General features: G+C 38.0%; 1 protein-coding gene across 5 annotated transcripts; it reads right to left on the bottom strand.

Moving 5' to 3' along the window:
- Positions 1 to 23,571: 23,571 nt before the first annotated feature.
- On the bottom strand, positions 23,572 to 58,803 carry IMPA1 (inositol monophosphatase 1). 5 transcript variants are annotated; one of them, XM_060610795.3, is made up of 10 exons: positions 58,682 to 58,803; positions 58,132 to 58,195; positions 54,399 to 54,464; positions 53,889 to 54,022; positions 51,795 to 51,899; positions 49,975 to 50,020; positions 47,583 to 47,691; positions 46,143 to 46,251; positions 26,435 to 26,586; positions 23,572 to 25,535 (listed from the first exon to the last, which is right to left on the bottom strand). In XM_060610795.3, the coding sequence occupies exons 3-10, from the start codon at positions 54,459 to 54,461 to the stop codon at positions 25,420 to 25,422; spliced, it is 834 nt and encodes a 277-aa protein (XP_060466778.1). In that variant the 5' UTR covers positions 54,462 to 54,464; positions 58,132 to 58,195; positions 58,682 to 58,803; the 3' UTR covers positions 23,572 to 25,419. The 5 variants fall into 5 exon arrangements, with proteins under 5 accessions (XP_060466778.1, XP_060466777.1, XP_060466776.1 ...); XM_060610794.3 differs by having other exon boundaries at positions 54,399 to 54,514; XM_060610793.3 differs by lacking the exon at positions 58,682 to 58,803 and having other exon boundaries at positions 54,399 to 54,461; positions 58,132 to 58,252.
- Between the last annotated feature and the right edge of the window lie 3,791 nt (positions 58,804 to 62,594).

The raw sequence follows: 62,594 nt of genomic DNA on the forward strand, positions 1-62,594 counted from the left end.
CACCACACCAACACCCACATCCACACACCCACACACACACTTCCATGCTGCAGGTGGTGCCCTAGTTAGGGAAAAGCAGCAGCTTTGGATCCTAACTCTAACACCCTATATAAGTGGCTTTGGGCAAGTTTCTTATCCATTCTGGACTTAGTTCTCTTGTGGTAATAAGTGAGTAATGGTCAACTTTTCAAATTAAATTAACGTGAGTGTATTAACTGCCAGATGCTCACTAAATGCTGGCTCTTGTTATTAATTCTATCAGCCTTCTTGTCTGCAGATCCCTGCAATGTCTAGCCCATACATTATACAAAATAGGTTCTCAGAATGCTGGTTATATTGAAGGATCTTGCCTTTAGGTGGATCCTTTTGTTTAATACTTATCTCAAAATTTAGTAGCAGTTTGACAAGCATTGTGTTGACCTACAGAGCACCGACGAACAACTCCCAATCAGATTTATCAGATTCTGGGGTTTTTGGCAGGACCAAAGTGACCCAATTCTTACCCAATTATTATAAAGCTCATCTTGGTATGGTGAAGCCTAACCATCACTTAATGTTTCAGAACAGTTGGAGCTGTATGATAAGTAGATATCCAAAAAGTAAAAACCCAGCAAATGCATTGAAGTCTAACAGCCTCAAGCCAGAGAACTGGCGTCAGTCTACATTAACCCAAAGGCTCCCCGAGGTCATTTAGCTGGTTGTCCCAGAGCTTCCTCCTGGGAATGACTGAGGAGACTAAAACAGGAGATGAATATCTGGTTCTCCCAGCCACAGACACATGATCAGTCATTCAGATAAATAAAGCAGACTGTTAGCCATGTGATAGAATTCCCAGGCTTAGCCCCACTTGCAGTGATTCTCAAAGGCTGGTGGTTTTAGAAAGAAGGGCAGAGAGTGATTTCCCCTCGTTGAAACATATCAAAACGACCTATGGGTCCCTTTCCCTTCCAGTAATTCTGGGAATCGCTCTCTAAAGCTCCTATAAATTTATGCCTTTGTTGGGGATTAGTTAGAAGTAAAGGAAGATAAGACAGGGATTAAGATGGAAAAAATTGGGGGCTAAGCAAAAAAGGGCACAACAGACAGAAGGGTAGTCTCATTTAACATCCATCCACAGTACTGTTTCAGACATGAATTCTCTAGCTGGTACATGTACCACAAGTTTAATGAAGAGCATCAAAGAAGTACAATTGCTTTTTGATAGAGGAATGTAAAAATCATTCACTGATAAGCAGAAAGACAATGGTTCTCTAATTCACATGTATGGCCACCTCTCCCCTTTCCTGGAACATGAGTGAGCATGTGTGTGTGCTCACACACGCACACACACACACACACACACACACACGAGGCTTTCTTCAGGTCAGCCAAGGGTGCTTATTCTGTACCAATTGCCAAGAATATTTTTTTCTCTACAGAAGCTGAGTGTCATAATTATTTACATATTTGTCTGGCTCTCTGCCTATTTCTTGACATGTTCCAAAAGGAATTTAAGATGGCTTATGTGGTTATGTACTATAACAAGAATTTAAATTGGAAGTGAGGTGAAAGAAGAAATTAAACCAAAGATGCAAGCATAGGGAGACAGGAAAATAATTAAAAAGTATAAAAAAATGATCCATATACCTGCTGCTACCCGTCAGCCATAAATTTGCATTCTAAGCATTCCAGTGGCCTAATTTGAGGAGAAACCTAGTCAATTACATAATTCTCATCTATAAGAGAGATTCCCAAATGTGTATGTGCATCTGAATCACCTAATGAGCTTATAAAACTATAATCACCTGGGCCCCACCAATAGAATTTCAAATTCTGTAGATCTGGGGTGAGATCCTGAGAGTTATAATTTTAATGTGTTCTTTTGCTCTCTCGGATAAAAGGAAACCAACTTCTCAGGACAAGAACAATTATTCTTGATATTAAGATCTCCAGGACTTTCTTCTAGGGAGTGACAAAGGAGAACTTGTGAAATCCAAGGAACATTCTTACAGAGATTCAAGATGAGTTTCAGAGGCCCTCAGGTTGATGCTTATAATAACCTTCAAAATAGGTTTTGTCATCCACAGTTATGTGAAAGTAATTATGTTGAGAGTTGATAAAGAGGGAACAAGAAGCATAATGATGTTCTCCAGGAACTTGATTTTTGTTAGTTTGGCTTGACCCACGATAGGAACTAAAAGGATTTTAAATCTACTCAATCCCATTATCTTTACACGGAGCTAAAAATGAACAAGTTCTTAGGAAATCTGTCAGCAAAGTATGCAAGCCAAAAACAAACAAGTTCTTAGGAAATCTGTCAGCAAAGTATGCAAGCAAAGTATGCAAGCAAGCACGGAGATTTATCTACAACCTAGAATACGAGTTTGAAGAGATGTAGTCTAGCTACTCTTCTCTTAAATTTATTCTTGGGGAATTGTATTGTTCCCAGCTTAAATTGTAGTAGAGGGGGGGAGGCAAAAGGCAGGGGTAGGGAGGGGGTGGGGATGGAAAGAAGTGAACTCATCCTTATTATGGGCAGACCGAAGTTTGTTTTTAGTGACCCGAAATCACTGAAAGTTCTCATGGTGGTGACGTTCTTGATACACACGAACTTTTCATGATCTTGTAAAGGTTCCTTCATTTCAATTGTGTTGCAAAAGAGACTTTAATTGTACTGTTTTTCCTGTCTCCCATCTTGCCACCTTGAATCTGAAGTGAATCTGCAAGACCTTGTGGCATTTCATAGACGTTCTCTTTTTTTAAACAAATCAAGAATTGGTTGAGATGCTCTTTTGGTTTTCTAGGAAAGAGACAGTTTGGGCTGGTTTTAGACAATTTATTACTTGCAGGTGTGCATAAAATTACTGCTGTCAAGCCTTGGGTACAAAATGACTGAAGAAGGCTGCTATTAGATATTGAGACCTCACTCATTTGTTCATTAAATATCTATAGAGAGCTTGGTACTTGCCAAGCACTGAGCTAGATGGTAAGAATACAAGAGTAGCCAAGACTGCCTCCATGATGTTTGCAGTCTTAACTTTACAGAAGTGAAAAGAGGTGATTCTAACATAGTGTGGCAAATAGTCTGAAGGAGGAAATGCAGAAAAGAGAGGAAACAAAACTATACCTCGGTGGTCAGGGAAGGCTTGGTGGAGGAAATTACATGTAAGCTGAGACCTAATGTGTAGGTAGAAATTAAACATGTAAAGGTAGGTTAAGCATGGGTTGGGATGGAGTTCAAAATGGAAGATGGGAGAGGATGTTCATCCAAAAACCTCCCAGCTCATTGTGAACATTCATGAAACAGAAGAAAGTATGTTGCTGAAGCTGCACATAGTGTATGTACGATTGGGAGTAAAAAACCTGGGAGATAAGGAGGGGGGAGGTGCAGATCTTAAATAACCTTATAATCCATATTAAGGAATCTAGACTGTATCCCAGGAGAACTGGAGAGCCATTGAGCTGGTGATCATTTGTTTGCATTTAGAAAGATTGCTTAAACTAAATCTCTCCAGTCCTATCTTTCATCATGCATAGGGTCAGAGGAAGGATATGAATTGTTTCACACTTGAAATCTAAGGTAGTGAAAAAAATTTAGAATGGAGAATCCCATTGTACCTTGAAAGAGTCCAACACAGGTGTGCCCTATCTTGGCTGCCCCGGGTATGCTAACTTGGAGGTGGCTGGACACCTTTGAGGTCAGGAAGGTGAAGATACTTTGCTGGTTGTGAGATCCTAAATAAATGATCATGTTAATATGCTCCTCTTATATTGTGCCTCACAGACCCCACATCTATAGTTCCAATATCCAAGCAAACAGAGTCTCTAAGGAGAAGGGAAAATGGGCATATAGAACTAAGTGCCCCCTGCCTTGCAGGTTGGAGATGTAACAAGATCCCTAAGAAAGGTAAGCAGGATATTTGTAAATGTTTCTATCAATGGGACAATTATTTGACAGGGACATTGAAATCTATTAGTGGAAAAGTGTTCTCAAGTAAAACAACAAAGGAAAAATATATCACTTTCTATATGTTGATGATTAATAAACCCCTTTTACAGCTAGAGCTGGAAGAGGACCAAGTCCAGGCCGTAGTATATACAGGGTATTCATGGCTCTGCTTAAAGTAATATGAGTTGAGGGGCAACTGGGTGGCTCAGTGGGTTGAGCATCTGACTTCAGCTCAGGTCATGATCTCACGATTCGTGGGTTCAAGCCCACATCAGGCTCTCCGCTATCAGCATGGAGCCTGCTTCAGATCCTCTGTTCCTCCATTCTCTCCGCCCCTCCCCTGTTTATTTCTCTCAGAAATAAACATTTAAAAAAAAAGTAATACGAGTTGACCTATAATACAGAGTAAGTCAATTTATGGAAAAATTATCCTGGCTTTAATACTATATTGTTTTGTTTTGTTTTTTTTTAATACTATATTGTTAAACTGGAATATTGGCTAATGAGGTTATTCAAAGGAAAAATAAAATGTTTCTGAAATGACAATGCTTAACATGATTCCCTATGTATAGTCTGCCATCTAGTGTTGATTTATGGAAATAAAAAAGCTGGTACAGTAATTTTCAAGTCAGGCTCACCATGTTAAGACATCAAATTATACCATGAGACCCTCTGAGGTTTGTGGAGGTGAGGGAGTGGCTGGGTGAATGCAAGAATAGGCAACTGGTAAGATAGCAGTTACTTGTGGGAAACAGTAGTGTGTAACTAACGGTTCTCAATTCTGTCTACCCAATGTCATCACCTGGGAAACTTTTAAAAAGTACAGGTGGGTAAGCCACACTGCAGACCTAGAAAATCAGATTCACTCAAGTGGGACCCAGCAATGGCATATTTAAAAACTCCCACATTATTCTAGTATGCAGCCAGGGTAAGGACGACCAGGTAATGGGTTAAAACTATGGGCTCCAGGACACCTGGGTGGCTCAGTCATTGAGCATCTGACTTTGGCTCAGGTCATGATCTCATGATTCGTGAGCTAGAACCCTGCTTTGATTAAATGCAGGTGAGCCCCACTTCTCTCTCTCTCTCTCTCTCTCTCTCTCTCTCTCTCTCTCTCTCTCCCTCCCCCCCCCACCTTCTGTCTCTCTCTCCCCCTCTCCTTCCTTCTCTCTCTCTGAGCCCCTCATGGGATTCTCTCTCTCCTCTCTCTCAGTCTGCCCTCACTCACTTGTGCCCTCTCTCTCAAAAAAAAAAAAAGACTGTGATTCCAGCTCCATCACTACATGAGTGTCAGTGCTTAGTTATTATGTAACCTTGAGCAGGGAAATTAGGCTAATGAAGTAACATCTATGTGCCTCAGTAAAATGAGGGTAACAACCGTCCTTGGGTTATTGTGAGGATTAAATATCATAAATGTCAAGTGTTTAGCATACTGCCTAGTACAGAGTATTCAAAACAAATGTTACATATTAATAGTAATTTTATTATTATGTATTACTGTAAAGGAAAATAGTTTGTGAGTTATTTAAGGGAATAAACAACCTAAGGGATATGAACATATAACATATGGCATATTAGAAATTAGAACATATTATATACGGCACATTTCTATTCCTCTTAAACTGGAAGACTTGTGGGATTGAATGCTGATGCCCAGCTCAGCCATACCCCGAGGAGCACATGACTTCTTTGGTGCTTATCTAAAGTGCTGTAGGGCATATGGGGCACCTGGGTGGCTCAGTCAGTTAAGCGTCCAACTTCAGCTTAGGTCATGATCTCCCGGTTCATGAGTTCGAGCCCCATCAGGCTCTGTGCTGACAGCTCAGAGCCTGGAGCCTGCTTCAGATTCTCTGTCTCCCTCTCTCTCTGCCCCTCCCCTGCTCACACTCTGTGTTCTCTCTCTCTCAAAAAGAAAATGTAAAGTGCTTTATAGCATAGTAAATTATTCTCAGTCATTCCCAGTCTCTGTCATTGGGTTCAAAATGGTCATTTCCCTAACCCGTTTCATTTGTCTTGCTTGGGTCAGATATCATTTCCTAACTTAATCAGGAGCAGAACCACATCTCTACAGATGTTGTGACAGTAGTGAAGTGCTAGGCACTGGCAGTAGTTTGTAAAGAATAGGAAATCACCGTGACTTAGAGTTATCTTTACAATCAGAAAAAAAAAAGATCTATTATTACTATAGATGACTTGGGGAAGAAGAAATATCTGAAAAGACTCAGAGGATTCCAGTAAAGAGCAATAGTTTATTTGGCTTGGTATTGGATGGGAATATTAGGTGGGACCATGTTATGAAAAACTTTGGCTAGGATAAATTGGGTATTAGGGGCTAGGGTAAAGGAAACATCAAATGTAACAGGTTCTAACTTGAAAGTGAAAGGAGGTGGGAGTGGGGAGGAAATGCATATATTACAGGAGAGTAGGAGAAAATTCTGAGCAGAAATTAATTTGTTTGGTTAGACGCATGTTGAGCTGGTAAAAGGAGAAGACATTCAGAAGGAAATGTCCAGTAAGTAACCAGAGAATCAGGGTGAGTACTCAGAAGGGAACTGTGGGCCTTGGATCAAGACCGGGGAACCAGTAGAATAGGTGTGAGAGTTGAAGTCCTGAGCATGCATGTGTTTCCTCAGTGACTTGACAGGAGAGCGGACCACGGATGACACGCTATAGAGCAGCATCATTGCCACAGGCAGAGAAGTCAGCAAAGTGCCGAGAAGTGCACAGTGGAGAGAATTTTAAGTGTGATTTTAAAAACACGCAACAAGCAAGGAGAAAGAATTGCAGAGAAGTCATGTTAAAGGCAGGAAGGATTCAGCTTCTGTAAATTAGGACATCACTGCCAACTGCAAAAAGGCAAAGGGGCACCTGGAAGGCTCAGTGGGTTGGGCGTCCAACTTCAGCTCAGGTCATGATCTCACAGATCGTGAATTCGAGCCCTGCATTGGGCTTCGTGCTGAAAACTCAGATCCTGGAGTCTGCTTCGGATTCTGTGTCTCCCTCTCTTTCTGCCCCTCCCCTGTTTGTGCTCTATGTCTCTCAAAAAAATGAATAAACATTAAAAAAAAATTTTAAGGGCAAAACTATTGGAATGATATTGGCGGCCAATTGCTTCACATCCTTATCAACTCTCGGTATCACTGAGGGTTTATTTGGTTTCTTTTGGATGTTGCTGGGTTTTGTTTTGTTCTAGTCATTCTTGTGTGTGTAGTGGTATATTATTATTTTAATTTGAATTTCTTGGATAATGCGATATTGAGCATTTTTACATGGGCTTATATTTTGCATATATACTCCTGTGGAGTCTGTGTTCAAATTATTTGTCTATTCTGCAATTATATTTTTCCTTTTTCATTGAAGTATAGTTGATACACAACATTACCTTAGTTTCAGGTATACAACATAGTGATTCAACAAGTCTACACATTATGCTATGCTCACCACAAGAGTAGCCACCATATGTCACCATGTAACACTGTTAAAATACCATTTACTATATTCCCTATGCTGTACATTTTATTCCCATGACTTATTCATTCGTAACTGCAAACCTGTCTTTCCCACCTCTGTCTGCCTATTTTACCCATTCCCCCACTCCTCACCCCTGCAACAATCAGTTCTCCACGTTTATGAGTATGTGTCAACCTTTTATTCATTCATTCATTTTGTTTTTTACATTCCACGTACAAGTGAAATCATATAGAATTTGTCTTTCTTTGTCTGACTTATTTCACTTGGCATAATACCAACTAGGTCCACCCGTGTTGTTACAAATGGCAGGATCTCATCCTTTTTATGTCTGTGTGATATTCCATTTATATATGTACCATATCTTCTTTATCCATTCATCTATCAGTAGATACTTAGGTTGCTTTCATATCTTGGCTATTGTAAGTAATGTCACAATAAACATGGGGGTGTATATATCATTTCAAATTTGTGTTTTTGTTTTCTTTAGGTAATTAGCCAGTAGTGGAATTACTGGATCACATGGTAATTCTATTTTTAATTTTTTGAGGAAACTTCATACTGTTTTCCTTGGTGGTTGCATTAATTTACATTCCCATCAACAGTGCATGAGGGTTCCTTTTTCTTCACATCCTCACCAACACTTGTTATTTCTTGTCTTTTTGATTCTATAAGCTGATATCTCATTGTGGTTTTGATTTGTATTTTCCTGATTATTAGTGATGTCAAGTATCTTTTCATGTGTTGCTTGAACACCTATATGTCTTCTTGGGAAAAATGTCTATTCAGGTCCTCTGTCCATATTTAATCAGATTATTTGTTGTTTTGTTTTGTTTTGTTTTTTGGTGTGGAGTTTTATATATTCTTTACATATTTTAAGTATTAACCCCTTATCAGCGATAACATTTGTGAATATCTTCTCCCATTCAATAGGTTGCCTTTTCACTTCATTGATGGTTTCCTTTGATGTACAAAAACTTTTATTTTGATATAGTGCCAGTAGTTTATTTTTGCTGTTGTTTGCCTTGCCTTACGATACATATCTAGAAAAATGTTGCTAGGGACAATGTTTAAGAAATTATCGCCTATGTTTTCCTCTAGGAATTTTATGGCTTCATGTGTCACATTTAGATCTTTAATCTATTTTGAGTTTATTCTTGCATATGGTATAACAAAGTGGTCCAGTTTCATTGTTTTTAATGTAGCTATCCAATTTTCCCAACACTGTTTATTGAAAATACTGTCTTTTTCCCTATTGTATATTCTTGCCTGAGTTGTTGTAGATTAATTGCCCATATAAGTATGGGTTTCTTTATGGGTTCTCTGTTCTTTTCCATTGATCTATGTGTTTATTTTTGTGCCAGTGCCATACTGTTTTGATTACAACTTTGTGATATATGTTGAAATCTGGGATTGTGATATCTCCAGATTTGTTCTTCTTTCTCAAGAATACTTGGGTTATGTGGGTTCTTTTGTGGTTCCATACAAATTTTACAATTATTTGTTCTAGTTCCATGGAAAAGGCTGTTGGTGTTTTGATAGGGATTGCATTGAATCTGTAGATTGTGTTGGGTAGTATGGACATTTGAATAATATTAATTATTCCAATCCATGAGCATGGAATATCTTCCCATTTTGTTTTTGTTGTCTTGAATCTCTTTCATCAGTGTTTTATAGTTTTCCAAGATCTTTCTTCACCTCTTTGATTAAGTTTATTCCTAGGTATTGTATTCTTTTTGACACAACTGTAAGTGGAATTCTTTTCTTAATTTCTCTTTCTGCTAATTATTAGTGTACCAACATGAAATAGACTTCTGGGGCACCTGGGTAGCTCAGTTGGTTAAGCATCTGACTCCTGATTTCAGCTCAGATCATGATCTCACAATTTGTGGCATTGAGTCCTGGGTTGGGCTCTGCACTGAAATCACTGAGCCTGCTTGGGATTCTTTCTCTCCCTCTCTCTCTCTGCCCCTCCTCTACTTGCATGCTTTCTCTCTCAAAATAAATACATAAACTTTAAAAAAAATGAAACATTTCTGTGTATTAATTTTGTATCCCGTGAGTTTACTAAATTCATTTGCCCATTCTAATAGTATTTTTGGTGCAGTCTTTACAGTGTTCTATGTATAGTATCATGGCATCTGAAAGCAGTGACAGTTTTACTTCCTCTTTACCAATTTTGATGCCTTTTATTCCTTTATCTTGTATGATTGTTGCAGCTAGGATTCTTAGTAGTATGTTGAAGCAAAGTGGTGAAGAGTGGGCATTCTTGTCTTGTTCCTGCTCTTAGAGGAAAATCTCTAGTATTTTACCATTGAGTATGATGTTAGCTGTGGGTTTTTCATATATGGCCTTTATTATGTTGAGGTATATTCCCTGTAAACCCACTTCACTGAGTGGGTTCACTGAGTTGAAATTTGTCACATGCTTTTTCTGCATCTCTTGGAATGATCATTTAATTTTTATTCTTCATTTTGTTGATGTGGTATGTCATGTTGATTGATTTGCAAATATTACACCATCCTTGCATCCTTGGAATAAATCCCAACTGATCGTGGTGAATGATCCTTTTAATGTGCTGTTGAATGCAGCTTGCTGATATTTTGTTGAGGATTTTTACATCTATGTTCATCAGAGATACTGACCTGTAGTTTTCTTTTTTTCTAATCTTTGTCTGATTTTGGTATCAGGATAATGCTAGCTTCATAAAAATGAATCTGGAAGCTTTCCTTCAATTTTTTTGGACTAGATTGAGAATAATAGGTAACTGGTATTAACTCTTCTTTAAATGTTTGGTACAATTCACCTATGACTCCATCTGGTCCTACACTCTTTTTGTTGGAATTTTGTTATTGTTGTTTTAAATTCCTGTATAGTTAACATACAGTGTTATATTAGTTTCAAGTGTACAATATAGAAATTCAACAATTCCATACATCACTCAGTGCTCATTACAAGTGGCCTCCTTAATTTCCATCACCTACTGTACCAATCTTCCCACCAACCTCCCCTCTGTTAGCCATCAATATGTTCTCTATAGTTAAGAGTCTGTTTCTTCATTTCTATCTCCCCTCCTTTCTTTTTTCCTTTGCTCATTTGTTTTGTTTCTTAAATTCCACATATGAGTGAAATCATATGGTACTTGTCTCTCTGATTTATTTCACTTAGCATCATACTCTCTAGCTTCATCCATGTTGTTGCAATTGGTAAGATTTTATTTTTTATGACTGAATAATATTCTCTTGTGTGTGTGTGTATGTCTGTGTACACACACACACACACACACACACACCCCAAATCTTCTTTATCCTTTTGTCTATCAATGGACCTGTGGGCTGTTGCCATAATTTGACTAATGTAATAATGCTTCTATAAACATAGGAGTACATATATCACTTTGAATTATTGTTTTTGTATATTTTGGTTAGATACCCAGTAGTGTGATTACTGGATCACAGGGTAGTTCTATTTTTAACCTTTTGAGGAACTTCCATACTGTTTTCCACAGTGGCTACATTGGTTTGCATTCCCACCTACAGTGTTAAGGGTTCTTTTTTCTCCAAATCCTCACCAATATTTGTTGTTTCTTGTGTTTTTTACTTTAATCTTTCTGACAGGTGTGAGGTGATACTTCATTATAGTTTTTATTTGCAGTTCTCTAATGATATTGAGCATCTTTTCATGTTTCTGCTGGCCATCTGTATGTTGTCTTTGGAGAAATGTCTCTTTGTGTCTTCTGCCCATTTCTTAACTGGTTTTGGGGTGTGGAGTTGCATCAGTTCTTTATATATTTTGTATACTAATCCTTTATTGCATATGTCATTTACAAATATCTTCTTCCAGTTGTAGTTGTGTTTTATTTTTGTTGATTTGTTTCCTTTGCTGAGCAGAAGCTTTTTATTTTGGTGTAGTCCCAATGGTTAATTTTTACTTTTATACCCCTTGCCTCAGGAGATGTATCTAGAAAAATGTCGCTACTGTCAATATCAGAGATATTGTTGCCCATGCTCATTTCTAGGATTTTTATGGTTCAGGTCTCACATTTAGGTCTTTAATCCATTTTGCATTTATTTTTGTGTATGGTGTAAGAAAGTGGTCCAGATTCATTCTTTTGCATGTAGCTGACCAGTTTTCCCAGCACCATTTTGTCTTTTTCCCATTGAATATTCTTTCTTGCTTTGTCAGAGTTTAATTGACCATATAATTGTGGGTTTATTTCTGAGTTTTTGTTCTGTTCCACTGATTTATAGGCCTTCTTTATGCTAGTACCATACTATTTTGATTACTACAGCTTTGTAATATAACTTGAAGTCTGGAATTGTGATACTTCCAGCTTTGCTTTTCTTTTTCAAAATTGTTTTTGGCTTATTGGGGTCTTTTGTGGTTACATATAAATTTCAGGATTGTTTGTTCTAGTTCTGCAAAAAAAAGCTATTGATATTTTTATAAATTGTGTTAAATGTGTAGATTGCTTTGCATAGTATAAACATTTTAACAATATGCTCCAATCCATCAGAATGGAAAGTCTTTCCATTTGTGTGTGTCATCTTCAATTTCTTTTATCAATATTTTATAGTTTTCAGAGTACAGGTCTTTCACCTCTTGGGTTAAGTTTATTCCTAGGTATCTTAGTATTTTTGGTGTAGTTGTAAATGGGATTGTTTTCTCAATTTCTCTTTCTGCTGCTTCATTATTGGTGTATAGAAATACAACAGATTTCTGCATATTGATTTTGTATCCTGTGACTTTACTGAGTTCATTTATCAGTTATAGTATTTTTTTTTTTTGGTGGAGTAATTAGGGCTTTCTATATATGGTATCATGTTATCTGCAAATAGTGAAAGTCTTACTTCTTTCTTAGCAATTTGGATCTGTTGTTGTTGTGGTCTGCTTGCTGTGGCTAGGATTTCTAGTACTATGTTGGTTAAAAGTGGCGAGAGTGAACATCTTGGTCTTGTTCCTGACCTTAGGGGGAAAGGTCTGTTTTTCTAATGGAGTATGAACTGTGAATTTTACATAATATGACTTTTATCGTGTTGAGGTATGTTCCCCCTACACCTACTTTGTTGAGGGCTTTTATTTTGATGCTATACTTTGACAAAAGCAAAGTGGTGATATGGTTTTTATTTTTTCTCTTATTGATGTTACGTATCACATTGATTGATTTGTGAATATTGACCACACTTGCATCCTGGAAATAAATCCCACTTGATCATGGAGAACAATTTTTTTTAATGTATAGCTGAATTCAATTTCTTAGTAGTTCGTTGAGGATTTTTGCATCTATGATTATCAGAAATATTTGCCTGTAGATCTTTTTTTGTAGTGTCTTTATCTGGTTTTGGTATCAGGGTGATACCGGCCTCACAGAATGAATTCAGAAGTCTTTGTTCCTCTTCTGTTTTTTGGAATATTTTGAGAAGAATAGGTATTAACTCGTTTTTAAATGTTTGGTAGCTTCTGCCTATGAAGTTGTCTGGTCCTGGACTTTTGTTTCTTGGGAGTCTGTTGATTACTGATTCAGTCTCCTTGCTGGTAATCAGTTTGCTCTTATTTCCTATTTCTTCCTGCATCAGTTTTGGTAGGTTATATGTTTCTAGGAATTTATCCATTTCTTCTTTATTACCCAATTTTTTGGCACATAGTTTTTCATAATATTCTTTTACAATTACTTGTATTTCTGTGGTGTTGGTTGTTATTTATCCCTTTTCATTTGTGATTTGTGATTTGATTGGATCTTAAAAGGGTCCTTTCTCTCTCTCTCTCTCTCTCTGTCTCTCTCTCTCTCTCTCTCTCTCTCTCTGATGAGTCTGGCTAAATGTGCATCAATTTTGTGACCTTTCAAAGAACCATTTCCTGGTTTCATTGATCTATTGGGTTGGTTTTTGTTTGTTTCTTTGTTTCTATATCATTTATTTCTGTTCTAATATTTATTATTTCTTTCCTTCTGCTTGTTTGGGGTTTTGTTTGTTGTTTTTCTAGCTCCTTTAGGTCTAAGCTTAGGTTGTTTGAGATTTTTCTTGCTTCTTGATGTAGGACTCTATTGCTATAAACTTTCCTCATAGAACAGCTTTTGCTACATGCCAAAGGTTTTGGACTATTGTGTTTTCATTTTTGTTTGTTCCCATGTACTTTTAATTTCTTCTTTGATTTCTTGGTTGACCCATTTAGTGTTTAGTAGCCTATTACTTAATCTCCATAGATTTGTGCTTCTTCCAGATTTTTTTTTGTTTTTTTGTCTTTGTTTTTGTTTTTTGTGGTTGATTTGTAGTTTCATAGCATTGTGGTCAGAAAAGATGCATGGTATGGCTTCTATCTTTTTTAATTTATTGAGGCTTGTTATGTGGCCTAATAAGTGATTTATTCTGGAGAATGTTTTATGTACACTTGAAAAGAATGTGTATTCTGCTGTTTTAGGATCGAATGTTCTGAATTTATCTGTTAACTCTATCTGGTCCAGTGTGCCATTCAAAGCCACTCTTTCCTTACTGCTGATTTTCTGTTTGGATGATCTGTCCGTTGATGTAATTGGGAGGGGGAGCGGTTAAATTTCCCTACTATTATTGTATTACTAGTGATTAGTTTCTTTATGTTTGTTATTAACTGTTTTATGTGTTTGGGTGCTTCCATGTTGGATGCATAAATATTTACAATTGTTTTATATTCTTGTCAGTCTGTTCCCTCTATTATTATATAGTGTCTTTGTCTTTTTTTACAGACTTTGTTTTAAAGTCTATTTTGTCCAGTGTAAGTATTGCTACTCCTGCTTTCTTTTCACATCCATTTGCATGATAAATACTTCTCATTCCCTCACTTACAATCTGCAAGTTATCTTTAGATCTGAAATGAGTCTTTTGAAGGCAGCCATCAATTCTGTCATTCTATGTCTTTTGATTGGAGAATTTAGTCCATTTACATTCAAAGTAATTATTGATAGATATGCATTTGCCTTGTTTTTTTACTTCTTTTGTGGGTTTTTAAAAATATTTTTATTTATTTTTGAGAGAGAGTAAGTGAGCAGGGGAGATACAGAGGGAGAGGGAGACACAGAATCTGAAGCAGGCTCAGTTTCTGAGCTGTCAGCACAGAACCCAACACAGGGCTTGAACCCACTAGTGGTGAGTTCATGACCTGAGCCAAAATTGGATGCTTAACTGACTGAGCTACCCAGTTTAACCCCTTTTGTGGTTGTTTTTGTAGTTTCTTTCTGATCCTTTCCTCTCTTTCTCCTTCATAGTTTGTTGGTTTTCTTTAGTCATACACTTGGATTCCTTACTCTTTTTATTTATTTGTTTATTTTTTATATTATTACAGTTTCTGGACTCGTGGTTACCATTGGGCTTATTAACATCTTCTGTGAATAGCAGTCTATATTAAGCTCATGGTTGTTTACTTTTGAACTTCTTCTTTACTCCTCTCCCCTCAATGTTTCAGATATTTGGTATCCTGTTTTATATCCTTTTATTTTATGAATCCCTTGACTGATCTTTACAGAAATGTTTTTATATGCTTTTGTGCCTTTTACTTTTTATAATCTCACCTATGGTCTTTCCACACAAAGACTCCTCTAATTCTTGTAGGGCTGGTTTAGTGGTCATGAATTCCTTTAGTTTTTGTTTGTCTGAGAAACTCTATCTCTCCTTCTATTCTGAATGATAGCTTTGTTGAATAGAGTATTCTTGGCTGCAGATTTTACCTTTTTAGCACTATGAATATATTGTCATTCCCTTCTGACCTGCAAAGTTTCTGCTGAAAAAATCAGCTGATAGCCTTTGGGATTTCCTTAGTATGTAACTGTCTTTTTTTCTCTGGCAACCTTTAAAATTCTTCCTTATCATCATCATCATCATCATCATCATCATTATTATTATTATTGCCATTTTAATTACCATGTATCTTGGTGTGGACTTCTGTTAGTTGACTTTGTTTAGCGATCTCTGTGCCATCTGAATCTTGATCTCTGTTTCCCTCCCCAGATTTAGGACATTTTCAGCTATTATTTCTTCAAATATATTTTCTGCCCCTCTTTCTCTCTTCTTCTGGGATCCCTATAATGTGAGTGTTATGCCTGATGGAGTCACTGAGTTCTCTAAGTCTTTTCTCATTATTCAGTATTTATTTGTCTCTCATCTGTTCAGCTTGAGTGTTCTCCATTACTCTATCCTCCAGGTCAGGTCACTGATAATGTTCCTCTGCTTTCTGTAGCCTACTGTTTATTTCATCTATTGTATTTTTAGTTTCAATTATTGAGTTCTTCATCTCTATCTCTCTCTTTTTTTTTTTATCTCTTTGTCAAGGGCCTCACTGATGTCCACTCTCCTCTGACGTCCAGTGAGAATCTTTATGATCATAACTTTAAATTCTCTATTAAGCATTCTACTTATTTCTGTTTTGCTTAGATCTCCTACTCTGATTTTTGTCATGTTCTTTCATTTAGGATATATTTCTCTCTCTCATTTTATATTCCTGTTTGTGTCTGTTTCTTTGTGTTAGGAAAGTCAGGCTATATCTTCTGCTCTTGAGAGTAGTGGCTTTATGGAGAAGAGGTTCTGTAGAGTCCTACAATGCAGGGTCCCCTGTTCACCAGAACCTGACACTTCAGGGGAATCTCCTATGTGTGTCGCCTGCATCTTGGTGTAGGAGTCTCTTTTCTATTCAGTGTAGACTTCTGCACTGACTCTCTGCCTGTTGTGGGCCATGCTTGCTCTTTCCGATGTTAGTAAGACCCAAGCAGGCTGGTTCTGAGGCAGGAGACTGCAGAAGGGCTCAGGGGTGGGCTGGCCATGTTAGCAAAATTTGTGCTGAGCTGCTAGTCCTAGGCCAGATGCTCCAGATTGCAATGGCCACCAGGAGCATGGAGCATGGAGGGAGTGGCTATGTGAGATGTGCTTGGTGTTAAAAAAAATTTTTTTGCACTGAGCCTAGGGTCAAGGCCAGCCGGTTTAGAGTGGGCAAGTCCTTGGGAGAAGTCATGGGTGGGATACACTGCTAACAGATTAAGTAGCAAGTGTCTGTAGAGGGTTGCCTCCTGCAGGTGGTTCTGTGTTTATGCTGGGGGCGTGGGGGAATAAAATGGCACTTACCAGCTTCTTTGTTCCTGAAGAAGTCCCTCAACATGTTCCAAAATCCTTATAAACAGATATCCCTCCCATTTGTCCCAGGCATTGTGCAAACTGTTGATTCTATGTTGCCTCTCTGTGGGCTATTGTCTCTTTAAGAGTGGTGACCCAGTTATCACTTGCCCTATTGGCTCTCCCACTATCAAGTCAGCTGACTTTTAAAGCTCCAGGCTCTAAGTCCTGCTGATTACACAAACTCCCAGAATTCAGCCCCTCTGGTTTCAAGGCCAGACATCTTGGAGATTTGTTTTCCCTGTATGGGCTCCCTGGTGCTTTCCCCTCTCCATGCCCACAGCTCCCTCCCTCCTGCAGGCAGCTCCCAGTCACCACCTCTCCAATGTGGTTCCTTCTCTACATTTATTTGTGAAGTTTGTTCTTCCAGTCTTTGGATTGCTCTCTGGAACAGGGTGAGCTTAGGGTCCTCCTGCTCCACTCTTCCCTCCCAATTGGTCTTGGACTTTTGTTTGTTTGCAGTTTTTTGATTACTGATTTGATTTCATTACTAGTAATTGGCTTGTTCAGATTTTCTGTTTTTTCCCAGTTTTGGAAGATTGCATGTTTCTATTTTCTAGGTTGCCCAACTTGTTAACATAAAATTATACATCAGTCTCATAATCCTTTGTATTTTGTTGTGTTGGTTGTTACTTCTCCTCTCATTTCTGATTTTACTTATTTGTGTCCTATCCCTTTTTTTCTTGGTCTGGCTAAAGATTTATCAATTTTGTTTGTCTTTCCAAAGAACCAACTCTTGGTTTCATTGACCTAGTTTTTTATTCTTTATTTCATTTATTTCTGCTCTGATCCTTATTATTTCCCTCCTTGGTTTGTTTATTTGAGATTTTTCTTGTTTCATGAGGTAGGCCTGTATCACTATAAGTTTCCCTTTTACAACTGTTTCTCTGTCTCCCAAATACTTTGGACTTTTTGTAAGTTTTTAAATTAATTAATTACTTTTTTAAAATGCTTATTTATTTCTTTGAGAGAGAGAATGCACAAACAAGGGAGGGGCAGAGAGAGAGGGAGACACAGAATCGGAAGCAGGCTCCAGGCTCTGAGGTAGAGTTTGAACTCATGAACCATGCACAGATCATGACCTGAGCCGAAGTTGGACGCTTAACCTACTGACCCACCCAGGCACCCCTGGACTGTTTTTATTTTTATTTGTCTCCATGTATCTTTTGATTTCCTCTTAGATTTCTTTGACCCATCTCCTGTTTAATAGCATGTTGTTTAGCCTTCATGTGTGTGTTTTTTTCCCCTAGATTTTTTCATACCACTGTGGGCAGGAAAGTTGCATAATATGATTTCATAATATGATTTCAAAATATGATTTCAATATTCTTCAATTTATTGATATTTGTTTTGTGGCCTAATGTGTGATCTATGATGGGGAATGTTCTATGTGCACTTCAGGAGAATGTGTATTCTGTTGTTTTTGATGGAATGTTCTGTCTATATCTGTTAATTCCATCAGTTCTAATGTGTCATTCAAAGACACTGTTTCCTTATTGATTTTCTGCCTGTATCATCTATTCATTGATGTAAGTAGGGTGTTGAAGTCCCCTACTATTATTATATTAATGTCAATTTCTTCCTTTATAGGTCTGTTAATAATTGCTTTATGCTCCAATATTGGGCGCATATTTACACCTATTATATTCCATTGTTGGATTAATTCCTTTATCATTATGTAATGCCCTTCCTTTGTCTCTTGCTACAGTCTTTGTTTTGAAGTCTACTTTGTGTGATGTAAGTAGTGCTACCCTGGCGTGGTTTTGTTATTGTTTGTTTTGTTTTTTTTTCCAATTTCTGCTTCTATTTACTTGGTATATCTTTTTCGATCCTTTTGCTTTCAGTTTGTATGTGTCTTTAGGTCTGTAGTCTCTTGTAGGCATAAATCGGTCTTGTGTTTTAATGTATTCTGCCACTTATATCTTTTGACTGAAGCATTTGGACCACTTACATTTAAAATAATTATTCATAGGTATGTATTTATTGACATGTTATTTTCTGTTTTTTCTTTCTTTTCTATAGTCTTTTCCTTTCTTCTTTGCTTTCCTCCCTTGTAATTGATAACTTTCTATAGTGTTTTGTTTGGCTTTCTTTCACTTTACCTTTTGTGTACCTACTATAGGTTTTGGGTTTGTGGTTACAATGAGGTTCATATATGGGATCCTAAGTATACAGCAGTCTATATTAAGTTAATGGTCATTTAAGTTTGAACTTATTCTAAAAGAACTTTTTCCTCCCTCCTCCACATTTTATGTATATATGTTTTCATATTTTGTATCTTTTTGTTCATAATTTTCTTTTAATTATGGCCTTTTCTTTTCCACTTGAAGAATTCCCTCTAACATCTTATAAGACTTATTTAGTGGTGATGAATTCCTTTAACCTTTGTTTGTGAAACTTATCTTTCTTTCAATTCTGAATAAGCTTCCAGGTAGAAGGTTGTAGGTTTTTTTCCTTTCAGCAATTTGAATATATCATGCCACTCCCTTCTGGTCTGTAAAATTTCTGCTGAAAAATAAGCTGATAGCCTTATGGAATTTCCCTGTCTATACATTTTTGCCTCTCTCTTGATGCTCTAAAAATTCTTGGTTTACCTTTAACCTTTGCTATTTTAACTATTATGTTTTGTGGTGTGGACCTCCTAGGGCTCATCTTGTTTGGAACTCTTTGTGCTTCCTGAACTGGATATCTATTTCCTTCCCTAGGTTAGGGAAGTTTTCAGCCATTATTTCTTTCAAATAAGTTTTCTGCCCCTTTCTCTCTTTTTTCCTTCTGGGACCCCAAAATGTAAATGTTCAGTTGATGTTGTCCAAAAGCTCCCTTAACCTAATCTCAGTTTTTAGACTTTTTTCTTTTTGCTGTTCAGCTTTGGTGCTTTCCATTACCCTGTCTTCCAAATTGATGTTCCACTCTTCTGCATCCACTAATCTGTTGATTCCCTTTAGTGTATTTTTCAATTATTGTATTCTTCAACCCTGGTTCTTATATTCTTTTTATCTCTTTGTTGAAGTTCTCACGTCGTTCTTACATTCTTTTCCAATCTTGTGAGCATCTTTAAAATCATTATTTTAACTCTGAGCAGGCATATTGTTTATCCTTGTTTCATTTAGTTTTCTGGGGGAGAGGGGTTTGGGGTGCCTGGATGGCTCAGTCAGTAAAGCTTTCGACTTGGGCTCAGGTCATGATGTCATGGCTTGTGAGTTCAAGCCCGTGTCAGGCTCTGTGCTTGTGCTGACAGCTCAGAGCCTGGAGCCTGCTTCAGATTCTGTGTCCCCTCTCTGTTCCTCCCCTACTCATGTTCTCTCTCTCTCAAGAATAAATAAAACATTAATTTTTTTTAAATTTTCTGCAGGAGGTTATCTTGTTCTTTCATTTGGAGCATATTCTCCTGTCTCCCCATTTTGCTTGAATGTGTTTGTTTCTATGAAACATAGCTATTTCTCCTAAACTTGAAGGAATGGTCTTGTGTATGGTCATCCCCTGTGCATATTGTGTGCCTGGTAACTTTGGCTGGCTGACTAGAGCTGTGACTGGCATAGGGGTCCCTGCATACTCTGCTGGCACTGCCCTGGTAGGATGGCCAGAGCTTAAGTGGGCATGAACTGGGGCGATTCTGGGGCTCTCTGCATAGGGAGTGCTCTTGTAGGACAGCTAAAACTAAGGTGGGCATGGGATGGGGCACTCTCTGGGTTCTCTGTGTAGAAGACAGTCTGGCAGGATAGCTGAAGTGGGTGCAGCCCAGGTTTTCCCAGGGTTCTCCACACACAGGGCACCCTGGCAGGTCAGTTGGAGCCAAGGTGAGGCCCAGGACAGGAAGTTCTTGGCACGTACCACAGGGGTACCCTAGTGGGTTAGCTGAAACTGAGGGGGGCATAGACTGGAGGGTCCTGGGGCACTCCATACTGGGGGGGGGGGGGAGACCCTGGGAATACAGCTGAAGCTGAAGTGGGTGCCAGCCAGAGCGCGCTCAGCACAAGAGGATGCCCAGGCAGAGTGACTGGAGCCAAGGCCAGTGCCAATCAGGTGTGTAAGGGACTACTTGGTGGGGTGGCTGAAGCAGAGGTGAGCAAGGAAGTCCCAAAGTACTGTGCCAGAGATGCCCTAGGAGGCCACTTAGAGTCAAAGTGGTCTCTAGAGAGTTCTGGGGTGGCTTGTGCCTGTTGCACCTTGCTCTAGCAGCCAGAGCTATAGTGAGCACTTACTAGGGGTGTCCCAGTGTGTATCCTGCTGGTACACACATTGGTGGGACACCTAGGGCTGATACAGGCTAGGGACTAGGAGCACATGAGGGAGTAGGCCAGCTCTGGCACCTAGATATTGCTTCTCCTCCATCCTATCAAGGTGAAAGGAGAAGATGAATCATGGTGCTCACCAGCCCCTTTGACCTGGAGAGTTCCAGTAGCAACCCTGGTATCTGGCAGGATTCTAGGGCTAGTTCTATTCTAGTTGCTCTTTTAAACCATTGTCGTTTTTTTTCTGGCCCCCCCCCCCCCCCCCCCCCCGCAGAAAACCTGCTCATAGTCCCTCAGTACTATCCCTCCCCACCTCAGTGTGTGCCTGGGGGTGGAGGCAGGGAGTGGGGGTGGGGTTAGGTTCCCTTCATTACCGTGTCTCTCTCTTGCCATTCCCTAGGTGGTCTGTTGTGCAGAAGCTGTTTAGTCAGCCCTCAGTTCTTCAGGAGGAATTGGTTTACATATAGGTATAGATATGGTATGTGGAAGAGGGGAGTTCAGGGTCTTCCTATATAGCTATCTTGTACCAGAGTCCCAATTACACTTTTTCATTGATAAGAAGGAGTGATTTATATAATCTGGAAAGAATCTGTCAGACATATTATTGAAAACTTTGGAGGTTGCCCTCTGAATCTCCTACTAGTATGTTTAGATGATAAAAGTTCCTAATGTGGCCCAATTAATCAATCATCCTGTATGGCTAATATTGTGTGTCCTGTTTACCAAATCATTACTTACCAAGGACAGGAAAATATTCTAAGAAGCTTTATTTTTCATATTTATGATTTTTGTGCATGATGTGATCAAGCTTTTTCCCCCTTTGGATGCTCATGTTGATTCCATACACTTACTGAAAAGATCATCTTTTCCTTCCTGTACTACATTGACAATTATCATAGAGCTATCTAGTTTGTGTTTGAGTCTATTTCTGAACACTATTCCATTTTCTATTTGTCTATCCTTGTGCTAATATCACTAATTACAGTAGCTGTGTAACAAGTTTTGATACCTAGTGGTGTAGTCTTCTAACTTCACTATTGTGCTTTAAGATGGTCTTTGCTATTTTTGGCTCTCTATATTTCCATGTAAGTTGTTAACCCTCCCACCTTATGTCCTCACCAAAATATTAGGATTTTGGTCGATTGCACTGAATCTACATCAATTTAACAAGAATATCTAAAAACTAGTGTTCAAACCAACGTGTATTATTACTCTATTCAGAGTTCAGAAATTTCTCAGTAATTTTGTTTTTCTGTGTAGAGCTCTTGCACATCTTTCATTAGTCTAATGAGACTAATTCCTAGGTAGCTGATAGTTTTTAAAATATTATGTATTTCATTAAATATTTACATTGACCTTACCTCTAGTAACACCACCAAAAACACTAATTAGAAAGTTTTGTCTACTTAGAAAATCCAAAAGGGTCTTCCATCCCATTGACTGTGAATTAATTTTATTTCTCCACTCAATCCTTATACTGTTTTCTTGCCTTGTATTTGACTATAGATTTCCCTATCAGCAGTGCTTGACATGCAACCCACAAATTTTAATATTTTCATAACAAAAAAAAAAACTCTGAAAACAGAGGAACTTGAAAGGGACAATGTAGGGAATAAAGGGATAGAGTAACATTAAAAAAAAAAAAAAAAGCTAACAGGACTAGAAGATAAGGAAATCCTTTGGAAACAAAAGCAAATAAGTCAGAGAAAACAAGACGAACATAAGGAGGTCCAATACCTAAATATGAGAAATTCCAGAAAAAGAGGACAGAGTATGAGGAAGAGAGGAAAGTATTAAAGTAGCCAAACAGTAAAGGACTTAAACTTTCCAGAATGAAAGGATGTGAATAATTAGCACAATGGATGGGGGAAAAAAAAAAAAAGACAAATCTTATCACCAGGAAATTCAGGATTTTCTTTTTATTTCTGGAGTTTTCTAAGATCTTCAATAAAAAAGATTTGTGGGGCACCTGGTTGGCTCAGTTAAGCACCTGCCTCTTGGTTTCAGCTCAGGTCATGATCTCACAATTAGTGAGATGGAGCCCCTCATTGGGATTCTCTCTCTCCACCCCTCCCCTGCTCATACACTCTCAAAATAAATATACTTCAAAAAAAGAAAAGGACTACTTGTTAATGGATTGCAAATTCAAAGACTGTTCATCAATAATTTTGAACAAAAGAGAGTGAGGCAAATTCTGAGGGAAAACTGTTTTCAACCTAGCATTCTAGACCTAGCCAAACTATCAATGAAGGAATAGACATTTTCTTGTGAGATTTCAAAACTTTCCCTCTCAAGTGCATTTTCAGAGAAAACCCCTGGAAGATGGGCTCAGCAAAATAAGGGACTGCCACAAAAAAAATCAAGGACACAGATGACTGAACATAAGAGAAGCAAAGAGAAGCCCCAGGAGGACTACTATGAACACACTTAGTAACCAATTCAGACTGGAAGAGATGGAAAAGGGCCCCAAAAGATGTATCTATAGGAGGAAAAGAAAGCAGTTAATAAAGAGGTTTTATAATCTTGGGGACGATGTGTTAATCTCAGGAAGAACAAAAATTACACAGGTAAGAAGATATAATCATAGCATACTAGTTGGTTAATCAGTGAATGAAAGTCCTTGAACACTGAACATAAACTTAATAACAAAGATTATATTAGGTAAATTAGTAATTACTATAAGAGGATGAAAAGGAGGATGTAAAGGTAGCTCAAGGGGGAGTTAGAAGTACAAAATCCCCATCTTCCATAACAGCAAGTTTAAATAATGAATAAAGTCAAATATATAGCAGAATATAGCCTTTAAATACATCCTTTAAATATCCTTTAATATACCTTTGAAATGATGAAGGTAAATACTAGAAGAAACTGCTAGAAGGTTTACAAACTATTGGCAGATAACTCACTTGTCAAACCTCTTTTTTTCAATGTCTAAAGAAATTTCAGCCACAAATAAAAAGCTACTTTTTGGAAAATTATTCTAAAAGACTTTTAGAAAAGTTGAGAAAACTATAGACAAAAAAAAAACCAAGAACATATATTCAGCCACAACTGCAAGTGTCAACATTTACAACTCAACACAAATCTCAAACATAAACTATAAACTTTAACAAGGTTCAGTTATACTTAAAATTTTATGAATCTTAAATAAATTTAATTGCAAAATTAACCACAGAATACAGTATATTTTTACTGCACATGACCAACAGTAAATAATTACAATACTCAAATCTTAGTATATTGAAGTGCACAATAATCCCCTACCTTAAACTTTATAAATGTACTTTTCCTTTTATCAAATACAAGGTTCACATGAGACTAACAAAAATTAATAGTCTATTCAAGTGTCAAAGGACAAGGCTAAGCAGTCAATTGACCTTATTTAAAATGTTTATGAACCAGAACAATTTTCTTTGAGTTTCCTAAGACAAAGACTAGTAAGGAATATTTAAAGACTGAATAGAATCCAGTGGCAACAAAATTAAGGAGTTTGGGGAAAAAAAACACCATTCAATTAATAATACAGTTTACCTGCCAGATTGTAGGTCTCCTGTGTGCAACAAGATCAGTAGGAACAACTTTCAAACATTAATATTGAATTTAGTACAGTTTTTTTAAATGTTTGGTTGTTTTTGAGAGAGTGCATGAGGGAGACACAGAATCTGTAGCAGGCTCTAGGCTCTGAGCTGTCAGCACAGAGCCCGCTGCGGGGCTCGAACCCACGAGCCGTGAGATCACGACCTGAGCCAAGGTCGGACACTTAACCAACTGAGTCACCCAGGAGCCCCTGAATTTAGTACAATTTGATACTCTAATTATAGAATTTAAATTAGATGCCTGATAATGTTTTGAAACTTTTTTTTTTTTAAACATTGGGACTTTAAAAGATTCCAAACAAATACTGTAGTGTCTTGGAAAACATTAACTGCAGAAATGCCCACTAGTAGAAAGGATACCTGATGGTACAGGAATTGAAATGATATGGCAATGTGAAGAGTTAAAAGGAATGATATCGTAAAATATGAAAAGGATGAGATCATCTTTAACACCTGAAGTAAAAATAAAGGGTGAGCTCATTGCTTTATGTATAACTAGGAATTGCTACCTTCAAAATATCTTTTGAATGCTTATTTTTAGACTGCCCATGTTAAACAAATACTCTGCTAGGTGCTACGTGTACACTGATGAATAAAACAAGGTTCTCTGCAAAGAAAAAAAACCTTGGTCTAGGAAGGACCCATTAATTCTTACAAATTTAGTTAAATATGGCTTTGGGAACTAAAGAAAATTTTTTCCAAAAAGTTGACTTTGTAGTTAAGAATGCTTATGTACACAGTCAGAATTTCAGAGGCTCATATATACTTAGAAACTCTAAACTGCTATTTCAATCGATGATACGGTCTTATCAACTACCTGTATATCTTTCCCAAAGTGCACTCTCACAAGCAAAGTTTGTTAAAACAATGCAACATTTCATGTATTCTCGCATACCTAGTCTTAGTAAAATATACAACAAACTGCAATTTTTTAATCTGGATATCAAAGACAACTTAAGCCAATCATACATCTGAAATAAACGTCCTAAATTTTATAACATCATCAGTGTGTCAGCAAATACAGGGGCGATGGAACCGTGACTGAATACACGAGGCTGTTGCAGTTAATCTTCATCATCTCTTTGAAACGGTACTACTTGAATTTCTCTGGCTATCCTTTCTGCTAATGTTTTACTATTTGCAGCAATTATTCTTCGTGACATCAAGTCAAATGGCTCACCTAAAATCAAACCAAATATGGAAAATGGTTATATCTCATACAAGAATTCCTGTAAAACTAGTACAGCAATATGTACTAGGGTCAATCATAGTATTTTAATACTTTCAGTTTCCTTTACTCTGTCGCAGAACCATAATGTTTAAGCTCTGGGGATGCATAAGTGAGTTTTAAGAGTATTTTAATAAATACCAGGTTTTTTTTGAGGGGGTTGTGGTGTCTCAGTCATACCAGTTTGAAAAAGGTTATCTTTGCAGTTTTTAATCTTTATTTAAATTCCAGTTAACATCAGTGTAATATTAGTTTCATCTATTCCTTCTTTTGTGTGTTCTTTTTCAATTCTTTTTATTACTCTTACTACCTCTTTAATGTTTGGGAACCTATGTTCATGAAATTTGCCTCCAAAGCATTTCATACCACTCTTCTTCCATTCCCTTCTTCGTTGCCTTTCTCCCAGATCACTGGTGAATACTTCTGGGCCTGGTTCACTGTAAAAAAACTTCATCAGTTCAAAGCAAGCAGTCAGCCTCTCTAGGCCCAAGGCACAAAGTGATGGTGGAGACAGTTCACTGTCAACTACCACCATGATCACCATTCAAAGAGCTCTTGGTACAATCCTCAGATTCAGTGACCTTCTCTACTTTTCTAATAGCTTTTCAAGAGTTCCTGGTACCTTTAAAAAGGCTTAGCTATCTATCATTATTAGTCCCACATTACAATTAGCTTTTTACCCTCCTTGCCTGTCAAAATTTGATATCCTGATTTTGCAGAAAATCACATGGCTTGTTTTGTTTTGCCTTCAACAGGTGAAGTGTAGTATATGTTAAACATTAAAGGAAAAAAGCTGTAACTAAAGGAAAGTCCAACAGAGAGAAAAATGCTTCAGTGTCCCATCATTTTACCTGTCACATCCATTAGCACTCCACCAGCTTCAGTAACAATGATGCCAGCTCCTGCCATATCCCAGCAATGAATTCCCATTTCATAATATGCATCTGCAACGCCAGTTGCCACAAGGCACATATTAATAGCTGCTGTTCCAACACCTCGGATCCTACCAAATAACATTTAAAAATAAGATGGAAAAAAAAAACTTTCAAACAGGTTCCTCCTTTAGTTTTAAGGGTTGATTGAGAGAATTTGAGTGAATATGGAGAATGTTAAAAAAAAATTATTTCATGATTTGTTTCATCATTTGTTACAGTGATCAGTGATTATGATGAGCTCAGATGATTAGCATTTTTTAGCAATAAAGTATTAAGGTATGCACACTGCCTTTTTAGACATAATGCTGTTGTACACTTAATATACCATGGTAAAATAAACACATAATTTATATGCACCGGAAAAAACAAGAAATTCATCTGACTGGCCTTTTTGCTGTGGTCTAGGACCAAACCTGCAATATCTCTGAGATATGCCTGCATTTATAATGGGAAACCTTCTTTATAATGGTCTACCACTATCAAGTGGTATTATCATCACCAATAATGGGACAAAAAGGTATCAAGTACCTCTTCCTATGATGCACTGAGAGACAACATTGCTTGTCTGGCATTCCGGCCAAAAATGTAACTCTAATCTTTTGTTTTCTCTTAAAAAAAATTTTTTTTTAATGTTTATTTATTCTTCAGAGAGAGAGAGAGAGAGACAGCACGAGTGGGGAAGGAGCAGAGAGTGTCAGCACAAAGCCCAGTGCAGGGCCTGAACCCACAAACTATGAGATCATGACCTGAGCCAAAGTCAGACGATCAACTGAGCCACCCAGATGTCCCTATGTAACTTTTATCTTGAGAAAGCCAGACAAACCCAAATCAAGGGACATACTACAAAGTAACTGGCCTACATTTTTCAAAAATAGCAAGATCATAAAAGACAAAGACTAAGCAATAGTTCCAGATTAAAGACAATTGATGAGAAATGACAATTAAGTGCAATATTTGATCCTAGATTGGATCTTGGATCTATTTTTCAAAATTTGCGTAAGGCCACTATATTAGGTAATATATCGCCATTAATTTCCTGATTTTTGTAACTGTAGTTATGTTAGGGAGCATCCCCCTTATTAAAGGAACACACACTGAAATGTTTAAGAAAAAGGGTTCATCATGTCTGCAAGTAATTTTCAAATGGTTTTTCCTCAAATTCCTTTTGTAATTGTTTAAATTTCTGAATATAAGGCAATGCTATCTGTTCACAGAAAAGGAAATAACAGGAGTTGGGGGAGAGCTGGAAGATGGCACACTAGGAGGATACTGAGCTCAACTTTCCCTACAGACACACCAAGCCAACAGCTACATTTGTGCAACGAACTGAATAAGGACCCAGAGTCTGGCAGAACAGAGCTTAATCATAGAGAGACCAGACCAAAAGGGTAAAAGGGGCAGACATGCAGTTGGGAACCAAAGCCCTCTGGTGAGACTAACCACAAACAGGAAGGTCACCACAAGCATGGAGAAGTGAGATGATCAGGCTCCGTGCCATGTACCCTAGGCATTGTGGAAACACACCGGGAAGACAAGTCCCTGTAACATTTGGCCCTGAAGATGAGTGGGCTTAACTTCACAAGCTTTTAAAATCAGTGGGGTTTAACCCCAGGTACTTTTAAAATGAGCAGGCTTAGTTCTGGAAGAGCTGGAGGACAATAGGAAACAGTCTCTACCCTAAAATAACCCAAAATAAGTAACCCATAATAAATAACCCAGCCTAGACACACCATAGAAGCAGTAGTTTGAAAAGTGCCTGTGGTATATGTGGAAAGATAGATTTATTTACTATCACAAAACATGTGGTGCAATGACACATCTTCAGGAAACTTCTCCAAGAACAAAAGTGGAGGCAGGCACCACTTCCCTTCATCTCCCCCAGCTTAAATAGCCAGATACATGTGGGAACTTGTGCATTCTCCTTCTATTTTGCTAGAACCACCTGCCCCACCCCCACATTCACCTGCAGACCCACCCCATACAACTCCTCCCACAACTCGACAGGCATTCCCCAAATGCAGCTCCTGCCCCACCACATCCTGCAAGCAGCCTGGGCAGGGACCAAGTGACTGTCCCTTGGATAGAGGGGTAGATAACCCCACACACCAGCACACCCACAGTTCCAGCAGCCAAACCTTTTAGCTGACCACCCAGGAAGGGTGCCCTGCACCTGGTGAGCCTACAGCTACAGCAGACAAGACTGGGTATAGACATATAGTATGGCTGCTCACCCCTTCCGAAGAAAGCCTCTCAGGGAGCCCCACAGGGAGAGTGCTCTGCCCTCTGGTGGGCCCACAGCTAGGGCAGAGTAGGTGCAGACATCTCCCACATACAAGCATGCAGTGACCAAACCCAGCACGGTGTGCCCACAGCAGACACAATAGGTTATTGCAGCCAACTGGACTAAAGGCAAATGTGACTCAGCCACAACAGTAGGGTGTGCACAGCCCCCAGAAGATATCCCAGGAGTGCCTGGTTCTGGTGACCAACGGGCATTGTGCTACATGGCACCATAAACTTCCCTTCGCAAGGCCACTTCTCTCAAGAGCAGGAAACAGACCTTCCTCATACACAGAAATAAACAGAGAGTTAGTCCCGTCTCCTCATTTTGTCTATGTTCCAAATGAAAGGACAAGGAAAAAAAAAAATCACAGCAAAAAGGCTAAATGAAATGGAGATAAACAATATGCCTGATGAAGAATACAAAGTAATGGCCATAAAGATACTCACTGGACTTGGGAGGAAAAAAAAGTAGAAGATCCCTGAGATCTTTGACAGAGAAAAAATATAAAAACGACCAATCAGAGATGAAGAACTCAATCCATGCTAGAGGGAATCAATGACAGAATGGAGGATGCACAAGAACAGACTGGTGATCTGGAAGACAGGGAAATGGAAAGCAACCAAGTTGAATAGCAAAAAGAAAAAAATAAGAGAACTCAACGATTTCATCAGGCATAATAACATTAGCTCTCTGAAGGAGAAGCAAGAAGGGGCAGAAAACTTATTTGAATAAATTATAGCTGAAAACTTCCATAACCTGAAAGAAACAGACATCCATATACAGGAGGCAGAGACCCTCCAACAAGATGAACCCAAGGAAGTCCACACCTCCCTACATCATTTTTGCCATGTTATTTTTAAAAAATTTTTTTAAAGTTTATTTATTTTTGAGAGAGGGAGAGAGGGAGAATGAGTGAGGGAGGGGCAGAGAAGGAGACCCAGAATCTGAAACAGGCTCTAGGCTCTGAGCTGTCAGCACAGAGACTGATGCGGGGCTTGAACTCTCGAGCTGGAGATCATGACCTGAGCCAAAGTTGGACATTCAACCAACTGAGCCAACTAGGTGCCCCTTGCCATGTTAATTATTAAAAGAATTTTAAAAGCAAGAGCAAAAAACAGTTGCATACAAGGGGAATTCCATAAGGCTACTGGCTGACTTTTTTGGCAGAAACTTGCAGGCCAGAAGGTAGTGTCATGATACAGTCAAAATGCTTACAGGAAAGTATCTGCAACCAGAATATTCTACCCAGCAACAGAACTGTTTGGAACAGGAGAGATAAAGAGTTTCCTAGACAAACAGAAGTTAAAGGAGTTTATCACCACCAAACTTGACTTACACAAAATGTTGAAGGGAATCCTGAGTGGAAAGAAAAGGCCATAATAATAAGAAAATTATGAAAGAAAAAATTTCACAGATAAATGCAAACATATAATAAAGGCAGGTAAATCACTTATAAAACCAGTATGGAGGTAAAAAAAAAAAAACACGAAAGTAGTAAAATATACAAAATGAGTCAAGGGATACACATAAATAAAAGGATATAAAATATGACATTCGTGGGGTGCGTGGGTGGCTCAGTCAGTTAAGTGTCTGACTTGATTTCAGCTCAGGCCATGACCTCACGGTTCAGGAGTTCGAGCCCCACACTGGGCTCTACACTGAGAGTGTAGGGCCTGCTTAAGATTCTCTCTCTCTCTCTGCCCCTCCCCTGCTCATGCTCTTGCTCTCTCTCTCAAAATGAATGAACTTAAAAAAAAATATTCATATATATATATATATATATATATATATATGACATATATATGACATATATATATATGACATTCATAAAACAAGGGTGGGGAAGTAAATATTTAGTGCTTTTAGAATATGTTTAAACTTAAGCAATCATCAACTTTATATAAACTGCTACACCCATAAGATTTTATATAGGAACCTAATGGCAACCACAAATCAAAAACCTATAATAGGAAAACACAAAAAAAGAGGAAGGAATCCAAGCATAATACTAAAGGCCATCAAACCACAAGAGAGAGCAAGAGAAGGAATAGAGAAGAACCAGAAAATAAGGCACAAAAAATGGCAATAAGTACATACCTATGGATAGTTACTTTTAATATAAAAGGACTAAATGTTACAATCAAAAGATACAGGGTAAATGAACAGATTAAAAAAAAAAAAAAGACCTATCCATTTGCCACCTGTAAGAGGCTCACTTTAGACCACTTAAAGAATGGAAAAAAAGGTTCCATGCAAACAGAAGTGGAAAAAAAGCCTGAGCAGCAATATTTATATCCCACAAAACAGACTTTAAAACAAAGACTGTAACAAAAGACAAAGAAGGGCATTATATAATGATAAAGGGAAAAATTTTAAAACAGGGTTAATAATTGTAAATATCTATGCACCCATCATTGGAACATCCAAATATATAAAGCAATTACTAACAGACCTAAACAGAGAAATTGACAGTAATACAATAACAGTAGGGGCCTTTAACACAACACTTACATCAATGTATATGCCATCCAGACAGAAAGTTAATGGGAAACAGTATCTTGAATGGCACATTGGACCAGTGGACCTAACATATATACGAAACATTTCATCTGAAAACAGAATACACGTTGTTTTCAAGTGCACATAGAACATTCTCCAGGACATGTTAGACCATAAGACAAATGTCTATAAATTCAAGATTGAAATACTATCAAGCATCTTTTCTGGCTACAACAGTATGAAACTAGAAATCAATTACAAGAAAAAACCTGCAAAGAATACAAATACACAAAGACTAAACAATATGCTACTAAACAATCAATAGGTCAACCAAGAAATCAAAGAGGAAGTAAAAATACATGGAGATAAATGAGAAATACAACTGTACAAAATCTTTGGGATGCAGCAAAAATGAATTTTAAGAGGGAAATTTATAGCAATACAGGTCTAACTCAAGAAACAAAAATCTCAAACACCTTACAAACCCTTAAATTAAGAAATCTAGACAAAGAATATGGCCCAAAGCTAATAGAAGGAAATATTAAGACTAGAGCAGAAATAAAACAGAGACTAAAAATAAACATGGAAAAGTTCAATGACACCAAACTGGTTCTCCACAAAGGCAAAACCGATAAACCTTTAGCCAGATTCATCAACAAAAACAAAGGACTCAATCAGAAATGAAGGTGGATAAACAACTTATAGCACAGAAATACAAAGGATTATAAGAATATTATGAAAAATCATATGCCAACAAACTGGGCGACCTAGATGAATAAATTCTTAGAAACCTATAAACTTCCATACCTAAATGAGGAAGAAATAGAAAATTTGAAAACACCAGTAACTAGCAACGAAATTGAATCAGTAATCAAACTCCCAACAAACAAAAGTCTAGAACCAGATGCAGTCACAGGTGAATTGTACCAAATATTTAAAGAGTCAATACTAAAAGAAAATACACACACACACACACACACACACACACACAATACATATTCTTCTCAAAGTATTCTAAAGGACAGAAGGAGGAAAGCTCCCAAATTCATTCTATGAGGCCAGCATTACTCTGATACCAAAACTAGACAAAGACATTATAAAAGAAGAACACTATAGGCGATTATCTCTGATGAACATGCAAAAATCCTCAATATATTAGCAAACCACATTCAACAATACATTAAAATGATCATTCACTATGACCAAGTGGGATTCATTCCAAGGATGCAAAGATGGTTTAATATTTGCAAATCAATCAATGTGATACAGCACATCCACAAAATGAAAGATAAAAATCACATGATCATCCCAACAGATGCAGAAAAAGCATGCGACAATTTTCAACATCTGTTCATGTTAAAAATCCTCAGCGAAATCGGTTTACAGGGAACATACCTCAACATAATAAAGGCCATATATGAAAAGCCCACAGATAACATCATACTGTGGTGAAATACTGATGCCCTGCTTTTCTTCTTAAAAAATTTAATGTTTATTTTTGAGAGAGAGAGGAAGACAGAGCTTGAGCAGAGGAGGGGCAGAGAGGGAGAGGGAGACATAGAATCTAAAGCAGGCTCCAGGATCCGAGCTGTCAGCACAGAGCCCGACACAGGGCTTGAATCCATGAGCCGTGAGATCCTAACCTGAACCAAATTTGGATGCTTAACTGACTAAGCCATCCAGGCACCCCTGAGAAAGCTTTCCTTCTGAGCACAGGAACAAGACCACTTTTCTTGAACATGCTACTAGGAGTCCTAGCTGCAGCATTCACATAAAAGGAACTCTCGTGCATTTAAATTGGCACAGCTACTGTGGGAAACAGTATGGGAGGTCCTCAAAAAAATTAAAATAGAAATAGCATACAACCCAGCAATTGCACTACTGGATGCACTACCTAAAGAAAATGAAAACACTAATTCAAAAAGATGTATGTACCTTTATGTTTACTGCAGCATTATTTACAATAGCCAAGATACGGATGCAACACAAGGGTCTTTCAACAGATGAATGGATAAAGAAGATGGGAAATAGAATAGACAGACATAATGGAATATTACTCAGCCATAAAAAAGAATGAGACTTGACATTTGTGATAATATGCATGGATCTAGAAGGTATTACACAAAGCAAAATAAGCTAGAGAAAGACAAATACCATATGATTTCAATATATGTGGAATCTAAAAAACAAAACAAATGAACAAAAATAGATTCTTAGATATAGAGAATAAAATAATGGTTGCCAGAGGGGAGGTGGGTGGAGGGATGGCTGAATTAGATAAAAGGGATTAAGAAGACAGGTTTACAGTTATGAAATAACTCACAGAAATGAAAAGTACAGCATAGGGAACAAAATCAATAATTTTGTATATTGTTGTTTGGTGACAAATGGTGACTACACTTACCATGGTGAGCACTAAGATACAGAACTGATGAATCATTATGTTGTACACCTGAAGCTAATCTATTACCATACGTTTATACTTCAATTAAAAAAACACAAAAATTTTAAAAAGAAACAGGAATTGATGACTAATGTATTTATTTTGTATCTAAAATATGAAAAAAATAACACTGTACCTCAGTACATCCTTTGTGCCAAAGCAATTTAAAAATGATTAAAATTTGATGTCAAAGGTTTTACTGCCTTTGTCTTACTGTATATCAAATTTAAGAAAGAACTAGTAACAAATGTTAAACGGATGTTTGCTTTCCAAATACATAAAACCAAATTAACTTTAGTGGCTTTTGTTAGTTTATATGAAGAATGGCATATTTTCTCCCTTGTCTCACGGTACATGTGATGGTCCATAGCTCATGTCCTAGAAAGCAAATACCAAGATCTTTCATGAATAACCCCTTGGTATTCTATTCAGATAGAATTGTAGGCTGGAGGAACGATAGCGATACATACTGGTAATGCTTCTGTCCATTTCTAATAAAGAAACTCCTTTATTGCTCTCAGGCAAGGAGTCTTATAGTCAGAAAGAACATTCTTTTACAGACAAATATTACCAGAGAGTATTCAATTACCAAATAATTAAGGCTATGGTCTACATTGTACAAATGTGTTCTGAATCCTATCTTAGTCTGATGCTTCTATAGAATTGTGATACTGAAGATCGTTCTTCTTAGAGATTTGAGTTTGTGCCACTGCTTAAAACTATAATCTTGAAAAAGTTTCCTTTTCATGTTTTACTCTTCTTGTCATCAAAATGGGGATACCAACTTATTTTGAACCACTGTTTTAATAGTCATAATAAACTGATGTAAAGCACCTGGGAGAGTGCCCAGCATATAAAAGGACCTCATAGACTATATTTAAGATGAAATTATTCCCTAAACCATGATGCCAGAAAACACAGCAGTAAACAAACAGTGCATTTCACCTAAGTAAGTCTCCCAAAATTAAAGGAAACAGACCCATAATGATTTAACTTTGCCTCATAAATGTCATTTCCTAATTAGGAACCTATTAGACTGTTCCTACTTGTTTAAGGCATGCATTCAAATTATGACTCCCTTTAGTTTCGGGCGCGCGCGCGCGTGTGTGTGTGTGTGTGTAACCCTTCTGAATTCACATTGAAAAACTCAAGAATCAGCAAAATGCAAAAGATCACAGAAAAAAAAAAATCAATAAATTAGCATTTCTCCTTGGTAATATTTTCCTGGCATTATTTCTTTATAATTTTAAGAAAATCCAAAACTAAAAGGTCACACTGTTTACTTTTGACTTCAATGGAAACATAAAAGGTTAAAGTTGTAGAGTGCTTGCAGCTCCTTTATGAATAACATAACCATTTTATTTTCTCACAGTTAAAGTCCTTGCTTTAAAACAGCACATCATAGCTGCAAGCTTTTTTAAAATCCTCTTCCCTCAAGGACATCATTCTGGGAGGTTTCATAGCTTTTTTTCTAAGTAGGCTCCATGCCCAACATGGGGTTTGAACTCGCAACCCCAAGATCGAGAATCACATGCTCTACAGACTGAGCCAGCCAGGCACCCCTAGGTCCTATACCTTCTTTTTTCTTTCTTTTTATTTTTTAACATTTATTTTTGACACAGAAAGAGACAGAGCATGAATGGGAAAGGGTCAGAGAGCAAGGGAGACACAGAATCTGAAACAGGCTCCAGGCTCTGAGCTATCAGCACAGAGCCCGACATGGGGCTCGAACTCATGGACTGTGAGATCATGACCTGAGCCGAAGTTGGACGCTTAACCGACTGAGCCACCCAGGCGCCCTGGTCCTATGCCTTCTTGACAAACTCCTCTCTTCTATTTTATTACTATATAGATCACAGATTTACAGCCTAGAATTATACTTTGTACAATGGCCAAACTATACATGGAATGTCTTGACTCCTAAAAAGAAATGTCTAATGTTGAGGAAAGAGAAATGGTCTGGAAGTCAGGGTTCTAGTCACATCTCCATCTACCTTATACCACATCTACCTTACCTCACATCTCTCTGAACCTTAGTCAACTCACCTACAAATAAGTCTGCATTTTCAGATGTTCTTTGGTCAGTTCTCAGTCTTACAACTTAATGATATTTTCAGAAGGAAAAAGGTACAAACAATTGATAGTGAAATAAAATACAAAAATCTGTGGTTATTATTAAGTCTTTTTTTTCATGATAACTACAATAAAGGTCAGAGAAATGGTACTTAACATAGACATTAACTACATTAAATTTAGGAATCTCAAAACTCTAGCTTCTTTTTTAAGGACAAATGTATATAACTGTAATATTTGCTTTGAATTTCTTCATTTACAAAACTTCCATTAAAGAAGTACTCAGGTTTGGGGAATAATAGTGGCATTCTGATTTCTATTTCTTAATGTTTATTATTTATTTTTGACAGAGAGAGCATGAGCAGGGGAGGGGCAGAGACGGGGGGGGGGGGGAGGGGGGGGGTGGGCAGGGAACAGAGGATCCAAAATGGACTCCGCACTGACAGCAATGAGCCTGCTGTGAGGTTCAAACCCACAAACTGTGGAATCATGACCCGAGCTGAAGTCAGACTCTCAACCAACTGAGCCACTCAGGTGCTCCTGGCATTCTGATTTTAAAACCCCATATTATCTTTCCACAAAAAGCAAATAAAAATTAACAAGGACAAATAAAACCCACAGGACCAATTCCTTCAGCAGTTCTAGGATCCAGAAAACACAAAATTTCAAACTACCTGAAGTAAAGGGAAAAACAAACAAACAAACAAAAAAATCCTAACAGAGCATCGAAAGCTTGTAGATGCTAAGTTGGGGAGAGGAGGCAGAAAAGACTGTCGCAAGAAGGGAACAGAGGACCCAGAAGGAACACAGACAAAACTACCTTAAACAGGAAGTGAGACAACAAATACAAATATGTTGAACACATATAAGGATTTGGTAATTCATAGCCCTACTATGGAAGGAGCTGGAAAATATGCAGACCCTAACCTGGCAGCCCCAGGGAAGCTAACTACCCTAAGAAAGAAAAAGTGAGACAACAAATACAAAAATTCTGAAAACAGGTAAGAATTTGGTAATTCATAGTCCTGCAAGATTATGTATATAAAGACTTCTCTTTACAGAGAAGGCACTAGAAAAAAAGTAGAACCTAACCGCACAGCTTCAAGGAAGCTGTACTTCTTGGGGAGAGTCCAATAAGACTGGTTATTCCACGTATATGTGCAATGTAAAAACAAAACAAAATATGGAGCATTTGGGTAGCTCAGTTGGTTAAGCATCTGGCTTCGGCTCAGGGCATGATGTTGCAGTTCTTGAGTTCAAACCCGGCATCAGGCTCTGTGCTGAAAGCTCAGAGCCTAGAGCCAGCTTCAGATTCTGTGTCTTCCTCTCTCTGCCCCTCCCCTGTGCTTGCATGCGCATGCTCTCTCTCCTTCTAAAATAAACATTAAAACAAAACAAAACAAAACAAAAACAACAACCAAGCTTAGATACAGAAAACAGATTGGTGGGTGCCAGGGGTTGAGGATGAACAAGATGGATAAAGGGGGTCCAACGGTATAAATTTCCAGTTATAAAATAATTCATGGGGATATAATATATTACATGGTAACTATAGTTAATAAATCTGTATCCCATATTCAATGTGCTGAAACAGAAAAATATGCAGCCAAGAATTCTTTATCCAGCAAGACTGTCATTCAAAATAGAAGGAGAGATAAAAAGTTTCCCAAACAAAAATTAAAGGAGTTTGTGACCACTAAACCAGCCCTGCAAGAAATTTTAAGGAGGACTCTCTGAAGGGAGAAAAGATGAAAATATATATATATAAATAAATACCAAAAGCAACAAAGATTATAAAGGACCAGAGACCACCACCAGAAACTCCAACTCTATAAGCATCATAATGGCAATAAATTCATATCTTTCAGTACTCACTCTAAACGTCAATGGACTCAATGCTCCAATCAAAAGACACAGGGTAACAGAATGGATAAGAAAACAAGATCCATCTATATGCTGTTTATAAGAGACTCACTTTAGACCCAAAGACACCTTCAGATTGAAAATAAGGGGATGGAGAACCAGCTATCATGCTAATTCTCAACACAAGAAAGTCGGAGTAGCCATACTTATATTAGACAATCTAGACTTTAAAGACTGTATCAAGAGATGCAGAAGGGCATTATATCATAATCAAGGGGTCTATCCACCAAGAAGACCTAACAATTGTAAACATTTATGTGCCAAATGTGAGAGCACCCAAATATATAAATCAATCACAAACATAAAGAGACTCATCAATAGTAATACCATAATAGTAGGAGACTCCAACACCCCACTCACAATGGACAGATCATCTAATCAAAAAATCAACAAGGAAACAATGGCTTTGAATGACACACTGGACCAGATGGACTTAACAGATATATTCAGAACAGTTCATCATAAAGCAGCAGAATATACAGTCTTCTCCAGTGCACATGGAACGTTCTCCAAAATAGACCACATATAGGGACACAAATCAGCCCTAAGTAAGTACAAAAAGATTGAGATCATACCGTGCATATTTTCGGACCACAATGCTATGAAACTCAAAATCAACCACAAGAAAAAATTTGGAAAGATAACAAATACTTGGAGACTCAAGAACATCCTACTAAAGAATGAATGGGCCAACCAAGAAGTTAAAAGAGGAAATTAAAAAGTATATGGAAGCCAATGAAAATGATAAACACCACAACCCAAAACCTCTGGGACGCAGCAAAGGGGATCATAAGAGGAAAGTATATAGCAATCTAGGTCTCCCTAAAGAAGGAAGAAAGATCACAGATATACAACATAACCTTATGCCTTAAGGAGCTGGAAAAAGAACAGCAAATAAAACCCAAAAACAGCAGAAGACAGGAAATAATAAAGATTAGAGCAGAAATTAATGCTATCAAAACCAAAAAAAAAAAAACAAAACAAACAAAAAAAAAAACCACCAGATCAATGAAACCAAATGCTGGTTCTCTGAAAGAATTAACAAAATTGATAAACCACTAGCCAGTTTGATCAAGAAAAAGGAAAGGACCCAAATAAAATCAAGAATGAAAGAGGAGACAGCACAGCCAACACAGCAGAAATAAAAATAATAAGAGAATATTATGAGCAATTATATGCCAATAAAATGGGCAATCTGGAAGAAATGGACAAATTCCTGGAAACATAAATACACTACCAAAACTGAAACAGGAAGAAATAGAAAATTTGAACAGACCCATAACCAGTAAGGAAATCAAATTAGCAATCAAAAATCTGCCAAAAAACAAGAGTCCAGGGCCAGATGGCTTTCAGGGAAATTCTACCGAACATTTAAGGAAGAGTTAACACCTATTCTCTTGAAGGTGTTCCAAAAAAAATAGAAATGGAAGGAAAACTTCCAAACTCTTTCTATGAAGCCAGCATTACCTTGATTCCAAAACCAGAAACCCCACTAAAAAGGAGAACTATAGACCAATTTCCCTGACGAACATGGATGCAAAAACCCTCAACAAGATATTATTAGCCAACTGGATCCAACAATACATTAAAAACATTATTCACCACGACTCAGCGGGATTTATACCTGGGATGCAGGGCTGGTTCAATATCCACAAAACAATCAATGTGATCCATCACATCAATAAAAGAAAGGACAAGAACCATAGAATCCTCTCAATAGATGCAGAGAAAGCATTTGACAAAATACAGCATCCTTTCTTGATAAAAACCCTCAAGAGGTAGGGATAGAAGGAGCATACCTCAAGATCATAAAAGCCACATATGAACGACCCAATGCTAATATCATCCTCAATGGGGAAAAACAGAGCTTTCCCCCTAAGGTCAGGAACAAGACAGGGATGTCCACTCTCTCCACTGTTATTCAACATAGTATTACAAGTCTTAGCCTCTGCAACCAGACAACACAAAGAAATAAAAAGCATCCAAATCAGCCAGGAGGAGGTCAAACTTTCACTCTTCACAGACAACATGATACTCTATATGGAAAACCCAAAAGATTTCACCAAAAAAAAAAAAAAAAAAAAAAAAAAAAAAAAAAAAAAAACCTGCTAGAACTGATTCATGAATTCAGCAAAGTTGCAGGATATAAAATCAACGCACAAAAAATGGTTGCAATCCTATACACCAACAATGAAGCGACAGAAAGAGAAATCAAGGAATTGATCCCATTTACTGTTGCACCAAAAACCATAAAATACCTAGGAATAAATCTAACCAAAGAGGTGAAAAATCTATACACTGAAAACTATAGAAAGCTTATGAAAGAATTGAAGAAGACACAAAAAAATGGAAAAAGATTCCATGCTTCTGGATAGCAAGAACAAATATTGTTAACATGTCAACACTACCCAAAGCAATCTACATATTCAAAGCAATCCCTATCAAAATAACACGAGCATTCTTCACAGAGCTAGAACAAATAATCCTAAAATTTGTATGGAACCAGAAAAGACCCCGAATAGCCAAAGCAATCTTGAAAAAGAAAACCAAAGCAGGAGGCATCACAATCCCAGATTTCAAGCTATACTACACAGCTGTAATCATCAAGACAGTATGGTACTGGCACAAGAACAGACACTCAGATCAACGGAACAGAATAGAGAACCCAGAAATGGACCCACAAACATGTGGCCAACTAATCTTTGACAAAGCAGGAAAGAATATCCAATGGAATAAAGACAGTCTCTTCAGCAAGTGGTGCTGGGAAACTGGACAGCGACGTGCAGAAGGCTAAACCTGGACCACTTTCTTACACCATACACAAAAATAAACTCAAAATGAAGGAAAGACCTCAATGTAAGACAGGAAGCCATCAAAATCCTCAAGGAAAGCAGGCAAAAACTTCCTTGATCTTGGCTACAGCAACTTCTTAACACATCTCCGGAGGCAAGGGAAACAAAAGCAAAAAATGAACTACTGGGACCTCATCAAGATAAAAAGCTTCTGCACAGCGAAGGAAACAAACAGCAAAACTAAAGGGCAACCAACAGAATGGGAGAAGATATTTGCAAATGACATATCAGATAAAGGGTTAGTATCCAAAATCTATAAAGAACTTATCAAACTCAACACCCAAAAAACATAATCCAGTGAAGAAATGTTCAGGGGACATGAATAGACACTTCTCCAAAGAAGACATCCAGATGGCCAACCGACGCATGAAAAAATGCTCAACATCACTCATCAACAAGGAAATACAAATCAAAACCACAATGAGATACCACCTCACACCTGTCAGAATGGCTAATATTAACAACTCAGGCAACAACAGATGTTGGTGAGGATGAGGAGAAAGAGGATCTCTTTTGCATTGCTGGTGGGAATGCAAGCTGGTGCAGCCACTCTGGAAAACAGTATGGAGGTTCCTTAAAAAATTAAAAGTAGAACTACCCTATGACCCAGCAATTAATTGCACTACTAGGCATTTATCCAAGGGATACAGGTGTGCTGTTTTGAAGACACACATGCACCCCCATGTTTATAGCAGCACTATCAACAATAGCCAAAGTATGGAAAGAGCCCAAATGTCCATCGATGGATGAATGGATAAAGAAGTGGTGTATATATATACAATGGAAGATCACTCGGCAATCAAAAAGAATGAAATCTTGCCATTTGCAACTACATGGATGGAGCTGGAGGGTATCATAATAAGCAAAATTAGTCAGAGAAAGACAAAAATCATATGACTTCACTCATATGAGGACTTTAAGAAACAAAACAGATGAACATAAGGGAAGGGAAACAAAAATAATATAAAAAGAGGGAGGGGAACAAAACATGAGAGACTCTTAAATGCAGAAAACAAACTGAGGGTTGCTGGAGGGGTTGTGGGAGGGGGGATGGGCTAACTGGGTAAGGTGCATTAAGGAATCTACTCCTGAAATCATTGTTGCACTATATGCTAACTAATTTGGATGTAAATTTAAAAAAATAAAATAATAAAACAAGTTATTAAATGTAAAAAAAATAATTCTGTATCCCATATTTCAAAGTTGCTAAGAAAGTAGATCTTAAAAGTTCTCACTACAAGAAGAAAAAAACTCTATTATGTGATGATAGATATTCACTAGACTTATTGTGGTGGTGATCATTGCACAATATATCCAAATATGAAATCATTATACTGTATACCTGAAATTAAAATAATGTTATATGTCTGGGGTGCCTGAGTGGTTCAGTCAGTTTAGCATCTGACTTTCTCGGCTCAGGTCATGATGTCCTGGTTCATGGGTTCCAGCCCTCCGTCTGGCTCTGTGCTGACAGCTCAGAGCCTGGGGCCTGCTTCTGATTCTGTGTCTCCCTCTCTCTCCGCCCCTCCCCAACTCGTGCTCTGTCTCTCTCTCTCTCTCTCTCTCTCTCTCTCAAAAAAAAAAAAGAAAAGAAAGAAATGTTATATGTCAATTATAGCTCAAGAAAAATTTTAAGAAAAGTGCCACCCCTTTTAGACTAAGAAGTGAAGGAAAAGAATTAGTGAAAAATTAAGGATCCTACAGAAATAAAAGTGAAACATAGGCCAACCCCCAACCCCACCACAACTTAATAGATTATCATAAAACAAACTGCACAGAAGGGCAGAACTGGGAATAAAAAGTTCTGAAATCAGGAACCCTGATCACAAAATGAACAGAAATAGAAAAAAGGAGACCACATCCATACAGAACTACTATAAAATATCAGACATTTGCTAATGAAAGTGTTTGGTTTTTGTTTTTGTTTTTTTTTTTTTGGCTGATAAAGTCTCCCCCAAAAAGTCCACAATGAGACTGAAAAAAACTGAAAATGAAATCAATCCAACCTGAATTAAAACCCTCAAACAAATGTTTGTAAATATGGGGGTGGGGGAGGGAGTTAAATCAGAAATTCAAAAAAACTGCTGTAGAAATGGGGTGGGAAAAGGAAGAAATAAAAGATGCATAAACCTCAGAAAAGAAGATGGGGGAGGGGGGAGACAAAATTGTATCATGAATGAAAAGTAGATTACAAGGTACCCTTAGGAGAACAGATGCCAATAAAAACCTAATGAAGGGCAATGAGGAAAAGCAATACAGGAAAGAAGTGAAAAGGGTCAGAGAGAAAGTGGTTGAAAAAGATGACACAAAGCAGGCTGAACATTAATACTAGTGTCCTGAAGAAATGAAAACAGAACAGAAAATGAAAATGAGAACTGAATTAGTATTTAAAACTATAATTCAGGGGTGCCTGGCTCAGTCAGTTGGGCGACCGACTTCGGCTCAGGGCATGATCTCACAGTTTGTGAGTTCGAGCCCCGCGACAGGCTCTGTGCTGACAGCTCAGGGCCTGGAGCCTACTTCGGATTCTGTGTCTCCCCCCTCTCTCTAACCCTCCCCTGCTCACGCTCTGTGTCTCTCTTTCTCTCAATAATAAATAAACATAAAAAATTTTTAAAACTATAATTCAAAGATTTTCCTGAATAAAAAAAGACATGAGTGTACATGTTAAAGGAGAAAACTGCCAGAATGAGCAATTCCAAGATCACTGTAAAATTAGAAAGATTAAAAAACAAAAAAGCAAAACAAAACAAAAAGAGCCTCCAAGTAAAACATGAATTAAAAGGCCAAAAAAATTAGAATGGCATCAGATTTCTCAAAAGCGACATACAAAGCAAGGCAACAGTAAAACAGCATTTTCAAGAAATTCAGTCCATACTTTGTTTCTTAAGGATATTACATCCAGCCAAGCTGTTCAAGTTTCAAAGCCACAGAAGAAGAGTTTGGAACATGCCAGAACTCATGGAACTTTATGCACATGTGCCCTTCCCAAGGAACCCATAAAGGATGAGCTTCATACAATCTTAAGATGACCGGGAAAACTTTATAAGATGCCTGTAGCAGTCCTTTTGTTAGGTCCAACAAAAAACTAAGACTAAAGGGTAGAATTGAGACTAAACTGTCATATTAAAAAATGAACAGGCCCATTTTGTTAAAAGAAAAAAAATTAAATTCATTATAAAACAAAACTCCATTCCAGGCTGTATTCAAGAGACACACTTGAAACAATGATTCAAAAGGGCTACAAATAAAAGTGGACCAACATGTACCAAGCAAATGGCAATAATAGTTAGGAGGCAGAGTTTTCATTTTTGATGTCAAAGTAGACTAAGTCCAAAAGGATGAAACAAAACAAAGGATACTGTAAGTAAAGTTAAAATGATACAATAAGGTGTAAGTTATGTATAGGCATCAAATAATACAGCTTCCACCTTATATAAGATAAAAGCTCTAAGAGTTGTAGGAGTGCCTGGGTGGTCAGTGGGTTACATGTCCAACTCCTGATTTCAGCTCAGGTCACCTCATGGTCGTGAGACAGAGCCCTGCATTGGACTCCCCCTGAGTGTGGAGCCTGCTTCTCTCCCTCCATTCTCTCTATTCTCTCTCTCTCTCTCTCACCCTCCTCTGCTTGTGTTCTCTCAAAATAAATCAATAAACATTAAAAAAAAAAAAAGACTTTATGAGTTCCAAGGAGAAATACTGAGAAACACACTAATAACAGAAGAATTTAACATATCACTCAGTATGAGACAGGTGAAGTAGAAAAATAAACGTAATAAGGTCAATCTTTAGGCTATATATCAAACATTATACCCTGATAATGGAGCATATGCTTTAACTCAGTGCATATGGAACTGTAACAAGCATTAATTATAGAATGCACAAAGAAAACATTAGTAAGTTCCATAGATTTGTTACAATGTAACAAAACTACTAAAATTAAAAAATGAAATTTAAAGAAACTTTCTTTGTAGAAATTTAAGAATAGAACTCTTAAGTGAAAGAGGAAATACAAACAAATTACTGATTTTATGAAAATAATTAGAATGAAAACCCTACATATCAGAATCTACGGAACCATTTAACACAGAGGTAAGACAGAAATTCATAGCCTAGATATTTATATTAATAAAAGTAAAAGAATAAAAGCAAACTCTCTACTTAAAAAGGAACCAAGAAAGGCACAAGGATGAAAATAATAAGGCAGAGAGGAGAAAAACTATAGATCAGATTAATAAATCATAATCCTGGTTCTTTGATAAAACAAAAAAAATAAAAAATAAAAACAAAAAGAGGGGCGCCTGGGTGGCTCAATTGGTTAAGCGTCTGACTTTGGCTCAGGTCATGATCTCGCTGTTCGTGGGTTTGAGCCCCGCATCAGGCTCTATGCTGACAGCTCAGAGCCTGGAGCCTACTTCGGATTCTGTGTCTCCCTCTCTCCCTGCCCCTCCCTCGCTTACACACTTGTGATTGCTCTCTCTCTCTCTCTCAAAAATAAACATTAAAAAAAAAAAAGACAAGCCACATAAGTACTTTAATCAAGATTTACAAAAACAAAGCACAAATATAAAAAATAAGAAGTGACAAGGGAAGACAACCATCGATACAGAGAAACCAGAAATAAATTATAAGAGTCTACCTTGTATCCATTCATGCAAATAATTTGAAAACTGAGAGGAAGTGGGTAATTTCTTAGGTTGCGGAAACACTCCAGATTAAAGGTGGCTAACCAGACATAATAACTAAATGTAATGCCTGACCCCAGACTGAATCTTATATTCGTTAAAAAAAAAAAAAAAAAGGCACAAAGGACATCATATCAAGTGACAAAATTAAATACAGATGGTACATCAGATAAAAAATAAATTTATAAAGTCAATAATTGTACTGTGATCATAGAAGAAAATATCTCTCATCAATCTCAAGAAATAAACTGAAGTATTTAGGGATAAAGAGTCATGATGTAAGTAATTGACCCTAAATTAGTTTGGGGGAAAAAACTGCATGTATGCATGCGCACACGCGCGCACACACACACACACACACACACAGGGAATGAAAAAATAAAGCAAATAGGGTAAAATGTTAACAACAGGTGAATCTGAGTAAAGGGATTTTTTTTTAATTATTTCAGCAAATTTTGTCACATATGAAATTGTTCCCAAATAAAAAGGTTTTTTAGTTACATTACAAAATTAGAATTATGGTACTGACCCCAAGCCTATTAATAAAAAAATTTAACTTCTAAAAGAAAATTCGAAGTGCCTGGGTGGCTCAGTAGGTTAAGCGCCTGACTTTGGCTCAGGTCATGATCTCACAGTTCATGAGTTTGAGCCCCAAGTCGGGCTCTGTGCTGACAGCTCAGAGCCTGGAGCCTGCTTCGGATTCTGTGTCTCCCTCTCTCTGCCCCACCCCCACTTGCTCGCACGCACACATGCTTTCTCTCTCTCCCAAAAATGAATAAATGTTAAAAAAAAAAGTTTAAGGAAAATTCATTCTTTAAGATGTTAAATTCTCTGGAACTTCAGGGAATAAATGAAAAGAGCTTACCCATGAATGGGAACACACAAAAGCCTTTCCAGATTAGAAAGAATAATTCTTACAGTCTCTGGTGTTCTAGAAGAGCCAAACTCTGTCACCAAGAGTGATTTGGTAATATCTGAAAGAGAATGTTTTAAATAATCACTAGAGTTTAATAAGAATTCTGATAAAAAATGTGATACTTATAATTTAGAACAATAGGACATTTTTATCCCTCTTCCTGGTTGTATCAAATTTCTAAGCCTTGAAGTATTTAAAATTCTGATAAATTTATTATCCTCAAAGTAGTTGTTTTATAATCATCAAAAGAATCTGCTTCTTAGATCATCCCCCAAAAGTGTAGAATATAACCAATTTGCTTGCATGCATGGTATCTTTCGTGGGAAACAAGCAAATACCTTAAATATTTAAAAAGTAAAACTTGGGGAAATTTAAATATAGATTTGAAATAAAATGAAAGTTAAGTGGTGGCTGACCTCCATTTACTAACTTGACAGCTTATCCAACGCTTTCTGTGCCCTCTTTGAAACAACATGACTGAAGCTCATGACACACGCAACCCTCTTGGCTAACAGGCTCCCTCATGTACCCTACGCGTCATCTCCTCCCACCAGTGGAGACGGACGCTTACCAGCTTGTTCTGAATGTGTTTACTGTTGTTTCCTCTAATACCACATAAGCTAATTAAAAACTATATTACTTTGATTCTAAGATGCACTTTTTTCACGTTAACATCTTAAAAAAATCAGGACGGATCTTCCAATCTTTGGGGTCTTCGAGTTCAATAAACTAAACTGAACTAAAAGTGAACTAAATGAACTAAAAATCTGCTCTCAAATTGAGTGTCTGAGGAGAAAGATTATGCAGGTGGAGGGGGATTCTGAAGCGTCTAAGTTCTTGCTGCACCTGAAAGAACCACAGGTGCACGCTGGGAAGTGCTGGACATGGTTTATGGAAAAAAGGGGACACTCCTGCCTCAATGAGCCGTCACATAAAAGACAAAACGCCAATCATCAAGGTCATGAAAAATGTGTATGTGTCATGTCATTTTTAATGATTCCCAACTGTAACAGACTTTTATTCTCCCACATTTATGGTCTGACAACTGGCCCCAGTGGCATCAGATCAGAGGAATTTGACAAAGAATTTGAGATGCAGTGGCTGAAACAATGAGCTGTGAACTCCATGGCAGCGGGGAGCCCTACTTATTTATCTTCCTATCCCAGCACTTAGCAAGCTGCTGGGGCTGAAGGGGTGTTTCTGGACTATACTTGAGATCCTTGCTTCTACCACCACATTCAAAACTGCAGTGGAAATTAAGAAGTAATAGGAAAGTATACACAATTTATGAATCTGTTAACAACTGAGTGAACTCTACATGTTAACTCAAAAAATTCAAAACACATGTATGTAATATCAATCACATCAAAAATCAGAGGATAAACCTACCTTCTTGTTTTGAAACCTGTAGTTTTTGACCATTACAAAAGGCTCCCTTTCCTTTCCTGCCGGTATACATCTTATCCTCCAGGCAACTGTATACAACTCCAAATTCCATCTGCAGAAGGAAAAAAGTTTCCTTTACTAAACCTGAGTGTTTTTCATCATCAAATGAGTACTTTTTCTAAGGGAGTGACAAAAAAAAAAAAAAAAAAAAAAATCAGGTATGCTAAGAATGTGTTCAAATAACTACTGTGGGATACTTAATGCTAATTTCCAGCTTAAACAGAGGAAAGAGGTCATCAGACTTGAATCCTTGACTCTTGTCCCATCTATTTCTCAATTTAAGAGCACCCGCCTTGACCTCCTGCCCTCCTGCCTCAGATAAAGACAAGTATTTCCTACTTTCTAAGGTGAGTACTTCCTTCCGTATTATGATTCTTACCCTCTCTCAAGCTTCTCTGAAAAACTCTTTCATCAACTGATTCTTCTTCTCTCAGATTTCCATGCTGGTGTACTTTCACACTCAATTTCTACCTCCCTTGCACAACTTTCAAAATGTTACCTTCTCCCTTTCTCTTCACCGCTAAAGGGCAGTCTATACTTTGCTTCTCCTGTTCTTCTAGTAAGAAAAATTACAATTCGACTTCTGCCCTAATCATGCACTCTCCTCAAACTTCTTGCAAAGAAATTACCCATGAACTCCTATTGACCAAATGCCTTCCCTGAAGAACTGCAGCCTGCTGACAATTATCCACACTTCTTCATTACTTAATCCAGCACCTCCAGGTTTCTGGCAGTACTCTCAGTCCTACTTCACTCACTAATCTATCTTGGGGTCAGTTTTTTTAAGGACCTTGTTCTGTGTCCAACCCTTAAAACCCTTAAAAGTCATGTGGCTCAGGATTTGCTCATTCTTCCATTTCTTCCATTTCCCTTGTAGCTCTCTATATTCTTCTAAGTTCGTTCTTTCCAGTCTATAAATTCAACCACCACTTTTAACTTTGGCCTATGCCACTTATAACCCCATTATCAGAGGTAGGAAGCCAGGTTTGAGTTAGTCTTGCAGCAGCCTCAGCCCGAGGTCAAAAATCACTCATTACCTGACCACACCTCATTCCTTCCCCATGTGTCTCCCTCTGCAAATTTTATCTTGAAAGTACTTCTTGATTTTGGCATTTCCTCAGCCATCCTCACTGCCCCATCTTAGTTCAGAATCACCCTTTGCACCCCTCTGGTATGATCTCTACATTGCTGGAATTACCTGTCACTCTGTACTTTAAAACCTCTATTGGTTTCCTACTGCCTTAAAACAAAACCCAAATGTTCTGGCACAGACAGGCCACAGTGCCTCACAACAAAATCACAACTAACTCACCTCATCAATTCTGCTCCTGCCACTTTCAGAGTTTCACTCACGATGAGCATCTTGTTCCCCACACACATCATGCTCTTCTCCAAGCTGTTCCGATTCAAATGTTTTCCCCCTTTTCTTATCTGGCAAACTCCTAAGTTGCTAAGACCAAACTCACATGACTGACTTCTAAGACCCCTTCTGTTACGAAGGCCTCCCCCCAAACCGCTCTAGGCATAACTGGATATACGCTCTTCATGTTCTCACAGCCTTTTTTCATAGTCCCAGCACATATTTATCTGTTTACACATCTAACTTTTGCACGAAGTGTGAGCTAGTTCAGTGGCAGGGACAGCACACAGCCCAGGGCTGATTATATGCTCAAGGCTCCTTTAGCTTCTTTTGGATGTTCTCACTAATTAACACACCTTGTGCCTAAGATGCGTTTTTATTTTCACAGATTTCTTGACTCTCTTGTATACATGCTGGTCAAATTTATCACCAGCTCCTTGAAGAAGATGTTAGTACACATCACTGTTTGACCAAATAGCCAAACAAGGAAACGTAATAGCTAGAGATTATATTCTACTGGGTTTTAGATGTAGCAAGTAATTGAGTTCCTGAACACACTCGGCATTTTCCAACCATGCTTTGGCCACTGCCGCTTTCTGGTCTTTCAAAGTCTCCCTTCACTGACGCCTAGTAAGGCATTCCTAGCTCCAATCCTACCACTTCTGTTAAGCATTTAGATCACAACACCTCTCACATCTGACTCTATCACAATAGATCATGGTGATTAAATACTGAATTGCATTTCAGTTACTTGCGAGGTTTTTTTCAATTCTTGCTTCTCAGAAGACATTAAATTTTTATTCCTACTGGAAAAGGTATCATGCCAACTTTAAGAGTTCTGTAGTGTATTTTGAAATAATGCAGCTATGTAAATTGAATGTAGAGACAAACCTAAATTTATTACAAAGACACATTTACTCTTTCTCAGAAAATGAGAGCAAGGCATTTTACCAATCATACATTTAAACAGCATACCTTTTTATTTACAGTAAAGCCAATTGAAACAGCTACAAAAGGAAACCTTAAAAAAAAAACACACACACATATACATATTTATCAAGATAAGTATTACTTTCAATAAACATGTTCTTTCATAACATAATTGACTACATACTTTTTCATATAGTCTCATCCCTCCTCCCCCATAACAGTGTGAGTAGTATGTCATCTTTGTGTAAATAGTGAGGGGAGAGGTGTATACATACATACACATACATACATACAGGATGCTTCTATAGGCATGAAACATCTCTGAAAGAATTCCCAAGAATGTGGCAACAGTGGCCACCTCCAGAAACTGGTCCTGAGAAACTGGGGTCAGAAGTGGGAAGGACACCTTGCACTGCCTGCCATTTTAGATCTCTGGAATGTCATATGTCATGAACATAGTAACTATATAAAATAATTTTTCCAAAAATAAAAACAAATTCAAAAAAATTTTAATTGACCATGGTTAAAAAAAGTCTTTTTTGGTCATTTCTCCCACAGAGGACCTATAAACATAGGTATTAAATTGTACAGAATAAACTGTTTCTTGTCTTTAACACCAAATTTGGAGCTTCACATCTGAAAAGTAAACTGTTAACCACAGTTATTGCTGTGGCTGCATGAGGGTTTTGAACACATAGGTTGTAATTTCTACTCCAGAATCAAGATGAAGAAAATATGAAAAAATGTGTTCAACTATTGAAAATAAAAAGTTTAAGAAATATTTGAGTTTTCATTGTAACAAAAATGGGATCATAGCATATACCCGCTGTATTATAGTCTTCTATAGGTTATATCACAACATCTTTCCATGTTAACACTCCACATACAGATTTGAAATCTTAGCTTTACAGACTTTAACAATTCTGAATTAGTAAACATATGTATACCTACATGGCAACTTCAAATATAACATCTATGTAAGTCCACCAAACTAGACTACCCATTTTAACGGTCATTGGCAATACCCTCGGGCTCTCTTTCAGTGCTACTATACAGAGATGCAGACTTACTTTGTGCCAGGCACTACACTAAGTTCAAAGTACTACTCACTGAATCTCAAGAACAAACAGTTCTATGAGGCAGGTACCATTAATATGCCCATTTTATACATTAAACAACAACAACAACAACAACAACAACTGAAACTTAGGAAGATTAAATAGCTTGCCCAAGGTCACAAAGCCTATAAAACAGCATATGGAGGCACCTGGGTGGCTTAGTCGGTTAAGCATCCAACTCTTGATTTCAGCACAGGTCATGATCTCACAGTTTGTGGGATGGAGCTCTGCATTGGGCTCCATGCCGTCAGCTTGAGATTCTCTCCTTCCTCTCTCTCTGCCCCTCCCCCTGCTCATGCGTATACATGCACACACTCTCTCAAAATAAATAAACTTAAAAAAAAGGCATCTGGATTCAAACCCAAGGCTGTTGATCATGCAACCCATGCTCAATAGTTTTCTCTCCTGGATTGAACCCACTCTATATAGACAACATTTTATATGACCCCCACCCCCCATACTGATCCCACTAGCTCCTTAATCTCAAAACAGCAATGTTACTTGCTTACATTTTAGATGGCTCCAATAGTGAGAAAAAGAATGGTGAACAGGGCACTTCACTGCACAAGTCCATGACATGAATATTTTGTCACCTCTTCCATATCTGATGAAAATTCTGCATAATACATTTCACTCTACAAATTATACAATTCTCTAAAGCATCGAGGTCTGTGAACAGAATATTCTAAAGGTCCATTCAGTTAGTATACAAACAGTAATTACAGTATTAACATTTTAAAAACATACCTATGGACAAAATTAGTTGTTCCATCAATAGGGTCAATGATCCATGTAGGGCTGTCGGTTAAGACACTTTTTTCCCCAGCTGCCACAGATTCCTCACCAATGAAACTAAAACCAAGAATGAAAAATTCAAAATCTTTATACTGCTTTCAACAATTTTCAAACTTTTACATTTCCTTAGATTCAGAGACTACTAGAATACATAACAAAAGTCCATGTACCACTTTTCTATTGTTGTTCCTTCTTCCTTCAGACCGGTAAAATGAGAAAACTTTATTTCTCCTGGAACAAAGTCATGTGAAAAATAAAATTCAAAATTCTCAGATGGAATACCAGGAAAAACAAAGGTACACACATGTGTACGCACACACATTTCTCGCAGATGAGGACTTATTAAGGAAATGTGGTTTTAAAAATAAATCCACAAATTCTCTTACGCTCTTCTAAGAGGAGAACCTAACCACCCCTCGCCCTGAGTGTGAATTTGAATTGAGTGACTCCCTTCTAACCAACAGAACAAAGCAGCAGTTATAATATGCAACTCTGAAGACTCATTCACCAAATGGTACTGTGGTTTCTGTCTTATTTATTTTCTCCCTCTCTCGCCTTCCCTCTCTTGCTCCAGGGCAGGGGAGGCAGCCACCATGTTATAAGGTGCGCTATGGAGAGGCCCACATGGCAAGGAACTAAGGAAAGCTGCTAGTAGACAACCCATGAGGAACTGAAGGCACCAACAATCACATAAGGGAACTTATCCTTTGGCCCTAGGTGAGTCTTGAAATGCCTGCAGCCCTGACTAACAGTTTCACTCTAACTTTATGAGACCCTGACCAGAAGCATGCAGCCAAGCTACTCCCATATTACCGACTCTAGCAAACTCAGATAATAAACGCTTGTCTAGAGCCCCAAAGTTTTTACGGTAATTAATGCAGCAATAGATAACATAGAGATCATTAAATAAGTCAATGAGAAAGCAAATTACCCACCAAAATTACTATGTCTGCATGCCTTCCTTAAGCATGCTATGTAATAAATCCCAGGTGAATTTTGTAAATGGTGTCTGAGTTCATTGGCTTTTTTTTCCCTTTATTGATTATTTTATTTCCTTTATTCAATACCAAACTGTCCTATAATTATGGTTTTCTTTTATCCCCTTTTCACTTAGCTGTAAAACCTTTTTTATTGAGAGGAAGTATATTTAGCCACAGCTTAAAACATTTTTTCTTCTCAATGGCTAAAATACCAGGAATAGTCAATGGCATGAACAAGAAGAGAATGACAATGTTAAAACTTTAAAGTGGTGGGGTGTCTGGGTGATTCATTTGGTTAAGCGTCCAACTTTGGCTTGGGCCATGATCTCACAGTTCACAAGTTGGAGCCCTGTGTCGGGCTCTGTGCTGACAGCTCAGAGCCTGGAGCCTGCTTCGGATTCTGTGTCTCCCTTGCTCTCTGCCCCTCCCCTGCTCACACTCACTCGCGCACTCTCTTCCTCAAAAATAAAAAATTTTAAAGTGATGATGATGTTTCTACAATATGTCTGTGTGTAAGAGAGCCCTGATTTTGGTATTTTTCTCTCAAAATCGTTAGAGTTACCACCACTCTACAATGTAAAAAAGCCTGCAATATAGAGAATAAAACTCAACTTCTAAATCGTGCCTATGGCAGACATTTGTGACCTTAGCTTCCCAGCATCCAAACACTACTCCTACTATGTAGGAATCCAAATATCCCATTTGCTACTTCCTGGCAGCTTGAGTTTGGGCAAACAACCTGAGGTCAGCAAGATGTTCCTTCCCAGGATTTGTAATCTTAAGATAATGAGGCAAAGACATCCAAAGCTATAGGAGAGTCAACAATGAGGCTACTGGTGGCATGTGAAGCAATGGCTCCTGTGGCATCTCAGCTCTGTCTTCCTTCCTGGTTTCTGCCTAAGCCCTGATTCTCAGGGTTTCTGAGCCACCCACCACCCTCCAAATAAATTGCTTTGCAGCTTAAGTCAACTAAAGTCAATTTCTGTGTCTAGATTCAAAATTTTTGTCTAGCACATAGACTCTAACTACATTTTAATTTATCATGTGAGACTAAAATAAAAAATACCTGTGAGATGGATACTTTTCCTTTATGGAAGAGAGAAGCATTTTTTCAATTTTTTGGTCAGTAGCTGTTACCAAATCAGCTGGAGAACTTTTAACCATGACATTCATTTCATTTTTTATAGCTTCACGAACCACCTGAAAAGATTTTTTTGATAAGCAAATAGAAAATGCATGTCATTTTAAATGAAACTAAAAGGTGAAATATAGAAATGATTTAAAACATTCAATCTAGTCTTAAATGATGTTCTTAAAAATGTCTTACCACAATGTACACAAAATAAACCTTTAGTGGTTAGGACCTAGGTAGAAAGTCATAAAATCATACATCGTATTTTAGATTCACAATTGTCATCCCAAAAAGCTTAGTGACATAAAATCAGAGTATTGACTCCGTTTAAAATGTTTAGTAAAATGAAAACAAATGCAGATCAAGATACATGTTTTATTTCATACAACAACCACATGCTGTCCACATCCAACACACAATGGCCGACAAGATTTCCGTTCATACCTCTCCAGCCTGTCTTGCTAGGGTGACTGCATAGTCCATGCATTCCTGCCAAGGATCAGCCATCTTCTGAGCAGATGTAACAGGAGTCAGGACAAAGCAGTTAAAAATCCCTAAGTCTTAATTACAGAATAGGTAGTTCACAAAAACAACTCAGTTAGCAAAATACTTTCATTTTGGATTTGCCTTCTTCCATATCTTAGAGTTCAGTATTTCTCAAGATTCACTCAAGGTCCATTAAGAAATATTCTTAACCTCAATTTCTTCCATTGTAGAATCATTTACATAACAAAAAAATACTCCATAAAAGTGTTTCCTAAAGTGCCCACAACATCACAAAAAAAAAAAAAAAAAAAAAAAAAAAAAAAACCAGGGGCACCTGGATGGCTCAGTTGGTTAGGCGTCCGACTTGGACTCAGGTCTGATCTCATGGTTTGTGAGTTCAAGCCCCACATCGGGCTCTGTGCTGACGGCTCAGAGCCTGGAGCCTGCTTTGGATTCTATGTCTCCCTCTCTTTCTGACCTTTCCCCACTCACTCTCTGTGTCTCTCTCTCTCAAAAAAAAAAAAAAAAAAAAACAAAAAAACATTAAAAATTAAAAAAAAAAAAAACAATCAGGGGCACCTGGGTGGCTCAGCTGGTTGGGGGACTCAGTCAGTTGAGTGTCCTGATTTCAGCTCAGGTCTTGACACTAGGATCATGCAATTGAGGCCCATGTCAGGCTCTGCACTGAGCGTGGAGCCTGCTTAAGATTCTCTCTCTCCCTCTCTGTCTCTCCCTCTCTCTCTCTCTTTCTCTCCCTCCCTCCCTCCCCTCCTCCTTCCCTTTACTCCTCTCCCTTGCTCGAGCTCTCTCTAAAAATAAAACTTAAAAAGTAAATTAAAAAACAACATTGGTTTGGGGGATGGAGAAAGAAGCACGTTAAGTATTTTAAAAGATAGGTGCATGCTTGAGTGGAGAATAAAGTGAAAAAAGAACACTGGGAATACTGAAATTAGAGAAGCTTTGAAAGGAAGGCACAGAAGGAACATGTACTAATGAATGTCAGGCAGTTTGGGGTTTTACATATGAGGTTTTTTAATGAGGTTGTAAAGATGAAGAACTTTAAGCTCAGAGATGATAATTTGTCCAAGGTTATATGGACAGATGACACAGAAGTTGAACTCAATTCTGATTTCAAAGTCCTCTGATCTTTCTATTACAAAATCTGAGGGAAAGAAAATTCTGGGACTAAAAAAATAATGAAGAAATTTATTTCCCAGAAAAAGCCAACATATTTTTGTCTTCTGTCTAGTTTTCTACTGACTTCTGAAAAGAATACCAAAATAACTCACCACTGGCTTGACCACACTCTAAAATCGGTACCTGGGACAGTGAAGCTTTTCAAAGGGTCAGACTCAGAAAAATGTGTCATCATTTATAAAGCAACTCCAATTGTATCACGTTTGTAATTGAGAATAACTGACACAGAGTTTCACCTGAAAGACTACTCACAATTCCCTACCATGGCATTCACAGTGTAGGAAAGAGAAGAAAGGGCAAAGGGCATATGCAGTGAGCAGTTTCTGCTTGTAGCCGCTTTTTCTTCCTAAGAACTTTTTTTAGTATAAAAGGGAAGCCACTTTTTGAGTTACACAAGTAACTGCTTAGAGTGTCTCAAGAACTGTTTTCAAACTTTTTCTCCCCCATTCTTACTCCTATTCCACTCTTCCAGGCTTAACAGATCTAGATGTTCTCACAATGCATCTGCTTCCTTGTCAGAAACTGCTCAAGCCACTCATATCTCTACCTTCTAACAGCATGGCTATAACTCCCACCAATCCTTTAATGCCCATTTCAAAAGCTACCCTTCCTTCTACGGATTCTCTATTCAGAATTCATTATTTAATCATTTGATAGCTACTTGCTGAATACCTATTATATACTGTGTCATAGTGAGGAAAAACAGGCCCAGTTCATACTTACTCGCTAGCGGGTAGACATATATTTTTTTAAGTCCATTTATTTATTTAAAGAGAGAGAGAGAGAAAGAGCACACGAGCAGGGGAGAGGCAGAGAGAGAAAGACAGAGAGAATCCCAAGCAGGCTCCACAATGTCAGCACAGAACCCGATGTGAGGCTCAAACCCATGAACCAGGTGATCATGACCTGAGCCACCCAGGTGCCCTTAGGTGTTATTAAAACCAAAAACAAACAAACAAAACACCAGAAAAAAAAAATAAAGGCTAAGGAGGAGAAATGCAATGAGAAGCATGCAACAGGACAGCTTTAACCTGACTTTCAGTATCAGATAAGGTTGCCCTGATGACTGATTAAACCAAGATCTAAAGGACAAATGAACAGGTATTAACTAACTGGGCTAGACTATGGGATGTAAGTGAAAAGTAACTAAAAGGCTTAAATGTGACAGCCCAGAGCTCAAAGAAAGGCAGAAGAAATGAGACTGGGGTGATAGTAGGGACCATCCCAATCAGAGCCTTAGAGATAACATTTGATTTGAGAGCCCTGAAGAATCATTTCACCTTGGCTACTGATGATAACAGATTGGAGGGTGGAGGTTAGAGTGGAGAGTGGATGCTAGGTAGACTGGATTGGAGATTTAGAATTAGAATGCAGTAGTCCAGAGAAGACCTGACGGTTGGCTTGAACTTGGGAGAATGGAGGGAGAGATACATAGAGAGAAGTTGAAATAATCAAGAGATATTTGCTTTGAGAGGTAAAGTTGGGGACATTTAGCAATAATTTGGATATAGGTTAGGAAGAAGAGGAAGAGTTCAATGATGCCCAGATTTTCCACTTTAACAACTGAATGGATAATAGCGACATCTTTTGAAACAGAGAATAACAGAAAAGAGTCAATTTGGGAATTTGGGTAGGAGGTAGGGAGATCAAAAGTTTAATTAGTAGAGGGGGGGAGACTTTATGAAACCAAAAGGAGACATCACTAGGCAGTTGAACGTATGGATCCTGAACTCATAGAAGAGGTGTGGCCTGCAGACATAAATACTATAGAAGTCACCTGAGTAGGCAACAACCGAGTCCTGAATCTCAATGACATTCCTTAGGAAGGAACATGCAGGGAGAAGCTGGGAAGATGCCTTGGCCTGGAAGAGCCCATAAAACTTGGTCCATCACACTTAGGGTACTCAGGAATATCTTCCATAGGTTTTGATTATTTGTGTTAAGTGCCTTATATGCCTAACCACTTTGAGCAGACTTCTCGACCAAAGAGAGAAGTATTTTATTCACTTTCATTTTCCTAAAGACAAACACCTGAAACATTTTCAACTGTTTCTGTGCTGGTCGCAGCCTTCCTGACAGTGGGAACACAGCCACCTTCCTGTCACCAGTTCCCAGCAGCACGACTGCACAGGACAGGATCAGGGGGTTACACTGGGACTGCATGACCCTGGGAATATGCGAGGTCTCTGAGCTGCCTTGGAATCAGTAAAATTTAAAAGAACTTACTCGACATAAGCCGCCGCAAAGGTGCAGAGAGAGCCCGCGAGCGAAATCGCTACACGCTGTGGGGTCACTCCGCGGCGGGGATTAAGGACAACACTGCAGGGATACAGCGGCCCCAGCTGCGGCCTCTGTCCCTGGGCGCCAACCCCCGCACGACTGACCGCGCCCACCCACTCCCGCCCGCGGAGGGCCGCCGCGCAGCACCCAGGCTCGAAGCTCCGGCCAAGACCGCCTGAGAGCCGGTATGGGGTAGAAGGAACGCAGGACGTACCTTAAGTTGGAAGAGGTCAGACTCTATCACTACACTACCGGCAGGATCCGTGGCTGTGTTCTTCCTGTGAGTGAAAAATGTTCCGGACAGGAAGTCCCACCCCTGCGGCCCCGCCCACATAGGCGTGACTCCGTCTGGGACAGATCCGCCCTGATTGCGACGTTTGAGGCTCTAGCCCTGTCCTGACCGCTGGATCCAGAACTGCTTAGGCATTGGAGATTTGGCCTCTTTTTATTTTTTCTTCTAACCTCCTTTCTGCAGCCTGTGCTGTCTTCAGGAATTCAGGAAAACTTGAGAAATTAGGTTTCTGGTTCTTCGTTGACAGTTATCTTATGATAATCTTGCCAACTACATAGCAACTAGTGTTGATTTGTCACCAAATGAAATTTTCCAGGCATTTGCAGAAAATGTCACCAGAGTCCTGTTTATACCTCCTTTAAATGAGCATGGTCTCACTGATTTGGCAAAGCTGCTAAAAATCAACGTAAGCAACGTTAAGTCAGAAGATCAAATCTTACTTCTTATTCAAATAACACTTCAGGCTACCTACCTCAAATGAGCAGGAAGTCCAATCTTTTTCTTGGGGCCTCAGATGCTACTTCACAATTGTTCAAGTCAGTGTTGCTTCAGTGACTGTTAGTCTTCCAAACACCTAAAATTGGATAATCTTTTAGCGCGCATATGCTGGAAACTGGTCCCCCACACAATCCAAAAGATTTTTGTCCAGTGCTCTGAGTAGTTCAGATGGCTGCAGAGACCTCAGTACCTGGTACATTGCTCTCGGCTTCCCCAAAGGAACAGTTTTGAAACCTACAGCCCTATCTGCAGCCATTTTTCCAAGTCGCAAATCATCTGGCTATTCCATGGTGGTTGGGGGTCAGGCAGGTTCCAGTATCAGCAACATAATATGTCAGGACAAAATCTGCTTCTGATGTGGCTGCCAGGTCACCATTCCAGACTTCCCTAAATGCGAGTTCCCTCTTCAGGGTCTCTGATATCCTTTCCTACCAGCTGACTTCCATCCATGAGAGTTCTAATTCTACTAAACCTCAAAATGGAAAAGAGGTGAGACTCAATGCCCCTGATACTTTCCCAGACACCTGACTATACAAGGAGGGGGTTTGGGGAAGAATGGCCTTTGCCCAGCCACAAGGTGCCAAGGTCACCCATCAGCAGGAGTAATAGTGCCCAATTACCCCATATTTGAAAAAAGAGGAACCAACTTGGTGATTCTTTTCCCAGCAATCTTGGGTATCTTGTTAACTCTACTTAAGTCTCTGGAGCTGACTTCTTTTAAATAGCAACTCCTTTTACTGGGGGGAAAAATCAGATTCCACATACCAAGACTTTATTAGTTAATTATTTAGTGGACTTTGATTTTAAAATGATAAAGATTTACATACAGTGTACAGGTCCTCAGGGATGCAGTCTCCAGGATCTCTAACAAGCTTTTGTGTTTTGACATAACAGGTTGGAACTGCAGATAGAATTTTTATTCTTGGAACAATGTATCATAGAATCACCCCCTCCTGAGGGTTGGAAAGAAACTTTATAAAAAAAAAGCATCTTACCCCTCTATCTCTGGATCTTTTTGTCTAACCAATCAAGGCTATATAAAATGGTATGAATCCAAGCAGTCAGACAGCATGCTCTATGCCCCTCATTTTTTAAAAAAAAGGTAACTTGAATAACTTCATCCCCATCCATATTAGATAAATTTTACCATGTAAAAACCTGTCTTCCAGGATACATCTGTAAGAGAAAATATATTCCAAATTCCATCCGTGTACATTCAGCTGCTTTTAAGGTTAAAGATCATTCAAGTATGTACAGAGTAATAATAATAGAGTCTACTATGGGCTAAGCATTGTTCTGAGGACCTTTGACTAATATTAACTCACTTAACCTTCACAACAATATCATTGTAGTGTCATTATCCCCACTTTGCACATGAATTTAGGCCTAGAGAGATTAAGTAACTTGACCAAGGTCACCGAACTGGTGACAGAACTGGAACTGCAGACCCAGGCATTGTCTGGTTCCACAGTATATGATCTTGACATTTATAGATATTGCTCATTAATTAATTCAATGTTTAATGAGAACTCTATTCAAGGCATTGAGGTAAACATGGTAGGGAATTCAAAGAATAGCATTTGTCCCTGCTCTCAAGAAGCTCTTATTTTTGTTTTTGCCTTAACAGCATCTATGAGTGGTTAATTCCCACCAACCTGAATCTTCTTCACATCACCCCATCACCTTGCCTATGATGTTAGGTCCTAGAGTTTTAGGCCAGAACCACAGACTTAAGGAATTGAGCAAGATCTTAAACCTCATTTGAATATGTTCATTTTACAGATTTGAAAAATGAAATGCAGAGAAGTGTCTTATTCGAGGTCACAATGCAATGATAAAGATTAATGACAAAGTGTAACTAGAAAGGCAATTTCTTGTCTCCCAATCAGTAACGTGTGTGCATGCAAATGTATGTAAGTTAAATTTATATAAGCTTAATTATAAACTTCCTAAGCAGAGGTTTCTGTTTAAAGGGGTCAATAGTAAAATATTCCATGTAGGCAATTATCATTTTATAAGGTGAATAAATAACCATCTATCACTATGCCACACCAGGTCTTTTATAAATCTTGGTATTCATATACTGGGTTTGGTGAAATTAGAAAAAAAGAATTTGGGTTGTCGTATTAGCTGCCAAACTAAATAAAATTTCCCTAATACTATGGGTATGACAGTGAATATCACAGAGGAAAATGTTCAAAGTTTTAGGCTCCATACAGAGATACCAGATTAACATTTCAAACCAACAGCTATCTCAGGGTCAAAGTTTAAACCAGGATAAAAAAGCAGCAGCTAACACTGAACATGTACCATGTGCTGGTACTATTCTAAGTACATACGATCTCATTTAATTCTGTGAAATAAAATTTCTGAACATGAGAGATCCCATTTTGAAGCTCCATTTTCCTTTCTAACTAGTGAATTCGTGAACTGGGTCCAAAGTGGCAACTGTTTTATAGGTAGTTGCTAAAAAGAACTGGCATTAGGACCATAAAACTGTTGGTTTGAACTTCATGAAGACAGAATAGTTAACTAAAACATAGTAAGATTAGTTGCATTTGACAGCACCAATAAAAGTCAGAATAATCGAAAGCAGCTCAACTGGTGGGGACCAATTAAGTTTTGGGTTTTTTTCTCTTTATCAAAATCACATAAGCAACCCAATTCTTTCTCAGAATAAACTCTTGCTTTGCCCACATGAGTGGGACACTTTTCTGGTTGCTAACAGAATCTGTGTTCTCTGAATTGCAACTGCGAGACTCCAAAGAAAAGACCTTTATTTTTTCATTAGTTTTGCCTCTTTTTCTTAGTTGACAATTCCCACAAAATTTGACAGAGTTCACATTACCACCTCCATTTTTTTAGAAGAGGATACTGGACTATAGAAAGATTAACTTGCCTACTCCAGGGCTAGGAAATGTGAGGAACAGGATTACAGAAATATTTCTCAATATTGATGCCTGCATGATCTTTGGGGAGGAGTACAAATGAACTAGATACTAAAAACTGCCACTGAAAATTGAGAAGTGTTATAAAACAAGCACACTATTCATTTGGGGCCTAGTCTGTACCTCAGCCCTTTATTTGAATAAGCATACAGGAAATGTGCTAGACATGGGGAGTATCAAAATGAACACTGCTTACACTATCATGTTGTTTATATATTATGTTTGTAATTCTCATGTTCAAGAATTTATAGCAAAACAGAATATGACAGGAATATAAACAGCTGTAAAACAAGCCAAGTTGGCTAAATATGAAATATAAACAATTGTGAGGAAAATTTAGAGAAAATCTCACTTACAGGTTGCTAAGTGGGATTAGCAGAAGCTTCATGGAGAGGGTGACATTGGAGCCGGGTCTGTAGGAATAGTCAAAATCGAGGTAAAGAGGAGGTAGGCCTCCTTGTAGGTTGTAGGAATAGCATGAACACAGGCATATTCATGAGATACCAAGTCATCCAGTTTGAATGGAGCAAGGTTGTGTACAAGAAGTGGGAGTGGAGATAAAACTGGAAAGAGAGAGTGAAGTCAGGGAGTATAATAAACACCTCACTAAGAAATACAAACTTTATTCCAAAGGGAAAGAAGCTTGCAGCAGGGAAGATACATGATCAAAGTTAGATTTTAAAATTAACCTGATAGTGATTGGAAAGTGGACAGAAGGACCAAAAGTGAGTTAAAGGTTTAGGGAAGCAACAACATAGGGTAGAACAAAAGTGATATTACTGGGAATGAAGAGATTGGTGAAAAGATATTATAGGAAACTTTTTGTAGGAAATAATTTGACTAAAAAGGAAAGAATGAAGGAAGAAAGGAGAAGAGGAAGAGATGACCCTGTGTTTCAGGGTAAATGGTAATGTCTTGAGTGGGAGATGTGCAAGACCA

Source organism: Panthera onca, chromosome F2 (assembly GCF_046562875.1).
Source record: "Panthera onca isolate mPanOnc1 chromosome F2, mPanOnc1 haplotype 2, whole genome shotgun sequence".
Lineage (NCBI taxonomy): Eukaryota > Metazoa > Chordata > Mammalia > Carnivora > Felidae > Panthera > Panthera onca.

Excerpts from the sequence above, each read along its gene's own strand:
- IMPA1 (XM_060610793.3), bottom strand. The coding sequence starts at position 58,251 with ATGTGGGCGGGGCCGCAGGGGTGGGACTTCCTGTCCGGAACATTTTTC. Across the intron at positions 26,587-46,142 it reads TTGTGTGTTCCCATTCATGG|GATCCGAGGTGTTGGAACAG; the intron begins GTAAGCTCTTTT and ends GTTATTTGGTAG. Across the intron at positions 25,536-26,434 it reads AGTGCTAATGGATGTGACAG|GTGAGCCATTTGACTTGATG; the intron begins GTAAAATGATGG and ends GTTTGATTTTAG.